We start from the raw sequence: 72,089 nt of genomic DNA, 5'->3' as shown, positions 1-72,089 counted from the left end.
CAGCTAACGGCCCGGAACGTCTTTCGGCCTTTTCTTAGCCCATTCTGCAGTTGGGCCAATTCTAGCCCGCTGTGACTTTAGGCATGTCCTCGGCCCATTCGGTAGATGGGCCAACTCTTAGCCCATTTTGTCTCTCGGCCTGTTAAGGGCCCGCACAACAGTTGGGCCTTTGACTTTAGGTCCATTAGGGGCCCATGTTCCGCATGGCATCATTTCAGCCCAACACGACTTTCGGCCTGTTAAAAGCCTAGTTTGCAAATTGGGCCTCCTATGGCCCATAACACTTTCAGCCTCTTACTAGCCCGTCAAGTAAAAGGGCCGAGACAAAATTGAGATTTATTTTGGCCCGCTAAAGGCCGACAGGCCATTTCCATTTATACGGCCCTATCGAGCTTTAGACCTGTTGACGGCCTGCTAAGAGCCGTTGTTACGATGGGCCCATTTGGGATCCACTTAATATTATTTTGACTAGCCCAATTACGGCCCACTTTGACTACACATGTTTGTTCATTTGTATGGCGTCCAGGAAATGTTTGGGCGTGTTGGCCCCCATTTCAACAATATAGCATATTCAACAAATATCCTACTCTATACTATCGCCTCTAAAAAACATACACTATACAATAAAAAGCATAGAAACATAGAATAACCCTACACTATACAATAAAGAAATTACAGCCGAATATACCCACTGGGCATTATAGTTCGGCACCAGTGATTATAAAGCGTACACAAACAGCAAATTATATACACTAGACAAATAAAGCTCATAAATCATGGACACGCATCAACAGAACTTACCATTTGAACTATAATAAGTTCAAAAAAAGGATTGGCCGGATTCAGATAGCACAAATTTCAGTCTACAAAATCTCCAATTCCTTCGTGGTTACCTTAGTGTCTTGTTTCATTTTTTGACTCCTGCATCTAATACCTGCATGTCCAGTCTCAACTTGTTGATTGTACGTTGAGAATCATGTACACGTTGTCTTGCCACCTCTAGTTGATGCTCGAGAACATCAGCACATTCCAATTCCAATCCATAATCATTCGGTAACGGCCATGCCGCACTACTCGCAGATCTTTGTGTTGATGTCACTTCATCCTAAAATGTTTCTGTAAGTACACATGACTAGGGCAAAAATATAGTTACAACAGTGAAGCGAGCAAGACAGACTATTTTGTACATGGCAAAACATGACTAACAATAATGTTACACGTCATGAAGCATAAGCAGGTGATATTTTAAAAATTATAAAAAAGGTAGTCTGTGCAGCCTGCATACAGAAATCTCTCTTAGCTCACTAGAGGAGCATGATGTTGGGGCCCAATTCAAAACACAGACAAGTTACAAATTTGGACAGCACGTTGTGTATAAGTAAGCAAGCAGTTGGCCATTCTGTAGCTCAATTAAAGTCTTAGGGAGCATAATGAACAGCAGAGGGATTCATACAAACCTACTATAGCAAGCAAAACTATGCAATCATTAGCCTAGTATAAACTAGATTGTGAGCCTCATGCAATAATAGTTGGTTAATAGACTTCAAAGCTTCAAGCACGCTTCACCAGAGTAATTAAATGGTAAGGCCTTTAATTATGTCAACTAATAGTTATACAAGTACCCAACATAAGGCATCATTGTTTGGGCATCTCATTAACTGAGGACAAATAAAGCAATTGAAAAGAGCAAATTAACTATGCGTGAACAAACAAGGAATTGAACTGTTGAGTTGGATATAGTGACTTACCTTAACTGGTTGAACAGGCTCAGCGCGGCTCCTACTTCTCTTGCAAGGCTCCTTCCTAACATCTTGTACTTGGAAATCCTCAATCTTATCTTCATTGCACCCCCTCTGCAAGGTCACACAAACTAGTTACTCGTCTCCTTGGAAGATAAATATGCATACTTTCCAATATGTGAACAACACAAAAGGATGATATTATAACAAAACAATACCACATAATGAAACATGCCACATCTCTTGCACTTGCTCACAATGAAATGAGCATTTACTATGTCTGCACTATGTAAAAATTAGGCATACCTTCGAACTGGATCTCCAGGTACTCTTGGAGAGCCTACTTTAGTGTACAGCCAAACCTTTATGTCACCTATGAGTTAGACAAGGCCCCACTACAGCAGCCCTTAGTGTTTAAATCGTTGACAAGCTCTATTAGAGTGTTAGGTCAAGAACAACAAGTAATCAAAGCAAACAGCCCTAGTATGGCTGGCTGATGCAAACAACAATTGAACAGATGTGTGAGCAAATCTTACATATCAAGAAAAAAAGACCATCAATTGACTGACCAGATTTAAGGGGCATTTAAATATCATGTGCAACGTATGAACTAACATAAACATTGCATATTCCAGATTCTACAATGGAATGCACATGTATTAGGTTATGCCATGTATGATGATGCGTAAATGTACACTATAGCAGGCAGGAGGGATTAATCATTGCATGCACAATTGAATTGCAGGTTAAGGGCCAGTTCGATTCCGCCTTTTCAGGGCTTATTGTCAAAATAAGCCATAAAGATGTAAAGAAGTCATTTTTGAGTTATGGGCTTGGGCTTAACTTATTTCGCTTTGGAGGGGGTGTTGGAAATATGCCCTAGAGGCAATAATAAATTGGTTATTATTATATTTCCTTGTTCATGATAATCGTTTATTATCCATGCTAGAATTGTATTGATAGGAAACTCAGATACATGTGTGGATACATAGACAACACCATGTCCTTAGTAAGCCTCTAGTTAACTAGCTCGTTGATCAATAGATGGTTACGGTTTCCTGACCATGGACATTGGATGTCGTTGATAATAGGATCACATCATTAGGAGAATGATGTCATGGACAGGACCCAATCCTAAGCCTAGCACAAGATCGTGTAGTTCGTATGCTAAAGCTTTTAGAAATGTCAAGTAACATTTCCTTAGACCATGAGATTGTGCAACTCCCGGATACCGTAGGAATGCTTTGGGTGTGCCAAACGTCACAACGTAACTGGGTGGCTATAAAGGTGCACTATGGGTATCTCCTAAAGTGTCTGTTGGGTTGGCATGAATCGAGACTGGGATATGTCACTCCGTGTGACGGAGAGGTATCTCTAGGCCCACTTGGTAGGACATCATCATAATGTGCACAATGTGACCAAGGAGTTGATCACGGGATGATGTGTTACGGAACGAGTAAAGAGACTTGCCGGTAACAAGATGAACAAGGTATCGGATACCGACGATCGAATCTCGGGCAAGTACAATACCGCTGGACAAAGGGAATTGAATATGGGATTGATTGAATCCTCGACATCATGGTTCATCCGATGAGATCATCGTGGAACATGTGGGAGCCAACATGGGTATCCAGATCCCGCTGTTGGTTATTGACCGGAGAGTCGTCTCGGTCATGTCTGCATGTCTCCCGAACCCGTAGGGTCTACACACTTAAGGTTCGGTGACGCTAGGGTTGTAGAGATATTAGTATGCGGTAACTCGAAAGTTTTTCGGAGTCCCGGATGAGATCCCGGACATCACGAGGAGTTCCGGAATGGTCCGGAGGTAAAGATTTATATATGGGAAGTCCTATTTTGGCCACCGGAAAATGTTCGGGATTTTTCGGTATTGTACCGGGAAGGTTCTAGAAGGTTCCGAAGTGGGGCCCACCTGCATGGTGGACCCACATGAACGTGGGTAGTGGGGGCAAGGCCCCACACCCCTGGTCAAGGCACACCAAGATCCCCCCTTAGAAGGAATAAGATCATATCCCGAAGGGATAAGATTAAGATCCCTAAAAAGGGGGATAACAATCGGTGGGGAAGGGAAATGATGGGATTTCTTTCCCCCAGCTTTGCCAACGCCCCAATGGACTTGGAGGGCAAGAAACCATCCCCCTCCACCCCTATATATAGTGGGGAGGCGCATGGGAGCCACACCCTAGCCCCTGGCGCCTCCCTCTCCCCTCGTAACACCTCTCCCTCTCGCTGAGCTTGGCGAAGCCCTGCCGAGATCCCCGCTGCTTTCACCACCACGCTATCGTGCTGCTGGATCTCCATCAACCTCTCCTTCCCCCTTGATGGATCAAGAAGGAGGAGACGTCTTCCCCAACCGTACGTGTGTTGAACGCGGAGGTGCCGTCCGTTCGGCGCTCGGTCTTCGGTGATTTGGATCACGACGAGTACGACTCCATCAACCCCGTTCTCTTGAACGCTTCCGCTCGCGATCTACAAGGGTATGTAGATGCACTCCTCTCTCCCGTTGCTAGATAACTCCATAGATTGATCTTGCTGATGCGTAGAAAATTTTAAAATTCTGCTACGTTCCCCAATAGTGGCATCATGAGCTAGGTCTATGCGTAGTTTCTATGCACGAGTAGAACACAAAGTAGTTGTGGGCGTCGATTTTGTTAATTTACTTGTTGTTACTAGTCTTATCTTGATTCGGCGGCATCATGGGATGAAGCGGCCCGGACCGACCTTACACGTACACTTACGTGAGACAGGTTCCACCGACTGACATGCACTAGTTGCATAAGGTGGCTAGCGGGTGTCTGTCTCTCCCACTTTAGTCGGATCAGATTCGATGAAAAGGGTCCTTATGAAGGGTAAATAGAAATTGGCATATCACGTTGTGGGTTTTGCGTAGGTAAGAAACGTTCTTGCTAAGAAACCTATAGCAGCCACGTAAAAATTTGCAACAATAATTAGAGGACCTCTAACTTGTTTTTGCAGCATATGTCGTGTGATGTGATATGGCCAAAAGGATGTGATGAATGATATATGTGATGTATGAGATTGATCATGTTCTTGTAATAGGAATCACGACTTGCATGTCGATGAGTATGACAACCAGAAGGAGCCATAGGAGTTGTCTTAATTTATTTATGACCTGCGTGTCAACATAAACGTCATGTATTTACTTTACTTTATTGCTAAACCGTTAGCCATAGTAGTAGAAGTAATAGATGACGAGACAACTTCATGAAGACACGACGATGGAGATCATGATGATGGAGATCATGGTGTCATGCTGGCGACGATGATGATCATGGCGCCCCGAAGATGGAGATCAAAAGGAGCAAAATGATATTGGCCATATCATGTCACTATTTGATTGCATGTGATGTTTATCATGTTTTACATCTTATTTGCTTAGAACGACGGTAGCTAAAATAAGATGATCCCTCGCATTAATTTCAAGAAAAGTGTTCCCCCTAACTGTGCACCGTTGCAAAGGTTCGTTTTTTCGAAGCACCACGTGATGATCGGGTATGATAGATTCTAACGTTCGAATACAACGGGTGTAAGCCAGATTTACACACGCAATACACTTAGGTTGACTTGACGAGCCTAGCATGTACAGACATGGCCTCGGAACGCGGAAGACCGAAAGGTTGAACATGATTCGTATAGAAGATACGATCAACATGAAGATGTTCACCGATGATGACTAGTCCGTCTCACGTGATGATCGGACACGGCCTAGTTGACTCGGATCATGTATCACTTAGATGACTAGAGGGATGTCTATTTAAGTGGAAGTTCATTAAATAATCAGATGAACTTAATTATCATGAACATAGTCAAAAGGACTTTGCAAATTATGTCGTAGCTTACGCTTTAGTTCTACTGTTTTAGATATCTTCCTAGAGAAAATTTAGTTGAAAGTTGATAGTAGCAATTATGCAGACTGGGTCCGTAAACAGAGGATTGTCCTCATTTCTGCGCAGAAGGATTATGTCCTTAATGCACCGCTCAGTGAGCTGACCCTCGAACGTCGATTGTGGATGTTGCGAACATCTGACATACACGTTTTGATGACTACATGATAGTTCAGTGCGTAATGCTAAATGGTTTACAATTGAGGCACCAAAGACGTTTTTGAAACATCACAGAACATATGAGATGTTCCAAGGACTGAAATTGGGATTTCAGGCTAGTGCCCACGTCAAGAGGTATGAGACCTTTGACAAGTTTCTTAAGCCTACACACTAAGGAGAAAAGCTCAATCGTTGAGCATGTCCTCAGATTGTATGAGTACTACAATCGCTTGAATCGAGTGGGAGTTGATCTTCTAGATGAGATAGTGATGGTTCTCCAAAGTCACTGCCACCAAGCTACTAGAGCTTCGTCATGAACTATAACATATCAGGGATAGATATGATGATCCTTGAGCTATTCGCGACACCGCGAAAGTAGAAGTCAAATAGGAGCATCAATTGTTGATGGTTAGTAAAACCACTAGTTTCAAGAAGGGCAAGGGCAAGAAAGGGATACTTCATGAAACGACAAATCAGTTGCTGCTCTAGTGAAGAAACCCAAAGTTGAACCCAAGCCCGAGACTAAGTGCTTCTGTAATAAGGGGAATGGTCACTAAAGCAGAACCACCCTAGATACTTGGTAGATGAGAAGGCTGGCAAGGTTGAAAGAAGTATGTATTGGACATACATTATATTAAATGTGTACTTTACTAGTACTCCTAGTAGCAGCAGGGTATTAGATACCGGTTCGGTTGCTAAGTGTTGGTAACTCGAAATGAAAGCCTACGGAATAAATGGAGACTAGTCAAAGGTGAGACGATGATATGTGTTGGAAGTGTTTCCAAGGTTGATGTGATCAAGCATCGCACGCTCCGTTTACCATCGGGATTGGTGTTAAACCTAAATAATTGTTATTTGGTGTTTGCGTTGAGCATAGACATGATTGGATTATGTTTATCGCAATACGGTTATTCATTTAAGGAGAATAAGGGTTACTCTATTTATTTGAATAATACCTTCAATGGTCTTGCACCTAAAATGAATGGTTTATCGAATCCCGATCGTAGTGATACACATGTTCATGCTAAAAGATATAAGATAGTAATGATAGTACCACATACTTGTGGCACTGCAATTTTAGTCACAATGGTATAAAACGCATGAAGAAGCTCCATGTTGATGGATCTTTGGACTCGCTTGATTTTGAATCACTTGAGACATGCAAATCATACCACATGAGCAAGATGACTGAAAGGCCTCATTTTCAGTAAGATGGAACAAGAAAGCAACTTGTTGGAAGTAATACATCTTGATGTGTGCAGTCCAATGAGTGCTGAGGCATGTAGTGGATATTGTTATATTCTTACTTCACGGATGATTTGAGTAGATGCTAAGTATATTTACTTGATGAATCACGAGTCTGAATTATTGAAAGGTTCAAGTAGTTTCAGGGTGAAGTTGAAGATCGTCGTGACAAGAGGATAAAATATCTATGATATGATCATAGAGATGAATATCTGAATTACGAGTTTGGCACAGAATTAAGACATTGTGGAAATTGTTTCACAACTAATACAGCATGGAACACCACAGTGTGATGGTGTGTCCAAACATCATAACTGCACCCTATTGGATATGATGCATACCATGATGTCTCTTATCGAATTACCACGATAGTTTATGGGTTAGGCATTAGAGACAACCACATTCACTTTAAATAGGGCACCACGTAATTCCGATGAGATGACACTGTATGAACTATGGTTTAGAGAAACCTAAGCTATCATTTCTTAAAAGTTTGGGGCTGCAACGCTTATGTGAAAAAGTTTCAGGATGATAAGCTCGAACCCAAAGCGAATAAATGCATCTTCATAGAGTACCCAAAACAGTTGGGTATACCTCCTATCTCAGATCCGAAAGCAATAGGGATTGTTTCTAGAATCGGGTCCTTTCTCGAGGAAAAGTTTCTCTCGAAAGAATTGAGTGGGAGGATGGTGGAGACTTGATGAGGTTATTGAACCGTCACTTCAACCAGTGTATAGCAGGGCACAGGGAGTTGTTCCTGTGGCACCTACACCAATTGAAGTGGAAGCTTATGATAGTGATCATGAAACTTCGGATCAAGTCACTACCAAACCTCGTAGGACGACAAGGATGCGTACTATTTCAGAGTGGTACGTAATCCTGTCTTGGAAGTCATGTTGCTAGACAACAATGAACCTACGAGCTATGGAGAAGCGATGGTGGGCCCAGATTCCGAAAATTGGCTCGAGGCCATAAAATATGAGAGAGGATCCATGTATGAAAACAAGGTGTAGACTTTGGAAGAACTGCTTGATGGTCATAAGGCTGTTGGGTACATATGGATTTTAAAAGAAAGACAGACAATGGTGGTAAGTATCGCCATTAAGAAAGCTCGACTTGTCGTTAAGATGTTTTCCGAGAAGTTCAAGGAGTTGAAATGATGAGACTTTCTCACTCATAGCGATGCTAAGAGTCTTTTGGAATTATGTTAGCAGTTACTGTATTGTTTATGAAATCTTGCAGATACGATGTCAAAATATTGTTTCCTTGACAATTTTCTTGAGGAAAGGTTGTATGTGATACAACCAGAAGGTTTTGTCAGTCCTGAAAAATGCTAACAAGTATGCAAAGCTCCAGCAATCCTTCTAAGGACTGGAGTAAGCATCTCGGAGTTGGAATGTACGCTTTGATGAGATGATCAAAGCTTTTGGGTTTATACAAAGTTTATGAGAAACTTGTATTTCCAAAGAAGTGAGTGGGAGCACTATAGAATTTCTGATGAGTATATGTTGTTGACATATTGTTGATCAAAAATGATGTAGAATTTCTGGAAAGCATATAGGGTTATTTGAAAAGTGTTTTTCAATGGAAAACCTGGATTAAGCTACTTGAACATTGAGCATCAAGATCTATAAGGATAGATCAAAATGCTTAATGGTACTTTCAAATGAGCACATACCTTGACATGATCTTGAAGGTGTTCAAGATGGATCAGTTAAAGAAGGAGTTCTTGCCTGAGTTGTAAGGTATGAAGTTATGAAGTTAAAGCTCGACCACGGCAGGAGAAAGAGGAAGGACGAAGGTCGTCCCCTATGCTTTTGTCATAGGCTCTATACCGTATGCCATGCTGAGTACCACACCTGATGTGTGCCTTGCCACATGTCTGGCAAGAGGGTACAAAGGTGATCTAGGAGTAGATCACCAGATAGCGGTCAAAATTATCCTTAGAGGAATAAGGATGTGTTTCTCGGTTATGGAGTTGATAAAGAGTTCGACGTAAAGAGTTACATCGATGCAAGCTTAACACCTATCCGGATAGCTCTGAGTAGAGATACCGGATACGTATAATGGAGCAACAATTTAGAATAGCTCCAAGTAGAACAGTTATTTGAAATGGCTCCAAATATAATGTAGAGATTTGTGAAGTACATACGGATCTGAATGTTGCAGACCCATTGACTAAAACCTCTCTCACAAGCATAACATGATCAAACCCAGAACTCATTGAGTGTTAATCACATAGTGATGTGAACTAGATTATTGACTCTAGTAAACTCTTTGGATGTTGGTCACATGGCGATGTGACCTGTGAGTGTTAATCACATGGCGATGTGAACTAGATTATTGACTCTAGTGCAAGTGGGAGACTGTTGGAAATATGCCCTAGAGGCAATAATAAATTGGTTATTATTATATTTCCTTGTTCATGATAATCGTTTATTATCCATGCTAGAATTGTATTGATAGGAAACTCAGATACATGTGTGGATACATAGACAACACCATGTCCTTAGTAAGCCTCTAGTTAACTAGCTCGTTGATCAATAGATGGTTACGGTTTCCTGACCATGCACATTGGATGTCGTTGATGACGGGATCACATCATTAGGAGAATGATGTGATGGACAGGACCCAATCCTAAGCCTAGCACAAGATCGTGTAGTTCGTATGCTAAAGCTTTTCTAAATGTCAAGTATCATTTCCTTAGACCATGAGATTGTGCAACTCCCGAATACCGTAGGAATGCTTTGGGTGTGCCAAACGTCACAACGTAACTGGGTGGCTATAAAGGTGCACTACGGGTATCTCCGAAAGTGGCTGTTGGGTTGGCACGAATCGAGACTGGGATTTGTCACTCCGTGTGACGGAGAGGTATCTCTGGGCCCACTCGGTAGGACATCATCATAATGTGCACAATGTGACCAAGGAGTTGATCACGGGATGATGTGTTACGGAACGAGTAAAGAGACTTGCCGGTAACGAGATTGAACAAGGTATCGGATACCGACGATCGAATCTCGGGCAAGTACAATACCGCTGGACAAAGGGAATTGAATACGGGATTGATTGAATCCTCGACATCGTGGTTCATCCGATGAGATCATCGTGGAACACGTGGGAGCCAACATGGGTATCCAGATCCCGCTGTTGATTATTGACCGGGGAGTCGTCTCGGTCATGTCTGCATGTCTCCCAAACCCGTAGGGTCTACACACTTAAGGTTCGGTGACGCTAGGGTTGTAGAGATATTAGTATGCGGTAACCCGAAAGTTGTTCGGAGTCCCGGATGAGATCCCGGACATCACGAGGAGTTCCGGAATGGTCCGGAGGTAAAGATTTATATATGGGAAGTCCTATTTTGGCCACCGGAAAATGTTCGGGATTTTTCAGTATTGTACCGGGAAGGTTCTAGAAGGTTCCGAAGTGGGGCCCACCTGCATGGGGGGACCCACATGAACGTGGGTAGTGGGGTCAAGGCCCCACACCCTGGTCAAGGCGCACCAAGATCCCCCCTTAGAAGGAATAAGATCATATCCCGAAGGGATAAGATCAAGATCCCTAAAAAGGGGGGATAACAATCGGTGGGGAAGGGAAATGATGGGATTTCTTTCCCCCACCTTTGCCAACGCCCCAATGGACTTGGAGGGCAAGAAACCAGCCCCCTCCACCCCTATATATAGTGGGGAGGCGCATGGGAGCCGCACCCTAGCCCCTGGCGCCTCCCTCTCCCCTCGTAACACCTCTCCCTCTCGCTGAGCTTGGCGAAGCCCTGGCGAGATCCCCGCTGCTTCCACCACCACGCCGTCGTGCTGCTGGATCTCCATCAACCTCTCCCTCCCCCTTGCTGGATCAAGAAGGAGGAGACGTCTTCCCCAACCGTACGTGTGTTGAACGCGGAGGTGTCGTCCGTTCGGCGCTCGGTCATCGGTGATTTGGATCATGACGAGTACGACTCCATCAACCCCGTTCTCTTGAACGCTTCCGCTTGCGATCTACAAGGGTATGTAGATGCACTCCTCTCTCTCGTTGCTAGATGACCCCATAGATTGATCTTGGTGATGCGTAGAAAATTTTAAAATTCTGCTACGTTCCCCAACAGGGGGTGTTTCGGGTAGAAGCTCACTAAAAATTGAAGGGAAGGGGAATAGTGAAATGACTCTGTTGTCTGCCTATATTACACTCAAAATGCAACTACTCACGCCCGCGTCACACCTGACCCTCAAGTAAAAACAAACACGCAAGCGTTCATTGCCCTGCCCTCTTGCATCTCCTCTCCCCTTTCCCTCTACCTCGATCCCCTGCCTGCAGCCCTAGGGTTCCTCCAGCGAGCCGTCGCCTCTGGTCCCATCTGGCCTGGTCCTCGATGATGCTCTGTCCAGCTAGGCTACATGGCCGCCAGGTAGGGGCAAATCTCCTTGGCTGCTCCTCCCTCTAGCACCGCCCCTAATTCTCATGGTCTCAAGCAGCTGCTCCATTGTGGTCCGTCCAACGCACTACTCCGGCGGGCGCCGCACAACTACGTCTGATGCCACACTGCAGCAGAAGGCACCTTATTCCCCCTCCCCTCCTCCCAGGCCATGGCCTTGAGGTGTTGTTGAAGGATGAGCTCATCCAACAAGGTGAGGATCTCCTCTGATTTTTTGCCAAATTTTCATTTTGATCCACTATACGATGAATTGCTATGAGCTGCTCCTGCTGCTGCTATATGATGCATTGCTATGAGCTGCTCCTGCTGCTGCTATATGATGAATTGCTATGAGCTGCTGATGCTGCTATATGATAAATTGCTATGAGCTGCTGCTACTGCTATATGATGAGTTGCTATAAGCTGCTCCTGCTGCTGTTGTATGATGCATTCCTATGAGCTGCTTCTGCTGCTACTATATGATGAATTGCTATGAGCTGCTCCTGCTGCTGCTATATGATGAATTGCTATGAGCTGCTGCTGGTATATGATGAATTGCACACTGTTGTTGCTGCTGTATAATGAGTTGCTATGAGCTTCTGCTGCTATATGATGCTTTCAGCTGGTGCTGCTATATGATAATAACCAGACACTTGGACCATCGAGTTTTAATAAATAATTGTTCTTCATTTAAATGTTGGCATGCGTTCTTCGTTTAAATTAGGCAATGGGATCTCTATGGAAGACATTGACCAAAGTAGATCGTGCCAAGTAGATGGTATCTTTATATTTGCATTTCGAACAAATAGTGATGGTCTGTTTTCCTATCATATTAATTACTGCACTGGGTTCAATTTGTGATGTTTGCAAGTCAAATTATTTTTCATATGGGCAGCAAAATGAAAAATATAATGCAATCTAGACTTTTCACTGATCATACCAAAGATAAGCTAAAAAGAAAGGCAATGAAAAGAACTAGTTGGCTTATTACCTGGAGCTTATATTCACAGGTGCTTATTTTCTTAGGATAACTTGTATTAACTGTCCCTAAGAAACTTGGCCAATAGAACTGACATACAAATAGCATGTCACGATGACTGCAATGGAGGAGTGACCTACCATAGCACACTGTATAGGCTCACCGCTGCCTCTCCTTTTTTTGCGATGTTGCATGAAATTGCCACATACATCTTGTACTTTTTCATTGTGTAACCCTATCTGCAACTTGACACGGCTAATTTCAGACATCTCTACATAATAATGCATTGCATATCCCTTGCGCATATTTAAACCACCTATTAATGATTGTGTGCGTAGCATAAACTAGCCATGACTCTGTGTGTTGGACTAGCAGGCACTCTAAGGGAGCCTAATGTAGTGCACTGGAATTCCTACATGCCACCTACGATTTTGTGTAATGTACTGCCTCTGTTCCAAAATATATGTCTTTGTAGAGATTCCAGTATGGACCACATACAGATGTATATAGATGCATTTTCGAGTGTAGATTCACTCATTTTGCTCCGTATGTAGCCTATAGTGGAAGCTCTAGAAAGACTTATATTTAGGAACGGAGGTACGAGGTAGTATCATGTATGACATCTACATATCTAATTTAGCAGCCAGTAGTAGAAATCATTGTTTGCACAAAGGGATTACTGGTCGAAAATCCTAGCATAGCATGCTGGCAGGCACACAACCAGGGGCGGCTCCAGCGTGGGGTCGTGTAGGGTCGGCCGCCCCGGGTAAATTTTTGAAACCTAGGGTACCCCCTACTCATTTTAGCCAGCGGCCACCATGGAAGGCGAGCAGGTTCGCTGCAAGGTCTCAGGTCTGGCCGAGCATGATGAGGGAAGAGGAAAACGATTCGCTAGATGCCAGGTAAGATAACTGCTCGCTAGGAGATGGGCCAATCAAGTAAGCCCACCAAAAATTAGATGAGCCCATTAAGTACGCAGCCTGATTTTCACGTTCACAAGTCCTTTTCTAATTTCTAATCTATCGATCGTGGAACTGGTCGTCCTAAACTCACGCAGTCATGCCTAGAGATCACGCCCTGAAGACGCGGCGCCGCCTCCAGTGCCGTCTTGCCATCGCCGGCGCTGTCGAGGTCTGTCCAGCCGATGGTGCTAGATGGAGAAGGAGAAGTGAGTCGGCCTATTCTGGATGCCGTCCACACGGGAAACGGAGTCGCCCTCGCCGCCGCCACCGCCACGGTCCCCGCTCAAAACAACAAGCGAGCAGCCAACAGAGGCAACAACGACCAGGTTATTTCGCTCTCCCTAGTCTTCTCTTCTGTTCTATAATGTTTAATTTGTTGTCATGTTGGCCTAATTCTTGGAAGTTGAATATTGAAACTAAATAAAAAATGTGATGTTATAGAGACCTAAGAAGTTGAAGCAGATAGAATCTTTTTTCAAGGTTATCCCAGTAAATCAGTCCGGACCTCAAGTTTGTGAATCTGAAGTAAATGTAACCAGTTCAGAAGCTAGTGTTCCTGAAGTATTAAGCAAAGAGACTGATACAAATAATTTGCAAGATGATATTCCTCAAATTTTTAATCCAGCTGACATTGAACCTGATCCTGGCCTTCGGAAACAAATTGAAGAGTATGCTACCCCGGAAATCAGAGATGTAGTGAGAAGGGCGTATATCTCGAAAGGTGCATGTCAGCCTAAAGATCATGATTTTGAACGCAATGAAGATGGCAGGGTATTTAGAGAAATATGGTACAAGGAGTTTGATTGGCTAGAGTATAGTGTAGCCAAAAAAGTTGCTTACTGTTTTCACTGTTTTCTTTTTAAGAAACCAACAATCAGTTCAAAGTTTGGGGCTGAAGTCTTTACCAAGACTGGGTATACGAACTGGAAGAAAGCAGTTGAAAACTTCAGGCTCCATGTAGGTTCAACAAAGAGTGCTCACAACAATTCAAGAAGGCATTGTGAAGATTTTAAAAATCAGAAGCAAAGTGTGGCATATGCAATGACTACTCAAACTGAGAAGGCACATATTGAATACCAGAACCGATTGTTGGTTGTTGTTGGTGTTGTAAGGTTTCTGCTTAGGCAAGGTCTTGCTTTTCGTGGTCACGACGAGTCTAAGAATTTGAGAAACAAGGGTAATTTCCTTGAGATGTTAGAGTGGTATGCTCAGAGATGTAAGGATGCAGCTGATGTTCTCTTTCATAATGCTCCTGGAAATCATCAAATGACTTGTCATGAAATTCAGAAGCAATTGGTGCAAGCTTGTGCAGAAAAAACTATTGAAGTCATGATGAATGAGCTTGGGGATGGTCAATTCTCACTTCTTGTTGATGAATCCCGTGATGCGTCAATCAAGGAGCAAATGGCTGTGATTTTGAGGTTCTTGAATAAGCAAGGGGAGACTTTAGAAATTCTGCTTTGTGTCGAGCATGTTGTTGACACCACATCTGCTTCTCTCAAACGATCTTTGGATAAAGTGTTTGCTACCCATAATTTGAGCATGTCTAGGCTGAGAGGGCAAGGATATGATGGAGCCTCAAATATGTGTGGGCAACTTAATGGCCTAAAGAAACTTGTGCTAGATGATAATCCTCATGCATTTTATGTGCATTGTTTTGCCCATCAACTTCAACTAGTGGTTGTGGCTGTTGTGAAAGGAGTTCTTGCTGTTAGTGATTTCTTTGGCTATACAAATATCATTGTGACCACGGTAAGTGCATCTTGTAGAAGAAAAGATGCACTGCTACAGAAACATCATGACAAGATTGTACTCCAATTGGAGAATGGGGAGATTATGAAAGGAAGGGCAAACATCAAGAGACAACTATAGCACGACCTGGTGATACACGTTGGGGATCACACCAGAGAACTCTAGTTCGTATCTATCAAATGTGGGACTCGGTGATCCAAGTGCTACATGCTATTTGTTTAGATGGAGAAAATGACGACTACAAAGGCAAAGCTTCAGGTTTGATGAAACAAATGGAAGTCTTTGAATTCGTACTCATATTGCACTTGATGATTAAAGTGCTTGGTCTGACTAATGATTTGTCGCAAGCATTGCAACAAAAGGACCAAAACATAGTTAGTGCAATGAACATGATTGTCTCTGTGAAGAGGTTACTGCAGCATTTGAGGGATGAAGGGTGGGAGCCACTTTTGGAGGCTGTAACTGCATTTTTTGTTCAGAGAGATATACCAGTGCCAAATATGAATGATAATATTTCAGCAAGGGGTTATCCAAGTTGTTCACGTAAGTCAGTTACTTGCTTCCATCACTACAAGCTAGAAATATTCAATGAGGTGATTGATAGAAACATAGCCGAGATGAACAATCGATTTAGTGAAACAACAACCCGATTATTGATTTGCATTTCATGTCTAGATCCTAGAGACTCATTCAGTAGCTTTGACCATGACAAGATAATTGAGCTTGCAAGCATTTACTCAGCAGACTTTGATCTAGAAGAACGACAATTTTTGAGTGGTCAGCTTGACATATACATTGATGTGATGAAAAGATCACCTGTTTTTTGTGGTTGTGATAGTCTATCAAGTCTCTCTGTCAAGTTAGTTCAAACTAAGGAGTATTTGCGTTTCCCATTGGTTTACCGACTCATCAAACTTGCATTGATATTGCCGGTAGCGACAGCATCAGTTGAAAGGGCTTTCTCAGCCATGAATATAATAAAAACAGATTTGAGAAACAAGATAGGTGATGAATGGTTGAATGATATGATGGTTTGCTATGTTGAACGAGATATATTTGCTGGGATTGAAGACAAGAAGATTATCGAACATTTTCATGGCCTAAGGGATCGTAGAGGCCATCTTCCAAATCCTCCACGTATAACTACAACTTAATGGTAAACATTTGCCTTATCTTTTGTTTAAACAAATGGCATACTATGTTGTGATTTAGATTAATCTAATTCTTTTTACATGTTTCAGGTACCTAATGGACTAGAAGAATAAATATTTGGGGTAACGCATGGAAGATTTAGCCAGCGGAAGTCCAAGTTAGACTTTATGTGATTTTTTGTGTTACAATTTTTTGCCTACTTCTTGAGAATAAAATTACTTAGATAAATTTATTATGTTGATAGTCTTGCCTGCATGCATACTCTTGGCCAACTATTTTTCTTGATTATATTGTGGCTTAGATTTTTTTTCTTTAAAAGTCTGCCCCCGGTAACTTCAAATCCTGGATCCGCCACTGCACACAACAATATAAGAGAGAGAGACGCACTTACAAGATCATAGCAATGCCTCAGTCCAGGATCTTGGTTGGCCAAGCTGTTAGATCCAGAAGAAACATCGTCCTTGTAGTTTTTGCCAGCTGCATAAAGGTAACAATGACCTGTTAGTATATTTGAAGTACATCGGGCAGGTGATGTTGGACGGGTTTAAAGGTGACAAGTACCTAGGCCGTGGTGCGTGGTTGGCATCTTGCCAGATGGTGGGAATTATATTAGAAACGTCAAGGGTGATGACGCTGCACTGGCTATTGATAACCTACAAGTATAGGGGATCGCAACAGTTTTCGAGGGTAGAGTATTCAACCCAAATTTATTGATTCAACACAAGGAGAGCCAAAGAATATTCTCAAGTATTAGCAGTTGAGTTGTCAATTCAACTGCACCTGGATAACTTAATGTCTGCAACAAAGTATTTAGTAGCAAAGTAGTATGGAAGTAACGGTAACGGTGGCAAAAGTAACGGTAGCAGTTTTGTAGTGATTGTAACAGTGGCAACGGAAAAGTAACTAAGCGGAGAACAATATGTGAAAAGCTCGTAGGCATTGGATCGGTGATGGATAATTATGTCGGATGCGATTATTCATGCAATAGTTATAACATAGGGTGACACAGAACTAGCTCCAATTCATCAATGTAATGTAGGCATGTATTCCGAATATAGTCATACGTGCTTATGGAAAAGAACTTGCATAACATCTTTTGTCCTACCCTCCCGTGGCAGCGGGGTCCTATTGGAAACTAAGGGATATTAAGGCCTCCTTTTAATAGAGTACTAGACTAAAGCATTAACACTTGGTGAATACATGAACTCCTCAAACTACGGTCATCACTGGTAAGGATCCCGATTATTGTCACTTTGGGGTTAACGGATCATAACACATAATAGGTGACTATAGAATTGCAAGATAGGATCAAGAACTCACATGTATTCATGGAAACATAATAGGTTCAGTTCTGAAATCATGGCACTCGGGCCCTAGTGACAAGCATTAAGCATAGAAAAGTCATAGCAACATCAATCTCCAAACATAATGGATACTAGGGATCAAACCCTAACAAAACTAACTCGATTACATGATAAATCTCATCCAACCCATCACCGTCCAGCAAGCCTACGATGGAATTACTCACGCATGGCGGTGAGCATCATGAAATTGGTGATGAAGGAAGGTTGATGATGAAGACGGCGATGGATTCCCCTCTCCGGAGCCCCGAACGGACTCCGGATCAGCCCTTCCGAGAGAGATTAGGGCTTGGAGGTGGCTCCGTATCGTAAAACGCGATGAATCATTCTCTCTGATTTTTTTTTCTCCCTGAACGTGAATATATAGACTTGGAGTTGAGGTTAGTGGAGCACCAGGGGGCCCACGAGGCAGGGGGGCGCGCCCAGGGGGGTAGGCGTGCCCCCCACCCTCGTGGACAGGGTGTGGGCCCCCTGGCCTTGATTCTTTCGCCAGTATTTTTTATTATTTCCAAAAATATTCTCCGTAGTTTCAGGTCATTCCGAGAATTTTATTTCTGCACAAAAATAACACCATGGCAATTCTGCTGAAAACATCGTCAGTCCGGGTTAGTTCCATTCAAATCATACAAGTTACAGTCCAAAACAAGGGCAAAAGTCTTTGGAAAAGTAGATATGACGGACACGTATCAACTACCCCAAGCTTAAACCTTTGCTTATCCTCAAGCAATTCAGTTGACAAACTAAAAGTGATAAAGAAAAACTTTTACAAACTCTGTTTGCTCTTGTTGTTGCAAATATGTAAAGCCTGCATTCAAGTTTTCAGCAAAGATTATGAACTAACCATATTCACAATAACAAATACCTCATCAGGGTTGAGCAGATATCTCATATCTGTGTCGCTGACCCGTATTTCATGCACGAGGGCTTCTTGGGAGTCTGCGCAGAGCACCGTGAATATGCGAGGGAATACATCGCCAATTTCAGGCTCGCCAATAAGGACAAGGAGGCGATTCTCGTGCCTTATCATCCCCTGTAAGTCATCCACGTGGATATCCTTCCTTCGATTTCAATCATTCATTTGCATAGTGGAGGCTAATTAATTTGAGGTGTACTTATTTTGCGTAGCGGCGGGCGCATCGTCCTCATCATCCTCTACCCCCGATACTCCCACGCTCTTTACTTGGACTCGTCGAAGAACATTAACAAAAAGGATTACACCCAAATCAAGTCTGTTCTCGACTGCTATGTTTTACTACGGCACACGGGGTGGAGAGGTCAAGGATAAGAAGAAAAGGGACGACAGGCCCGCCTTCGGCCATAAGACTGATTTCTGCTGCATCCAGCAACCGAGTGATTCTCTTAATGATGGATTCTATGTCCTACACCACATGCTGGAGTACAGACGGGATCACCAGAACCTTCGCATGTCACCTAGATCCGACGATGCCCATATTCTGCAATGGGCAAAGAACTTAGGAGATATCGAGGATCATCGACTTCGAGCTGAGTTCTATCACATCCATCGTGAACTTTCCCAAATCATCATGAAGGAGGTCGTCGAAAAAACAGGGATGTTCTACAAAGAAGGACAAATGTCGTGGGAAGACGCCCGAACACGCGTAGCCGCTCAGTGTCTCGACCTGAAGCCTTTCACTAAGCTCGGGGACTATCTCCCTGACTTGGATGGATGTCACGACATGTTGGAGTGATTGTCGATATATGACAATATGTCCGTTTAGTCCATACTTTCTGTATGACGAAACTTTGAGTTATGCACGATGAAACTTTATTTGTGATGTAATTAAACCGTCCTCCTCGACTAGCGAAGATCACTCTAGTTAGGGCATTTTGGGTACGATGAACTTTGTTATTTATGCTTATGATATGTTGCTTCTATTTTTGCTAAGTTTGTGTCTTTCTGTTGCTCAACTATATATGTTGCATATCATCGACTCGTGTGACGATGCAGGTGCATAGATCATGATGGCGAAGAAGTGTTATGCCAGGAGTATACGACGAGTGGCCGGAGTGTCAGGCCCAGGTGTATTGGTTTCTGGTTCCCGAGTGACAGCCAGTAGTTAGTTTAGGTTCACGCTAATGCGAGAGAGGAATACGAACTCATGTACTGCATAGTTCCGCTCTCACTCATAGTGATAGCTCTTCTCGCGTATATCATTGTTTAGATTGATGACGATGTAGTTGCAAGTAATCGAGACTTATATCGCTATTTTCGAGATGATGACGAGAGACCACTTTGTGTTGGATTATGATTATGATGATGACATGATTTGATGAGACTATTTGTATGTATATGCTATGATTACAATTGTATGTGTATGATATGCTAAAGATCATCGTATAAAGCCTGTTCAAATACAAAATAAATATGTAGAAAAAATAGAAACTAATAAAACTAGCAGTAGCGCTCCCATACCAGTAGCGCTTCCCTATAAAAAGCGCTGCAGATATTAGCAGCAGCGCTTTGCAATAAACCTCGCTACTGCTAGCCATGTATAGCAGTAGCGTTGGATGACACGTGCTACTGCTAAATGTTAGTTATAGCGCCTTATCAGTAGCGCGGCATCCCGCACTACTGATAGGTAAAATACCCGCGCTACTGCTAGGGTTTTCCTAGTAGTGGATACAGAGGAATACAATAAACATGTATAATGACATGGTGTAAAACTGCACGTGACACCTTTCGATCAAATGCCACCACATTTCTTTTTATTACTCCCGCAGCAAAGCATGTGCATCTAACTAGTACTTCCTCCATCCCAAAATAAGTGTCTCAACTTTGAACTAACTTTATACTAAAGTTAGTTCAAAGTTGAGAAACTTATTTGGGACGGAGGGAGTAGTTATTATGAGACGTTGAACTTTGCATTTTCATTTTGTTTTCATCATGCCATTAAATAACTGACATAAAACCAGGCATTTTTCAGAATTCAATTGAAGCTTCTTTGCATTTATTTATTTTGGTCACTCAAATTCGATTCAAGCCCTATCCAAATTCCTTTTCAATTTAAATCCAATGATCACACTACAAACTTTTCCACAAATTCTTACATCACAAAAATAAGGATTGGTCACTCCGAGTATCGAGGAGGTATCTCTGGGCCCTCTCGGTAATACACATCATAATAAGCCTTGCAAGAAAATGAAAAATGAGTTAGTCACGGGATGATGTATCACGGAATGAGTAAAGGGACTTGTCGATAATGAGATTGAACTAGGTATAGAGATACCAACGATCGAATCTCGGGCAAGTAACATACCGACGGACAAAGGGAATTGTGTATGTTCTCATAACGGTTTGACCGATAAAGATCTTTGTAGAATATGTAGGAGCCAATATGGGCATCCAGGTTCTGCTATTGGTTATTGACCGGAGAGGTGTCTCGGTCATGTCTACATAGTTCTCGAACCCATAGGGTCCGCACACTTAGCGTTCGGTGTCGATTTGGTATTATATGAGTTATGTGGTTTGGTGACCAAATGTTGTTCGGAGTCCTGGATGTGATCACGGATATGACGAGGAGCTCCGGAATGGTCCAGAGATATAAATTGATATATGGGACGATAGTATTCGGACTCTGGAATGATTTCGGAATGTATCGGGTCACCGAAAGGGTTTCGGGAGTGCCAGGGGATGTCCTTGGGCTTAATGGGCCATAGGAGGGGAGCAAACCAGCCCATAGGGGGCTGGTGCGCCCCCCTCTAGGACGCAGCGCATGGAGAAGGAAGGGAGAGGACTCCTTCCTTTTCTTCTCACAAGGAGAAGGAAAGAGAGGGGGCGCCTCCCCCCTTTCCTCCCCCCCCCATGCAAAGATTTGGAAAGGGGAGGGGGCGCACCTAGTTGGATTCGGCCAGCCCTTTGGGGGCGCCCTAGGGCTGCCTCCTCCCCACCCACTCCTATATATATGTAGGAGGGGTGCCACACAAAGGCATAGGATTATTCCATGCCGTGTGTCGGCACCCCTGCGCCTCTAGTTTCCTCCTCCGTTCTAGATCATCGCAGCGCTTAGGAGAAGCCCCGTGGGATCACTTCACCACCACCGTCATCATGTCGTTGTGATGCCGGAACTCATCACTACCTCGCTACGCTTGTTGGATCAAGATGGCGAGGACGACAACGAATTGAACGTGTGTAGAACGCTAATGTCTACTACACAACCTTCTTCTTGTAGACGTTGTTGGGCCTGCAAGTGCACAGGTTTGTAGGACAGTAGCAAATTTCCCTCAAGTGGATGACCTAAGGTTTATCAATCTGTGGGAGGCGTAGGATGAAGATGGTCTCTCTCAAGCAACCCTGCAACCAAATAACAAAGAGTCTCTTGTGTCCCCAACACACCCAATACAATGGTAACTTGTATAGGTGCACTAGTTCGGCGAAGAGATGGTGATACAAGTGCAATATGGATGGTAGATATAGGTTTTTGTAATCTTAAATAATAAAAACAGCAAGGTAACAAGCGGTAAAAGTGAGCGTAAACGGTATTGCAATGATAGGAAACAAGGCCTAGGGTTCATACTTTCACTAGTGCAAGTCCTCTCAACAATGATAACATAATTGGATCACATAACTATCCCTCAACATGCAACAAAGAGTCACTCCAAAGTCCCTAATAGCGGAGAACAAACGAAGAGATTATGGTAGGGTACGAAACCACCTCAAAGTTATTCTTTCCAATCAATCCGTTGGGCTATTCCTATAAGTGTCACAAACAGCCCTAGAGTTCGTACTAGAATAACACCTTAAGATACAAATCAACCAAAACCCTAATGTCACCTAGATACTCCAATGTCACCTCAAGTATCCGTGGGCATGATTATACGATATGCATCACACAATCTCAATTCATCTACTCAACCAACACATAGAACCTCAAAGAGTGCCCCAAAGTTTATACCAGAGAATCACGATGAAAACGTGTGCCAACCCCTATGCATAGGTTCATGGGTGGAACCCGCAAGTTGGTCACCAAAACATACATCAAGTGGCACATGATATCCCATTATCACCACAGATAATCACGGCAAGACATACATCAAGTGTTCTCAAATCTTTAAAGACTCAATCCAATAAGCTTACTTCAAGGGGAAAACTCAATCCATTACAACAGAGAAGAGGGGGAGAAGAAACATAAGATCCAACTATAATAGCAAAGCTCGCGATACATCAAGATCGTGCCAAATCAAGAACACGAGAGAGAGAGAGAGATCAAACACATAGCTACTGGTACATACCCTCAGCCCCGAGGGTGAACTACTCCCTCCTCATCATGGAGAGCGCCGGGATGATGAAGATGGCCACCGGTGAGGGTTCCCCCCCTCCGGCAGGGTGCCGGAACAGGGTCCCGAGAGGTTTTTTGGTGGCTACAAAGGCTTGCGGCGGCGGAACTCCCGATCTATCTTCTGTTCTGGAAGTTTTAGGGTACGACGGTATATATGGGTGAAAGAGGTATGTCGGGGGAGCCACGGGGGCCCCACGAGGCAGGGGCGCGCCCAGGGGGGAGGGCGCGCCCCCCACCCTCGTGAGCACCTCCCGTATCTTCTAACGTGGGGTCCAAGTCCATCAGGTGGGTTTCCTTCCAAAAATAACTTCTCCAGTTGATTTCGTTCCGTTTTGACTCCGTCTGATATTCCTTTTCCTCGAAATACTGAAATAGGCATAAAACAGCAAATCTGGGCTGGGCCTCCGGTTAATAGGTTAGTCCCAAAAATAATATAAAAATGGAAAATAAAGCCCAATATTGCCTAAAACAGTAGATAATATAGCATGGAGCAATCAAAAATTATAGATACGTTGGAGACGTATCAAGCATCCCCAAGCTTAATTCCTGCTCGTCCTCGAGTAGGTAAATGATAAAAAAGATAATTTTTGATGTGGAATGCTAGTTGGCATAATTTCAATGTAATTCTTCTTAATTGTGGCATGAATATTCAGATCCATAAGATTCAAGACAAAAGTTCATATTGACATAAAAATAATAATACTTCAAGCATACTAACAAAGCAATTATGTCTTCTCAAAATAACATGGCCAAAGAAAGTTATCCCTACAAAATCATATAGTCTGGCTATGCTCTATCTTCACCACACAAAATATTTAAATCATGCACAACCCCGATGACAAGCCAAGCAATTGTTTCATACTTTAACATTTTTAAAACTTTTTCAATCTTCACGCAATACATGAGCGTGAGCCATGGATATAGCACTATATGTGGAATAGAATGGTGGTTGTGGAGAAGACAAAAAGGAGAAGATAGTCTCACATCAACTAGGCGTATCAACGGGCTATGAAGATGCCCATCAATAGATATCAATGTGAGTGAGTAGGGATTGCCATGCAACGGATGCACTAGAGCTATAAGTATATGAAAGCTTATCAAAAGAAACTAAGTGGGTGTGCATCCAACTTGCTTGCTCACGAAGACCTAGGGCAATTTTGAGGAAGCCCATCATTGGAATATACAAGCCAAGTTCTATAATGTAAAATTCCCACTAGTATATGAAAGTGACAACATAGGAGACTCTCTATCATGAAGATCATGGTGCTACTTTGAAGCACAAGTGTGGTAAAAGGATAGTAGCATTGTCCCTTCTCTCTTTTTCTCTCATTTTTTTATTTGGGCCTTTTCTTTTTTTTATGGCCTCTTTTCTTTCCCTTTTTTTAATTTTTTTATTTTTCGTCCGGAGTCTCATCCCGACTTGTGGGGAATCATAGTGACATGTACACTAGTAGAAAAAGGGTCAAACGTGAAGCACATTAGTGCCGGTTTGTATATGAGCCGGTACTAATGGTACCATTAGTGCCGGTTCGAAAGGATTTGCATTAATGTCGATTCGTGTTGAACCTTTAGTACCGGTTCGTGGCACGAACCGGCACTAAAGGGGTGGTGGCAGGCTGGCGTCAGGCCGGGGCCCCACGATCACCTTTAGTACCGGTTCGTGCCACGAACCGGTACTAAAGGGGTCTAACCTATAGTACCGGTTCGTGCCACGAACCGGTACTAAAGGTCCCATTTTCAAACTCTACCACCCCCCCCCCCCCGGATCGCCTTTTCAGTTTTAAAAAAAATAAAAGAAAATAATGGAAATGTCAAAAAAATAAAAGAAAATAAGTTTCTCATGTGACATGTGGTCTAGTTGTTGGGAAAATTTGCAAATGTGAATTTTGACTTTATTTGCAAAATCTCTCTGAAATTTGTAAAATGGGCATAACTTTTGCATACTAACTCGGATGAAAAAGTTTTTTATATGAAAATTCATCTACTCGAAAAGTTACATCCGAATTTAACGGGGGGAACCCCGTTAAACATTTGCAAAATCCTCAAAAACCTAATAGAAAAAAAGTTACGGGGCTTTTAAGATCTAGAGTGGAAAAAATTGAAAAATATTCAAACAGTGGGCAAAATGTGGTCAAACAATGGTCAAACTAATTATTCTAGAATATTAGTGTTACTAAATAATTATTTTATTTATTTCAGTTTTGGTCAAATCTGGTCAAACTGTGGTCAAACAATGGTCAAACTAATTATTCAAGAAATATTAGTGTTACTAAATAATTATTGTTTTTAAAACAATAGTTTCAAACTCAAACAGTGAAATGTGTCACTTCATGCTCAAGCAAAATTCCTGAAGGTTAATAGCATTGACATCTTACTATTGTCAGGAAAACAACAAGTGCAGACTCGGAAACGAAGGAGAATAGAACCTGAAAGTTAAGCGTGCTCGGGCTGGAGTAGTGAGAGGGATGGGTGACCGGTCGGGAAGTTAGATGATTTGGAATGAGTGATCCACACTTGAGCAGTTAAGAGAGGTGATTAGAGACTAAATCATCAAATAATTCAGAAAAAATAAAAAAAATAAAAACAAAAAAATTTCCAAAATTTTCAAAAAAAATCAAAAAAAAAAACCTTTAGTACACCAACCGGTACTAAAGGTCCCCCGTACCAGGGCGCGAGCTCACGCCACGTGGTGGCACTTTAGCGCCGGTTCGTGCCGAACCGGTACTAAAGGGGGGGCCTTTAGTGCCGAAACCTTAGTGCCGGTTCCATAACCGGCACTAAAGGCCCTTACAAATCGGTACTAATGGTCCGTTTTCTACTAGTGGTATGAAAGAATTATGAACAGTGGCTTTGCCATAAATACAATGTCAACTGCATGATCATGCTAGCAATATGACAATGATGGAGCGTGTCATAATAAACGGAACGGTGGAAAGTTGCATGGCAATATATCTCGGAATGGCTATGGAAATGCCATGATATGTAGGTATGGTGGCTGTTTTGAGGAAGGTATATGGTGGGTGTATGATACCGGCGAAAGGTGCGCGGTATTAGAGAGGATAGCAATGGTGGAAGGATGGGAAAAGTGCGTATAATCCATGGACTCAACATTAGTCATAAAGAACTCATATACTTATTGCAAAAATCTACAAGTTATCAAAGCAAAGTATTACGCGCATGCTCCTAGGGGATAGATTGGTAGGAAAAGACCATCGCTCGTCCCCGACCGCCACTCATAAGGAAGACAATCAATAAATAAATCATGCTCCGACTTCATCACATAACGGTTCACCATACGTGCATGCTACAGGAATCACAAACTTTAACACAAGTATTTCTCAAATTCACAACTACTCAACTAGCACAACTTTAATATCACTACCTCCATATCTCAAAACAATCATCAATCATCAAACTTTTCTTAGTATTCAACACACTCATAAGAATTCTTACAAATCCTGTATGCTTAGCATATTAGAATTAAGCACATTACCATGATATTTAAGACTCTCAAAATAATATAAGTGAAGCATGAGAGTTCATCTATTTCTTCAAAATAAAACAACCACCATGCTCAAAAAGATATAAGTGAAGCACTAGAGCAAACGACAAACTACTCCGAAAGATATAAGTGAAGATCAATGAGTAGTCGAATAATTATGCAACCATGTGAAGACTCTCCCATTTAATAATTTCAGATCTTGGTATTTTATTCAAACAGCAAGCAAAGCTAAAGAAAATAAAATGACGCTCCAAGCAAAACACATATCATGTGGTGAATAAAAATATAGCTCCAAGTAAAGTTACCGATGAACAAAGACGAAAGAGGGGATGCCATCCGGGGCATCCCCAAGCTTAGGCTCTTGGTTATCCTTGAATATTACCTTGGGGTGCCTTGGGCATCCCCAAGCTTAGGCTCTTGCCACTCCTTATTCCATAGTCCATCGAATCTTTACCCAAAACTTGAAAACTTCACAACACAAAACTTAACAGAAAACTCGTGAGCTCCGTTAGCGAAAGAAAACAAAACACCACTTCAAGGTACTGTAATGAACTCATTCTTTATTTATATTAGTGTTAAACCTACTGTATTCCAACTTCTCTATGGTTTATAAACTATTTTACTAGCCATAGATTCATCAAAATAAGCAAACAACACACGAAAAACAGAATCTGTCAAAAACAGAACAGTCTGTAGTAATCTGTAACTCACGCAAACTTCTGGAACTCCAAAAATTCTAAAATAAATTGGTGGACCTGAGGAATTTGTCTAGTAATCATCTGCAAAAAGAATCAACTAAATAGCACTCTCCAGTAAAAAGTTCTATCTAATCTCGTGAGCGCTAAAGTTTCTGTTTTTTTACAGTATGATCATAAAGACTTCACCCAAGTCTTCCCAAAGGTTCTACTTGGCACAAAAACTAACTAAAACACAAAACCACATCTAAACAGAAGCTAGATGGATTATTTATTCCTAAACAGAACCAAAAAGTAAGAAACTAAAATAAAATTGGGTTGCCTCCCAACAAGCGCTATCGTTTAACGCCCCTAGCTAGGCATGATGATTTCAATGATGCTCACCTAAAAGATAAGAATTGAAACATAAAGAGAGGATCATGAAGAATATGACTAGCACATTTAAGTCTAACCCACTTCCTATGCATAGGGATTTTTTGAGCAAACAACTTATAGGAACAAGAATCAACTTGCATAGGAAGGTAAAACAAGCATAACTTCAAGATTTTAAGCACATAGAGAGGAAACTTGATATTATTGCAATTCCTACAAGCATATATTACTCCCTCATAATAATTTTCAGTAGAATCATGAATGAATTCAACAATATAACCAGCATCTAAATCATTCTTTTCATGATCTACTAACATAGAAATTTTATTACTCTCCATATAAGCAAAATTCTTTTCATTCGGAATAGTGGGAGTATCATAAGAGACTTGAATACTATAAATTGTTTCCACATTAAAAGAGTAATGTTCAGAGAAAGGGTACTCATAATCATGACAAGTTTTATAAATATAATCATCACTACTCTTTATAGCATAAGTTTTATCACAATAATCATCATAAGTAGCAACTTTGTTCTCATCATAATCGATTGAAACCTCTTCCGAAATAGTGGATACATCACTAAATAAAGTCATGACCTCTCCAAATCCACTTTCATAAACATTATAAGATTCAACATACTCCAAAATAGTGGGATCACTACTTCCTAAAGTTGACACTCTTCCAAACCCACTTTCATAAATATAATCATCATAGGTAGAAGGCATGCTATCATCATAACTACTTTGCATATCAAAACTTGAGAGGCTAAGAATATCATCATTATTAAACATAGCATCCCCAAGCTTGGGACAAACATTAATTGCAGCAAATATATTCTCAAATATTTCATCCTTATCAAACATAGCTTCCCCAAGCTTGGGCCTTTTCATATCATAAGCATAATCACTCTCATCATTAATAGTATGGATAGCTCCAATAGTATAGCAATTATTATATTCTTCCAAGCAAGTGCCAAAAAGATTTTCAAGATCATAAGAAGTATCATTGTCTTCCCAATCATAATCATCACAACAAGCAATAGTCATAAAGAGATCATCATCAAGTGTATCGTCTTCATTTTCATGAGGCACAACAATAATAGGAGCAACTTTGTTTGGGAGAGATACCTTTTTACCTCTCTTCCTTTTTTCATTTCTTCTTCTTTACCACATCATGTGTGGGTTTAATACTCTTTTTGGAGCTCCTTATTAATGAGATTGGTTGAATAGAAGGCTCCTCCTCGTTACCTGATTCATCATAAGAAATAATAGGAGGATATTGGGAAGTCTCTTCCCTTTCATTAGTATTCTTTTCATCCTCTATTTGTTTTCTTTTCTTTATGTGATTGGCAATATAAGGATTTTCAATGCAATTCACCGCACAATACATATAAATCTTCTCTAGATCAAGATCAAGAAATCTATCAAGATTAAATTTTGGAATACCCTCAGTTATACGTTTCATTTCTTCATAACCCAAAAGAAGGCTAAGCTCTTTATGATGCTCAAGGGTAATCAAATTATCACAATATTTGGACACGACTTGATCATGAAACAAATAGCATTGGAGCTTTAAATGACCATGTTCATTGCAAAGTTCACAAGGGGTACTATAAATATTGAATCTTTCAGCACATTCATCTAGCTCTTCTTGCAACAATTTGGTTTGTAAGTACTTATGCCTCTTGCAATATCTATCTTCCCTATTTGGTGTGTTCGTGCAAACATGCACTCCACAAAAATTGACATGCTTATAGGAGACATTTTCATCATAACTAGTGCAATCATTATTAGCATCATGGGTATTCAAAGAATTCATACTAACAACATTGCAACCATGCTCATCATTCAAATATTTAGTGTCAAACATTTTAGAGATTTCTTTTTCTAGCACTTGAGCACAATTATCCTTTCCATCATACTCACGAAAGATATTAAAAAGGTGAAGCGTATGAGACAAACTCAATTCCATTTTTTTTATAGTTTTCTTTTATAAACTAGATTAGTGCTAAAACAAGAAACAAAAAGGTTCGATTGCAAGATCTAAAGAAATACTTTCAAGCACTAACCTCCCCGGCAACGGCGCCAGAAAAGAGCTTGATGTCTACTACACAACCTTCTTCTTGTAGACGTTGTTGGGCCTGCAAGTGCACAGGTTTGTAGGACAGTAGCAAATTTCCCTCAAGTGGATGACCTAAGGTTTATCAATCCGTGGGAGGCGTAGGATGAAGATGGTCTCTCTCAAGCAACCCTGCAACCAAATAACAAAGAGTCTCTTGTGTCCCCAACACACCCAATACAATGGTAACTTGTATAGGTGCACTAGTTCGGCGAAGAGATGGTGATACAAGTGCAATATGGATGGTAGATATAGGTTTTTGTAATCTTAAATAATAAAAACAGCAAGGTAACAAGCGGTAAAAGTGAGCGTAAACGGTATTGCAATGATAGGAAACAAGGCCTAGGGTTCATACTTTCACTAGTGCAAGTCCTCTCAACAATGATAACATAATTGGATCACATAACTATCCCTCAACATGCAACAAAGAGTCACTCCAAAGTCACTAATAGCGGAGAACAAACAAAGAGATTATGGTAGGGTACGAAACCACCTCAAAGTTATTCTTTTCAATCAATCCGTTGGGCTATTCCTATAAGTGTCACAAACAGCCCTAGAGTTCGTACTAGAATAACACCTTAAGATACAAATCAACCAAAACCCTAATGTCACCTAGATACTCGAATGTCACCTCAAGTATCCATGGGCATGATTATACGATATGCATCACACAATCTCAATTCATCTACTCAACCAACACATAGAACCTCAAAGAGTGCCCCAAAGTTTATACCGGAGAATCATGACGAAAACATGTGCCAACCCCTATGCATAGGTTCATGGGCGGAACCCGCAAGTTGGTCACCAAAACATACATCAAGTGGCACATGATATCCCATTGTCACCACAGATAATCATGGCAAGACATACATCAAGTGTTCTCAAATCTTTAAAGACTCAATCCGATAAGACTACTTCAAGGGGAAAACTCAATCCATTACAAGAGAGAAGAGGAGGAGAAGAAACATAAGATCCAACTATAATAGCAAAGCTCGCGATACATCAAGATCGTGCCAAATCAAGAACACGAGAGAGAGAGAGATCAAACACATAGCTACTGGTACATACCCTCAGCCCCGAGGGTGAACTACTGGTACATAGCTACTGTTTTATGGTATTTTACCTATGAGAGAGGAGTAGGTCCTAGGTATTAAGAACAATTAGTTAGTGTTGATTATGACTGATGATGATGAAAAGTTGTTATTATGTGCTACAATGTGTTAGAGTTGATGATGATGAGGAGGGGGAGTTGTGATTATGAGTACTATGATGATGATGATGATGATGAGGAGTTGTTATTATGAATAGTGACCAAGTTGTTATATGATGTCTCATGGACGAAAATGATGATGACGAGGAGTTGTTATATGACAATAATGTATTATGATGATAAGTTGTTAATGATATTATGATGATGATGATGTGTTATTATATCATTAGGGTGAAAGAACCGCAGATTAATTTCAAGTGGATGGATCCAAAGTGCACGCTAATCCACCTTGGTCACTTTGGATCCATCCAGTTGAATCTAATTCGCGGTTCTTTCACCCAATGATGTAATAACTCATTATGATGTAATAACAATATCTAAATTGCTATTGTATGAAAACTTGTATAACGGTGTATGAATACGACATAAAATAAAAAAGAAATAGAATATGTAATAATAGTAGTAGCGCGGGGTAGAGCGACGCTACTAGTAACTACCAATAGCGTGTTCTGCTAAGTAGGTATAGCAGTAGCGCCGGAAAACCAACGCTACTGCTACAAGTTAGCTGTAGTGCATGCTCCCGTGCTACTGCTAGGCCAAAAATCAGCGCTACTGCTAGGATTTTCCCTAGTAGTGGGGACTTGTCCATGGTGGTGGTGGACAACAGAAGAGACCCATGGGAAGAAGAACAGTGACAACTTCTGTCCTTAGGCGTGAGTTGATGCGGAGACACCTTCTATTCTCAAGCGTGAGCTTAGTCAGAATCACATAAGACGTGTGTAGCTCAAATTTTAAATTATGCTTTTTTGAAAGTAAATTATGCTTATCAACGCAATGTTTGTCTGCACTCTGTTGTATATTACTTATACTGGAGCCAATATCTCTAGGTGAAGGGCCAGTGTGCCAAACATGTGCAGTGATACACTCATGGTGTAAGAAATGTGTGTTTGCCCAACATTGATCTTTAAACAACGGAAGCTACCATTCACTAAGGCATTCAACAATTTCTTCCCTACAACAAGAAACTGTGCATCAAGCGCTCATAGTACAAAAGATTAGAACCTAAGCTCTTGAAGAAACCTAAAAAAATGGCATACCGATGGGTCTACAACTATAGGGTTTCTGTTTATAGCATGTATACATGTCGGTTAAGAGTTCATTCGGGTAGAAAGAGGCATGTAAGAGGATTTATAATTTACTTGCAGAAAGAGGCATGTAAGAGGATTTATAATTTACTTCCATAAAACCCTGTGTAGTCGTGCTTGATGTATGCATGCTAAATATATGTGTCGTGTTTGTGCCCATTGTGGTGCCTGCACTCGCCACCTAGCTTCGCCGTGTTCCTTCATCCTGTTTGACAAGCAAGATTTTTATAACTTCTAGTCAATATTGAATTTATAAGATTCAAGATTTTTAACCGCATGACGAATTCATGAGGAACGAGGTGGTAATATATGAGGGAAAGATTGGACAAATAATGCTCTAATAGGAGAAAATAAATCATAAGTGCATGACACAAGAAGATAGTAACATGTATATTGACATGGTATATTTGTTTTTGCGAGGACATGGTATAAAATTACACATGACACCTTTCAATCAAATGCCAACATGACGAATTTCTGAAGGATGTGCTGTTACTAGATGAGGGAAAGACTGGACAAATAATGCTCTTCTTGGATAAAATAAACCATAAGAGATGACAGAGGAATTCAATAAACATGTATAAACTTGTCGATAACGAGATTGAACTAGGTATAGAGATACCAACAATCGAATCTCGGGCAAGTAACATACCGACGGACAAAGGAAATTGTGTATGTTCTCATAATGGTTCGACCGATAAAGATCTTTGTAGAATATGTAGGAGCCAATATGGGCATCCAGGTTCTGCTATTGGTTATTGACCGGAGAGGTGTCTCGGTCATGTCTACATAGTTTTCGAACCCATAGGGTCCGCACACTTAGCGTTCGGTGTCGATTTGGTATTATATGAGTTATGTGGTTTGGTGACCGAATGTTGTTCGGAGTCCCGGATGTGATCACGGATATGACGAGGAGCTCCGGAATGGTCCGGAGATATAAATTGATATATGGGACGATAGTATTCGGACTCCGGAATGATTTCAGAATGTATCGGGTCACCGGAAGGGTTTCGGGAGTGCCGGGGGATGCCCTTGGGCTTAATGAGCCATAGGAGGGGAGCAAACCAGCCCATAGGGGGCTAGTGCGCCCCCCTATAGGACGCAGCGCATGGAGAAGGAAGGGAGAGGACTCCTTCCTTTTCTTCTCACAAAGAGAAGGAAAGAGAGGGGGCGCCTTCCCCCTCCCCCCCATGCAAAGATTTGGAAAGGGGAGGGGGCGCACCTAGTTGGATTCGGCCAGCCCTTTGGGGGCGCCCTAGGGCTGCCTCCTCCCCACCCACTCCTATATATATGTAGGAGGGGTGCCACACAAAGGCATAGGATTATTCCATGCCCTGTGTCGGCACCCCTCCGCCTCTAGTTTCCTCCTCCGTTCTAGATCATCGCAGTGCTTAGGAGAAGCCCTGTGGGATCACTTCACCACCACCGTCATCATGTCGTTGTGATGCCGGAACTCATCACTACCTCGCTACGCTTGTTGGATCAAGATGGCGAGGACGACACCGAACTGAACGTGTGCAGAACGCGGAGGTGCCGTGCGTTCGGTACTTGATCGGTTGAAGCGCGAAGAAGTTCGACTACATCAACCGCGCTGTGAAACGATTCCGCTGATGGTCTACGAGGGCTCCCCCTTGTTGCTATGCATCTCCATGGATAGATCATTGCATGTGCGTAGAATATTTTTTGTTTTCCATGCAACGATTCCCAACAATAATGACATGGTGCAAAACTGCACATGACACCTTTCGATCAAATGCCACCACATTTCTTTTTATTACTCCCGTAGCAACGCATGTGCATCTAACTAGTACTTCCTCGTCCCAAAATAAGTGTCTCAACTCTAGTACAACTTTATACTAAAGTTAGTTCAAAGTTGAGACACTTATTTTGGGACGGAGGGAGTAGTTACTATGAGACGTTGAACTTTGCATTTTCATATTTTTTTCATCATGCCATTAAATAAATGACATAAAACCGGGCATTTTTCAGAATTCAATTGAAGCTTCTTTGCATTTATTTATTTTGGTCACTCAAATTCGATTCAAGCCCTATCCAAATTCCTTTTCAATTTAGATCCAATGATCACACTACAGACTTTTTCACAAATTCTTACATCACGAAAATAATCTCCAACAAAAAATTGATTTTTTTTGGACACTTAAAAAAACCTAGACCTAATTCAAATGAGTTTGAATCTAACTTTCCAATCATGCCCAGAACAATTTTTCCTGGATCGCACATTTTGTAAAAAGTTCATAAGAATTGGTCTCATGCATAAACTCATCACTAAGCCCTCTCTCAATCTCTCTCTCTCTCTCTCTTTTGCATTTTCTCTATTTTTTAATAGAAAAGAAAAGAAATACACAGAGAGAGAGAGAGAGAGAGAGAGAGAGAGAGAGGAACCAGAGCGGCCCAGCCCACTTTACCCTCCCTCTCTCTTTCACCGCGCCAGCCCAGCCCACCGTGAAACGGCAAGCCCTCGTCTTCCACCTCGGTAAGAAATTTTCACCGTGCCCCCAAAATGAGAGAGAACTTTTCACCGAGCGGTACAGTGGCGCATGGCCAGGGCGCGCCCAAAGCCGCCGTCCACACGCACCCGTCCGCGCTAGGGTTCCTATCGCCCGCCGCCACCAGGGTTTTCTTCCTCCCTCCCCTTCTTCCTCCTCCTCCCCACGCAATCCACGGAGGAACCGAGAGCGCGTAGGAGCGCAGCCATGGCGTGAGCGTGTCCAGGAGCTCCGCCGTCCACGTCTTCCTCGCCTACGTCCAGGAGGCCGCTCCCGAACGACTACAGCCACCACTCCTTCCTCTTCGGCCGCCGCCGCGTCGTCGTCAAAGTCCTCCTCCTCCGTCCGCGTTCCTGGTGAGCTCCTCTTCCTCCCAACTCTTTCCCCCTCTCGATAGCGTTCTCTGACATCGAGTTCGTTCGACGATCTCACGAAGCCGCCGCCGCGCGGCATGGTCGCCGGCGTCGCTCCGGTGACCCTCTGCTCGCCCCCTTTGCGCCGCGCGCACCGCACGTCTTAGTAGAACCTTCCGCCGCCTTCTGTTTCGTCCTTAGCGAGCTCCTACGCCACGGACCTCGCCGCCGGCGTCGAATCCGTCGGTCCCCGGCCACACCGCGTGCACCGCTAGATGCGCGGCTTCGCGCTCGTCTGTTCGCACACAGCGCCGCGCCCTTTTGGTTGTCGGAACCCACTCCAGTGAGGTCTCCGCCGCTATGGAAGGTCACCGCCGGCAGATGGATCATGAGTTCGATACCCATCCGAGGCAGAGGGGAATAAGCCTCCTTTCATTTTGCATCCTCTCCGAATCTTGCTCCTATCGTAACTCGAGCTTCTTGCCTGCAATCGAATTTTGTTGCTTCGCTGAGAACTTATATTCTGTTGTTTCCCATGGTGCATCAAAATATTTTCTACATGTCTTTGATTTCTGTTTGATAACGATGCAGGTGATGATGATTTCAAGCACCTGTCAGGCTGTCACAGAATGCAGAAGATCATGTGCCAGCCTTTGACGAACTTGGTACGTGCAAACCCTTGTATAGTTTGAGTATGGATTTGTTCCTGAATCTGAAATCACTGTCTTAGGTCAAACATTTTCCAAATTCTGAATCATCTTACTTGAGTAAATTGCTGTGTTGTCTAAAAGAAAACGAGTGACTATACCTAGAGCGAGCATTATGTTTTTCTGTACTGGTAGTCTCCAGTTCTCTTTGGATTAAACTGAGTTTATGACTGATAATGATGCAGATGAAGATAATCTGATGGGGCAGTTATTTGCCCAGAATCCCCTGGAGCTGGCTAACTATGCAAAGAATCACGTGCCAATGTATGATGACCATGGTATGTATAAACTCTTTAGTTTTAGGATGGATCTGGTTCTGAAGTCATTGTCTTGGGTCGACATTTTCCAAGTTCTAAGTTATCAACTACATTACTCTTTGTTGTCTGGAAGAAAAGGAGTGACTGAGCATAGTTAAAAAGAACAAAAGTCAAGCATTTTTCCACATTAATGCTGATCTCTTCTAGCAAAGAAAACCGAGTTAAACTAAACAGTCCAGTCTACCAAAGTTATAGGTCCTAGAGCTTTGTCTCTACTCGGGATCTCTTTAAACAAAAACCTTAGATGTCATCCGATGTGGTCAAAATTGTATCATTCTTAAGATATTACCTCAGAATGTCTTCCAGAATATAATGCTCTATGTATAGGAATATAATGCTCTATGTATAGGGATATTACCTCATGATAATCCGACATTGTTGCTTCTTTGCAACACAATAATTTTGTACTGTTTGTACCTGCATTATCTTAGGTCAGACATTTTCCAAGTTTTGAATTATGTTACTCGAGTAAATGTCTTTGTCGTCTAAAAGAAAAAAGAGTGACTAGACCTAAAGCATTATGTTTCTCTGTACTTGCTGTCTCCAATTCTCTTTGGATTAAACTGAATTTCTGATTGATACTAATGCAGATGAAGATGTTCTGACGGGACAGTTATTCGCTGAGAATCCCCAGTAGCTGGCTCAGTATGCAGAGAATCATGTGCCAATGTATGATGACCATGGTATGTATAAACTCTTTAGTTTGAGGATGGATCTGGTTCTGAAGTCATTGTCTTGGGTCGACATTTTCCAAGTTCTAAATTATCAACTATACGTTACACTTTGTTGTCTGGAAGAAAAGGAGTGACTGAGCATAGTTAGAAAGAACAAAAGTCCACATTAATGCTGATCTCTTCTAGCAAAGAAAACCAAGTTAAACTAACCAGACAGTCCAGTGTACCAAAGTTATACTCCCTCCGTTCCTAAATATTTGTCTTTCTAGAGGTTTCAAATGGTGACTACATACGGAGCAAAATGAGTGAATCTACACTTTAAAATATGTCTATATACATCCGTATGTGGTGACCATTTGAAATCTCTAGAAAGACAAATATTTAGGAACGGAGGGAGTAGGTCCTAGAGCTTTGTCTCTACTCGGGATCTCTTTAAACAAAAACCTTAGATGTCATCTAATGTGGTCAAAATTGCATCATTCTTAAGATATTAGCTCAGAATGTCCTCCAGAAAAACATACTATCCAGGAGACTCACCGACATTGTTGCTCCTTTGCAATACAATAATTTTATGCTGTTGGTAGCACCTTTCTGTTTCTACCTGCATCTGTGATGTGCTGTTATTACCTTTTTGACAGCTCTTTTATTACAAACTTATTTCCTGGCAGATTATGGTCCTGATCGGCTGCAGAGAATTCAGTGTACTTTGGCTAACTCACAGCGATATGAAGCACATGGTCTCGACATGCTGGCACACGCCGCACTGTTGTTGACCCAGCTTCGGACTGCTGAAAGGTCTGACCATGTCCGTGTCTCCGAGGCTCACCTCGAGGGGATCACTCGGTGGGCCGAACAGATGGGTGCGTATGCAGAAGTTCTGGATGATTACTGTGACGAGGTGCACGAGTTTGCGTTATACCTGATTCGCTTTGATTTGGAAGATCCAGTGTTTGCAAGGCACCAGGAGTTGGAAACAGTGGCTGACCGGTTAATAAGAGAGCAAAGAAACTTGAGAGCGCGGGTCAGGCGTGCACGGGAAAGAATGCAGGTGTGGCAGGCATGGTTTGATGAGAGGGTGAGGCTTCTGCATCTGAGATAATGTAGCGCGGGTCAAGCACGCAGGGGAAAGAATGCAAGTCAACAGTGCCCAAGATGTCAAAGCGCCGTCTGCCGAGGAAAGTGAATGCGCATGGGAACGCTAGGGAGTCAACAGTGGAGGAGCGCAGCAGCAAGCCAACAGTGCCCAAGATGTGGAGGCGCAATCTGCCGAGAATCAAGTGACTGTCCAGGGGAACGCTGGGGAGTCTAACGCTGTGGAGAAGCAGAATCTTCAGGACTAGGAATAGGGGGTGCCTTGCCTTGGGCTGTGTCATTGGGATCTCTCCTGACTGTATCATCAGGTTGAGCAAGATATATGTATAATAGAATACGAACTTCCTCGACTGTAGCAAGCGGCTTCTTATGTTCCTCTTTGTTATATATTGGCTTGGTTTTGTTTGGTTGGTTGGCTGAAACCAACACCAACACCATGCATTTTCTGTGCCAAGAGTTGATAAACAATCACCATGCATTTTCTGTGCCAAGAGTTGAAAAACAATCTGATGACAGTTTTGTGTGGCAAGCAGGTTACTGTGGATAGGCTGTTATCTCTTGGCGTGCTGATCTCTCTTTTACGGCATCCCATCTACTGTACTACTTATTTGTGCACATCTCGCTTAGAGGTGGTGGTCATCTCTTGAATTAGTGTACGTATGCGCCCATGAATAAACTTTCTCTTCCTAAAGACGCCTCCTCCCCAAGAAAATCTTAGGGTTTCTCTGTCTCCGGCCGGCCCCCCGCCGGTCCGTCTCGTCTCCGGTGGCCTTAGGGCCATGGCGACGCGGTGGATCCCGGCCCTTACTGACGGGAGGGCTCTATTTTTAGATGTTTCTTCAAGTTTTGTTAGGTTTTGTGTCCTGCTCAGGAAGACGAGACAATGACGGCTCCCTGAAGATGGAATAAAGTTTTCCCTGCCTAGCCCCCGTTCTGGTGGTGTGTCTACCATCGTCAGTGAGCGTGTGGAGGTGTGTCTCCAGCGGATCCGTCCTTGGTGGATTTGCTCGGATCTGGTCGTAGTTCGTCTACGTTTGTGCTTTTTCAGCTTGGATCCTTCCGATCTACGCTACTCTTTATCGGCGGTGGTTGTTGTTCTGCTGCGCTGGTCTTATGGGGCCTTAGCACGACGACTTCCCGACTGTCTACTACAAGTTTTGTCCGGCCCCAGCGAGGGAGAGGCGATGATGACGGCATGCCTTTGGCTCGCTTTAGTATTTGTAGTCGTCGCTAGGTGGTCTACGGACCTGAATGTAATTTTTATTATTTCTACTGTTCGTTGTATTGACATGATTGAAAATGAATAGATTGTGAATTTTCCTTGCATGAGCGACACAGAGCGCAAAGTTTGACCTTCACCAACACAATGACCAGCGGAGTCCACCTCCAGATCACTAAGAGGGCATCTCCAACACCAGCTTCATCATGCCCTTACCGACCAAATATTTGGAGTTTGACAACTGATTGACGTCCGTTGATACTCGAATGAATACATCGTCGGTAGATGCTTGCTTTTCTAATGAGGTAGACACTTTCGCATGTTAAGGTTTCCACTTCAAACCATCCAAATTTACACTTCAATTTCTCGTCGTTGATACGGTTTACACTTGACTTCATTCAAACTGACATTTATGTATCTATCTAGGCCGGCGGGCACTTAACCAAACTCAGGGGCCCTTGAAACGCTACAAGCTATCCAGCGCACAATCTAAGAGGAGGTTTGCAGGGTCCGCACATTGTCCACGTATGCATTGGTCCCACTCAAACCCTCTCCGCATGAAAGGGGCGTCACACATTCATGTCAGTCAAGCCGCTCTAGAGCGAACGCGACATTGATGCAATTTAGAGTGACGCAACGGAATGAGCGAGTGATGCCGCTTTAACATCGACACGACAACCGAGAAGTCTATTTCAGCCGGTGCACCACATTGAAACCGACTTCCCGTCCACTCACTTGGCTCGGCTATTTAAGCACGGCTCCAGCGCCGTCCAAATCACATCTCCTATCCTTTCCTCTCCGCTCATCTCCTATCCTTTCCTCTCCGCTCACCGCCGCTCCCTTTCTCTTAGCTCGCCACCGTCATAGCTCCTTTCTTCTCCGCGACGATGACCAAGTCCTGGTTCTCCGTGTTGGCGGTTGACTCCAGATTTTCTTCCAAATACGGATCATGGCCCCGCCGCCATAGCTCTCCGGGGCCATCGTTCTCCACGAAGGAGAAGATCATCCTCTCCTCCCAATAGGAGGAGCAGCAACTGCACTTCCTTGCGGGGGCCGCCGCGAAGGAGGAGTACCAGCCGCACCTCCTCATTGAGCGGTCGCTCAAGGATCACCGTCTGGCACCGCCTCCCCATCGTCCCAAGGCGGAGCTGGCATCACCGCCTCTCTGGTGCGTCAAGCAGGAGCCTCCCTCCCCCAGCACAACAGCGACGTCAAATTGGACAACCGGTACAACCGCATCAACCAGCCGACGTCACCTCACGCCGCATTTGGTGCAACAAGGCCGTGAAGGAGGTGTTAGAAATAATGGGCCTAGCTCATTAACAAATTCTGAAATCTCAAATAGTGGCCCATGAATAAAATAGCAAGTGGTGGCTCTAAGTTTAGTCTTACCCTGGAAGTTGAGGAATAGTTGGACCTCTTTATATAGTGGGTTCTCTCCACCACTCTAAGTGATGTGTGGAGAAGAAAAAGGGAAGACCACACACGCGCGCTCGCCTGGCCGGGCTCGGGGCGGCGCGTACGTGCGCGAATGGTCCACCGAAATCCGGTCCGTTGGCTTGCAGGGACGCGGCTTCCTTTTTGCCGTTTTATTATTTATGCCTTGGCAGATAAATTAATTATTTCTTGTCTGGTAAGTATACGACTTAGAGATCAAACCATTTGTCTTTGCGATCCGGGAGATGATGAATTGGGTTTTTGAGAAGCGCTCTGCGCGACTGCTCAAGTTCGTCATCACGGGTCATCTTTCGTCTAAGTCAGGCGGTGCTACTCATCGTCGTCTCCATCGCCGTCAACATCGTATCAACACCGTCGCTCCTACAGCAACTAACAAACCGTGCATCCTTCGTGATCTGTTTATGTCTCTATGTGAAGTTGTTGTGCTCTGCATGTTTTGTTGTTCATCTAGTTTACTAGATCGTTGCATGTTAGTCTCTGTTCTAGTCATGAATTATTTAATGAAATTGATCATGAATTTGCCTAATATTCCAACATGACGAGGTGCCCATCGCGAAGGTGCGCGGGTGCCTCCTTGACTATCTTGGTCGTCACGGCGGCGGCTTGTCGTTGCAGAGGACAACACTGGCGGGCGAGGGGCCGCCAGGGAGCCCGCGCGGAGGGTGCAGCGTCCGCGAAGTCCGACATCGCGCCGGCCTGGGTTTGTGCGGACCCCGGCCTAGTGGAGGCATGGGCCCGAGACCGGCCCGTCACCACAACGGAGACGTCCGTGCAGCGCTTGCACGCCTCGACGGGAGCTCGCCAAGATCGAGGAGAAATCATCGCTAAGCGACACCGCCTCGCTACCGGCAAGGGGAAGGGCAGGGCTCCCCGGTCAGGGTCGGCATTGGCCGACGTGGACCTGCGCAAGGTGCAGGAGGAGGCCGAGCAGCTCCTCCACGAGCGTCAGGCGGCGACCGGGCAAGGTTATCGTGCCCCCGCGCCCTTCTGCCACTGGAAAGGCCTCGACGGCGACTCTGACTCCGACAATGGCAAAGACGGCGACGGAGGTCCTGCCGGCCAGGAATACGAGGTTCACCGTCCGCTACAAATTAGTTTAGGTTTTTGGTAAGTTTTAGTTGAACGGATGAAATATCGTTCGGTTCATGTAAATTATCTCAAATTTTATATGTTGCATGAATACGTCTGCTTTAGGTTTTCTAAGTTTTAGTTCAACAGACGAAATACTGTCCAGTTTATGTAACTCATATTGGATTTTATGTATGTCTGCATGATATTTGTTCGGCTGGTTTAATTTTTATTTGTATTGCAGACGGAGGTTTGTGGTAAAAAAAATGTTTGTATTGCAGACGGAGGTTTGGGGTAATTTTTGTTTGTATCGCGGATAGAGGTTTGGGGCAAGTGTTAGGCCTTGTACAATGCTAGGTGCTTACAAAAATAAATCGGGTTTTTCTGAAGCACCGGTGCTTATTTCTATCGAAGAGACGCCTAATTAAGCGTCTGCTTTGTACACGGTGCTTAAGGAAAGCCTGGTTTATTTCTCCAAGCACCTTGCATTATACAAGGCCTTAACCAGCTCCATGTCTATGTCCTCATCAATCTTAGGGATTTCACAACAAAAACAAGGTGCAAGCATTTGCCACGAATAACACATCCGAAACTTTCATTTGCCCAAATACTTCACACTAATGTCAAGAGTTACTCCTTATCCTCCTCGACTCAGTACAATCTCAAAACAGAAATAATTTAAAAGGTTGACTAGTGACGATTAATCGATGCATACAACAACTCCTGTCAACTGCAGCTTGCAACCCCTCAAAAAAAAAACGCAGCTTGCAGCTCAAGACCAGTACTTTGGCCAAGTAAAAATTTCCCCTAAACTTGGGAACTGAATCCGGACGAGCGAAGACAGCATCCCCTTGCTGAGTTTGTAGCTAAGCAACGACTTCTCCTTCAACGTCCACTCCTGGAGCATGTGTTTGCAATTCTCACACACTGGACTCTTATAAAGTTTTATGTCCTCGAGATTCACCGCTGCTTCCATCACATTCCTGGCAAAGCGCACGATATTTTCTTCTGCTTCAAACCTCCCATAGATTCTGAGTTCGGCAAGGTTGTGGTGCTTGAAATCAGATGCAGATGGTTCCCACTCTAGTCCCTTGTCCTTCTCCTCGCTAAAGGCATACTTTTTTCTCCGCTCCCCCGTTACCATTTCACATAAATGGTCCCGCACCTGCATTTGATCAGGTCAAAAATTCTTAACTGGACACAGCAAGTTTGAACTTCGAAATGACATAATAAAAACGAGAATTGAATAATCAGCACAAGAGTTCACCAAGATGCGTAGTTCCTTAAGGGTGGGTGCACCTTGAAGTATGAACATTATCCAACTCAGATCGCATTCTTCAGAAATGTTAATCAAATTCACAAGCCTTAGCTTGTGTAACACTGGTAACAATTGTCTTCGACCTTCCGGCTTGACCCAAATCTGCACAAGAGTGGGGAAACGCAGAACTATGTTAACCAAAAAGAATGATTATAACCTCCACCCACAACAGACACCAAAACTTACGCACATCACTGACAACATTGAGAACCTTCAATAACCTTTTCACTTTTGAAGTTCAAATGCAGGTTGCTTATGGCGGTTTCACCCAGCAACTCACTTATCTTGAGCATCTTGTGCCAAGAAAAACCAGTATTAATGATGCTCACAGTCTGGAGAAGTGGGACATAGCCAAGACAGAAGGGGTCATCTTGAGATCGAAACATATTAAATTTCAGTACTGTGAGTTTTGGTACCCACTTCAGATCAACCCTCTTAATAAGCACGCTACGGCCAATCACCAGTTCACTGAGTTGTGAGTGTTCCACTTCCAGCAAAGACTCAATGCCCATATCACAGTGGTAGAGGCAGAGGACCTCGAGTTGCTTGCATATACTGAAAATTTTGGGAAAGTCTGATTCTCCTAACCTCAAATTCTCCAGCGTGAGGCGTGCAAGACCACCAAATGCGTTTGGACACGAATCAAGGAATGACATGAACTGCCTCCCATGAGTGAGCAGGTTATTATTGGTAAAATTTGTGCGCACCTTGGTCAAGATTGTAAACTCAACTGAAGCAACCTTGTGTGTTGCTATGGTGTTGGCAACAGTCCGACCAATGAAAATGGACTCGTCTCCCAAGTAGAATTGCATGCGCAGCAGGTGAATGGTGTGTGGACTTCCGGCCCTCTTTTCCAGTATGCTCCTCGTTGCTTCCAGCACGTTGGTGTTGGCCCGAACTATATCATCCGAGGTTAACTTCCCACCTTCATGCTTGGGTTGAAAAGAAGCAACCATTATAACAATCTTTGAGAGTATAGCAGGGATCTGCTTCCAGCGTCTGGAGAGGATGGTGGCTCGTGCAGCATCAGCGATATCAAGTCGCTCCACAATGTTGAGCAAAACGTCATCGGGCAACTTACTGAGCCTGTCAACTTCATCGTCCTCCTACATTTGATATGGAAACAAATCATAGTTGATTTCTTATATTAGTCTCATCACAGGTGCAATTTTAATATTCTCCACAAACAGACACAATTTTCATACTTCCTGAAGAAAGACGCAATTTTGATTGTACAATTTTTGTACTTGCCCACAAAAGGATGCAATTTTGATTATACAGTTTTTATACTTTGGACAAAAAAGCCCCACAAATTTGACTATATACTTTCAAGGGACTGAGGCAATTTTGATATATTTTCCAACCAAAAAGGTCAAATTCGACGACGAATTCTGATCATGCGCTAACTTTGTAAGAGCTCCACCTAATAAAGGGAAAAAAAGGAACAGGAGGACAGACTGACCACCATATCGAGGGAGGATTTGCCGAGGCCGTCCACGGATGGTTTGGCCATCGATCTGGCAGTCGGCCGCCCAAGGGAGTACTAGGGTTGCCGCCAGACCAGATTTATAGCAGCAGCTCGGAGACTTATATTAAAACTGAAACAGGACCTGTTTCTGATTGCAGCCCGGGAAGGACTGCTTTGATTCCGGATTGCCGCTAAAAAAAGGAGCCGCTTGGATTGCGAACCGAGACTCGGAGAGGAGCCGCTTGATTCCTTCGATTGAGGATGGCAGCTCGAAAAGGAGCTGCTGCTGCTGCTGCTTCGATTGGGAACTGCAGCTCCCAAAGGATGAGCGCGAGCAGGGGATGAGCGCGAGCCTGGGCGAAGCAGGGGCGGTTCAGGGCGCCGGCGGGAGAGCCTGCTGCGAAGCGCGGGCGCGTGGGTCGGTGCGGTCAGCATGCGGCGCGGGGCGCTGGGCCGTGGAGAGGTGTGCCTCCAGATCTGCGTGACGGCACGCGTGGCAGAGGCATGGAGCTGCGGGCGGCGGCGGCCCGGAGGGCCTTGGGGTCGGGGCGCGTTGCGTCAGTGTGGCCTGGCTCGAATGGTGTCCTAGGCGTTGATATGTTTCCAATGTAGGAGGTGCCACATCAAGACGGGTCATGAAGGGTATCCAGCGGGTCCACCACGTCTTTCTCTAAGGGGCGATCGAGAGGCGATCGCTAGGGCGATCGGAAGGCGGCGCCTAGGGTTAGGGTTTTGAACGTGGGTGGCGGTGATTTTCAGGGCAGCTGGGGCGTGGCGACGACGCTGTATCCTTGGCTTGGCCCTGCGTTTGGCTACCCCACTGGACGAGGTGCTCATGGCGTCTTCTTCGAGTAGGGGGGGGGGGGGGGGAGGACTCCTTCCGTGGCGGCGACTCCGAGGAAGCAATCCCCGATGACGGTGGGGGAGGCGGTGGACAAGGCGAACAGGCGATCTTCAGAGTCCCCGGCTGATGGCAAGACCTCGGAGGAAGCAGCATCCCTGTCAGCGAAGATGGGGGGCTGGCGTTGACGGAGAAGGAAGCAGCTAGTTTTGTGTTTGATGATCCAGATCCAAGGGCGAAGGTTAGCATGAAGTGGGTTGTCGTCGGCAAATCGTTCTCCCCACGCCCGCTCGTCAAGCATGCGTTTGAAAGGGCGATGCAGCGTGCATGGGGGTTACATAGGGACGCCCAGTTCAAGATGCTTGGCGGTAACATGTTCATGATCAGGTTTGGCAGCGAAGGGGACTGGAAACACGTCTTGAACAACGGCCCATGGTAGTTTGACTTTAATGTTGTAGCTCTGAAGGATTATGATGGGGAGACCAGGCCGTCCGAGATGATTTTTGATTCGATTGAAGCTTGGGTTAGGGTTGATGATTTGCCTCTGGATAAAAGATCGAAAGCTTTTGGAGAGGCTCTTGGAAACTGGCTCGGAACTGTGGTTAAGGTTGATGTGGGAGAGGATGGTTTTGCAAGAGGAACTCAACTCAGAGTGCGGGCGAGGATTGCTCTGTATGAGCCACTAGTTCGCGGATTCTACTTGAAAAAGAAGCCTGACGATAAGGAACAAACGTGGTTTGACTTTGCATATGAGAAAGTCCCTCACTTCTGCTTTGATTGTGGCAGGCTAGTGCACGTGGAGGGGGTTTGTGACCCACCTGTGGATCCATTGTCGCAGTGGGGAGAATGGTTGCGTGCCTCGCCAGGTAGAGCGTCGTCGAGTCATCAAGATAAGAAGCATTGGTGGGGAACATCTAGTAAAAATGAAAGCCGAGATAGCTCTATTTCAAGTGGAGGTGACAATGCACCGAGAGGCTACGCGCATGTGCGTGATCTCCCAACTCGCAGATCACTTTATAGAGAATACACGCACTCGGGTGACTCCCACACTGGTGGGACAAAGCAGAAGGAAAAGGAGCAGCAAGAGGTACAGAGCCCGCAGAAGAAGCACACTGGTGCGGATGGGGCAAAGGAGAAGGATCTACGGCAAGGTTTAGAGGAGAAGAGGGAAAAGGAGCTCAGGAAAGAACTTACCAGAAGGTGAGGGAGGGGGTCATTTCCCCGAGAAAGAGTCAGGAGGTTGGAGAGGGGCAGTATAGGAGGGCAAAGAAGGCTCCGGGGGAGCACAACAGAAGGCCCGGATATTATGTCAGAAAGCCTAGAAGCGATGTGGGGTCATTCCGACAGCGGTAGGACCACTACAGGTATGAAGCTAGAGACAAAAGGAGGCCATCTAGGCAGATGTGGGTGCCGGTAGGTGAAGGGTCTCGGAAGGAAGGTGTTGATGCTCTCGTTGGTGAAAAGCGACGGAAAGTGTCGTCTGTCCTTGAGCGCATCGGTGATCATGGAGCTAGATCGGTGGACCCCGATAGGCAGGGCCGCCGGGAGCAATGAATCTTCTTGTTTGGAACTGTCGGGGATTGGGGTTGGACCCGACAGTTGGAGAACTAAGGGACCTGATTAGGTCATACAACCCAGCGGTGGTGTTCCTGAGCGAGACTAAGAAGAAGGCGAGAGCTATGGAGAAGATCAAGTGGAGTTTGGGGTTCCGTCATGGTGTTGCAGTGGATTGTGAGGGCAGGAGTGGTGGATTAGCTCTACTTTGGCGGGATCATATTTCTGCCATAGTTAGACCGTGGTGCCAGTACTATATTGATGCGGAGATCACCTCTGAGGGAAGAACCGTAAGATTCACTAGAATCTACGGAGAACCAAGAACGGAGCATAGACGGAAAACATGGGATGCACTCCGTTATTTGAAACGCCGGGACAACTTGCCTTGGTTGTGTGCGGGAGACTTCAACGAGATTCTTTTCCAAACAGAGCAGAGAGGTGTAAATCCTAGAAACTTCAACCAAATGGAGGATTTTAGGGAGTGTCTAGGTGATTGTGGACTAGCTGATTTGGGTTTCACTGGATACCCTTTCACGTGGGATAATAAGCAAGATGGAGGAGCAAATATTCAGGTCCGGCTGGATAGAGCCACATGCAATGACGAGTTTTTGAGCCTCTTTCCAGAAACGATGGCCGAACACGTTCTCACGGAGGAGTCCGACGATGGTATCACTGGATGCTGCGAGGCCTAAAAATCATATGGGTTTTAAGTTTGAAGAAGCATGGACTAGACATGATGACTATGAGCAGATGATTATGAGAACTTGGGAACGAGCCAAACGGCATCATTGGGAGTCTGCGGGGATGTGAAGCAAGCTGGGCACTTTGTCCAAGGCCATGCAGACGTGGAGTCGTGAGGTGTTTGGTTCCATTCGTAAGCAGATCAGCAAGCTAAAAACGCAACTACGGGACGCGAAGGAGAGGGCGCTAGTGACCGGTTTCTTTCAGGAAGTCAAGGACATAGAGAGTCAGCTTCATGACTTGTATGAGAAGGAAGAGATCTACTATAAGCAGTGCTCGCGTATTGATTGGCTGCAGTGGGGCGACCAAAATACAAAGTACTTTCAGAATAGGGCTTCTCACCGGAGGAGGAAAACTACGATAAAAGCGCTACGCAGGGAGGACGGTACACTGTGCAGTTCTGATGAAGACATGCGTGCGTTGGCTGCGAGCTTCTACGCCACTTTGTTCAGTTCGGAGGGTTCGCATGCAGCAGCCAATGTTCTGCAACATATTGATACTGTTGTCACGGACGAGATGAATGGGAAGCTCACTGCCGGGATCACCGACTCTGAAATAGAGACTTCTCTATTTCAGATGGGCCCTACGAAAGCCCCGGGGCCGGATGGCTTTCCTGCCTTGTTCTACCAACGACACTGGTCGTTAGTCAAAGAGGACGTTTGCAAGTCGGTGAAAGAGTTTTTGCATGGGATTGCGACACCAGAATGTTTCAACGATACGATTTTTGTGATGATACCTAAAATCAACTCACCAGAGTTGTTGTCTCAGTTTAGACCGATCAGCTTGTGTAATGTACTATACAAGATAGCAACAAAGGTTCTTGCCAATAGGCTCAAGGGAATCCTTCCGGTTTTGATCTCAGAGGAGCAAAGTGCCTTTGTAACTGGTCGGCTCATCACAGATAATGTTCTGGTTGCATACGAGTGTGTACATGCTATTGGGATGAGGAAGAGGAGGAAGTCGTTATGCGCAGTCAAGCTCGATATGATGAAGGCTTACGATCGAGTGGAGTGGATTTTTCTGGAGAGGGTGTTGGAGAGGTTTGGTTTTCATGCAACATGGATTCAAATGGTGATGAGATGTGTGACGTCGGCAAGGTTTATCACTACAAGAAATATGTCAACTAGTGACCTTCTGTCAGTGACCCTGGAAGAATTGGTCATATATCTATGACCATTTCAGACCAATTGGTCAAAAGCTGTTCGGGGGGCTCCAAACCCTAAACCATTGCGATGGTCAGAAAGGTCGTAATTTCCTTACATGAAATGGTCATAAAGCAAACAGCGCTAGTCTGCTACCTTATTTCTAGTTGTTAACGACCAATATAGATGGTCATAGCCTTGTAAATTGTGGTGGGTTGCTATGACTAGGCGCCACCTCGTCAGTTTTGCCTATGTGTCATGTCCATGTGGCAGTTTTTGTTGGTTTTCGTAGTAATTTCAAAAAATTTCCTACGCTCACGCAAGATCATGGTGATGCATAGCAACAAGAGGGGAGAGTATGATCTACGTACCCTTGTAGATCAACAACGGAAGCGTTTGGTTGATGTAGTCGTACGTCTCCACGGCCCGACCGATCAAGCACCGAAACTACGGCACCTCCGAGTTCTAGCACACGTTCAGCTCGATGACGATCCCCGGACTCCGATCCAGCAAAGTGTCGGGGAAGAGTTCTGTCAGCACGACGGCGTGGTGATGATCTTGATGTACTACCATTGCAGGGCTTCGCCTAAGCACCGCTACAATATTATCGAGGACTATGGTGGAAGGGGGCACCGCACACGGCTAAGAGTATGATCATGTGGATCAACTTTGTCTCTAGGGGTGCCCCTGCCTCCGTATATAAAGGTTCAAGGGAGGGGGGGCTGGCCGGCCAAGGAGAGGCGCGCCAGGAGGAGTCCTACTCCTTCTGGGAGTAGGACTCCCCCCTTTCCTAATTGGAATAGGATTCAAGGAGGGGGAAAAGAGAGAGAGAGAAGGAGGGGGGCGCCGGCCCCCTCTCTCCTTGTCCTATTCGGACTAGGGGGGAGGGGCGCGCGTCCCAGCCCTGGCTGCCTCTCCTCTTCTTCCACTAAGGCCCATTAAGGCCCATATAGCTCCCGGGGGGTTCCGGTAACCTCCCGGTACTCCGGTAAAATCCCGATTTCACCCGGAACACTTCCGATATCCAAACATAGGCTTCCAATATATCAATCTTTATGTCTCGACCATTTCGAGACTCCTCGTCATGTCCGTGATCACATCCGGGACTCCGAACAACCTTCGGTACATCAAAATGCATAAACTCATAATATAACTGTCATCGTAACCTTAAGCGTGCGGACCCTACAGGTTCGAGAACAATGTAGACATGACCGAGACACGTCTCCGGTCAATAACCAATAGCGGAACCTGGATGCTCATATTGGCTCCTACATATTCTACGAAGATCTTTTATCGGTCAGACCGCATAACAACATACGTTGTTCCCTTTGTCATTGGTATGTTACTTGCCCGAGATTCGATCGTCGGTATCCTATACCTAGTTCAATCTCGTTACCGGCAAGTCTCTTTACTCGTTCTGTAATACATCATCCCGCAACTAACTCATTAGTCGCAATGCTTGCAAGGCTTAAGTGATGTGCATTACCGAGAGGGCCCAGAGATACCTCTCCGACAATCGGAGTGACAAATCCTAATCTCGAAATACGCCAACCCAACATGTACCTTTGGAGACACCTGTAGAGCTCCTTTATAATCACCCAGTTACGTTGTGACGTTTGGTAGCACATAAAGTGTTCCTCTGGCAAACGGGAGTTGCATAATCTCATAGTCATAGGAACATGTATAAGTCATGAAGAAAGCAATAGCAACATACTAAACGATCGGGTGCTAAGCTAATGGAATGGGTCATGTCAATCAGATCATTCAACTAATGATGTGATCCCGTTAATCAAATAACAACTCTTTGTCCATGGTTAGGAAACATAACCATCTTTGATTAACGAGCTAGTCAAGTAGAGGCATACTAGTGACACTCTGTTTGTCTATGTATTCACACATGTATTATGTTTCCGGTTAATACAATTCTAGCATGAATAATAAACTTTTATCATGATATAAGGAAATAAATAATAACTTTATTATTGCCTCTAGGGCATATTTCCTTCAGTCTCCCACTTGCACTAGAGTCAATAATCTAGATTACACAGTAATGATTCTAACACCCATGGAGCCTTGGTGCTGATCATGTTTTGCTCGTGGAAGAGGCTTAGTCAACGGGTCTGCAACATTCAGATCCGTATGTATCTTGCAAATCTCTATGTCTCCCACCTGGATTAGATCCCGGATGGAATTGAAGCGTCTCTTGATGTGCTTGGTTCTCTTGTGAAATCTGGATTCCTTTGCCAAGGAAATTGCACTAGTATTGTCACAAAAGATTTTCATTGGACCCGATGCACTAGGTATGACACCTAGATCAGATATGAACTCCTTCATCCAGACTCCTTCATTTGCTGCTTCCAAAGCAGCTATGTATTCCGCTTCACACGTAGATCCCGCCACGACGCTTTGTTTAGAACTGCACCAACTGACAGCTCCACCGTTTAATGTAAACACGTATCCGGTTTGTGATTTAGAATCGTCCGGATCAGTGTCAAAGCTTGCATCAACGTAACCGTTTACGATGAGCTCTTTGTCACCTCCATATACGAGAAACATATCCTTAGTCCTTTTCAGGTACTTCAGGATGTTCTTGACCGCTGTCCAGTGATCCACTCTTGGATTACTTTGGTACCTCCCTGCTAGACTTATAGTAAGGCACACATCAGGTCTGGTACACAGCATTGCATACATGATAGAGCCTATGGCTGAAGCATAGGGAACATCTTTCATCTTCTCTCTATCTTCTGCAGTGGTCGGGCATTGAGTCCGACTCAACTTCACACCTTGTAACACAGGAAAGAACCGTTTCTTTGCTTGATCCATTTTGAACTTCTTCAAAATCTTGTCAAGGTATGTGCTTTGTGAAAGTCCAATTAAACGCCTCGATCTATCTCTATAGATCTTTATGCCTAATATGTAAGCAGCTTCACCGAGGTCTTTCATTGAAAAACTCTTATTCAAGTATCCCTTTATGCTATCCAGAAATTCTATATCATTTCCAATCAGTAATATGTCATCCACATATAATATCAGAAATGCTACAGAGCTCCCACTCACTTTCTTGTAAATACAGGCTTCTCCAAAAGTCTGTATGAAACCAAATGCTTTGATCACACTATCAAAGCATTTATTCCAACTCCGAGAGGCTTGCACCAGTCCATAAATGGATCGCTGGAGCTTGCACACTTTGTTAGCTCCCTTTGGATCGACAAAACCTTCCGGTTGCATCATATACAACTCTTCTTCCAGAAATCCATTCAGGAATGCAGTTTTAACATCCATCTGCCAAATTTCATAATCATAAAATGCGGCAATTGCTAACATGATTCGGACAGACTTAAGCATCGCTACAGGTGAGAAGGTCTCATCGTAGTCAACCCCTTGAACTTGTCGAAGCCCTTTTGCGACAAGTCGAGCTTTGTAGACAGTAATATTACCGTCGGCGTCAGTCTTCTTCTTGAAGATCCATTTATTCTCAATTGCTTGCCGATCATTGGGCAAGTCAACCAAAGTCCATACTTTGTTCTCATACATGGATCCCATCTCAGATTTCATGGCTTCAAGCCATTTTGCGGAATCTGGGCTCACCATCGCTTCTTCATAGTTCGTAGGTTCATCATGATCTAGTAGCATGACTTCCAGAACTGGATTACCATACCACTCTGGCATGGATCTCACTCTGGTTGATCTACGGGGTTCAGTAGTATCTTGTTCCGAAGTTTCATGATCATTATCATTAGCTTCCTCACTAATTGGTGTAGGTGTCACAGAAACAGTTTTCTGTGATGCACTACTTTCCAATAAGGGAGCAGGTATAGTTACCTCGTCAAGTTCTACTTTCCTCCCACTCACTTCTTTCGAGAGAAACTCCTTCTCTAGAAAGTTTCCGAACTTAGCAACAAAAGTCTTGCCTTCGGATCTGTGATAGAAGGTGTATCCAATAGTCTCCTTTGGATATCCTATGAAGACACATTTCTCCGATTTGGGTTCGAGCTTATCAGGTTGAAGCTTTTTCACATAAGCATCGCAGCCCCAAACTTTCAGAAACGACAACTTTGGTTTCTTGCCAAACCATAGTTCATAAGGCGTCGTCTCAACGGATTTTGATGGTGCCCTATTTAACGTGAATGCGGCCGTCTCCAAAGCATAACCCCAAAACGATAGCGGTAAATCAGTAAGAGACATCATAGATCGTACCATATCTAGTAAAGTACGATTACGACGTTCGGACACACCATTACGCTGTGGTGTTCCGGGTGGCGTGAGCTGCGAAACTATTCCGCATTGTTTCAAATGTTCACCAAACTCGTAACTCAAATATTCTCCTCCACGATCAGATCGTAGAAACTTTATTTTCTTGTTACGATGATTTTCAACTTCACTCTGAAATTCTTTGAACTTTTCAAACGTTTCAGACTTATGTTTCATTAAGTAGATATACCCATATCTGCTTAAGTCATCTGTGAAGGTGAGAAAATAACGATATCCGCCACGAGCCTCAATATTCATTGGACCACATACATCTGTATGTATGATTTCCAACAAATCTGTTGCTCTCTCCATAGTACCGGAGAACGGCGTTTTAGTCATCTTGCCCATGAGGCACGGTTCGCAAGTACCAAGTGATTCATAATCAAGTGGTTCCAAAAGTCCATCAGTATGGAGTTTCTTCATGCGCTTTACACCGATATGACCTAAACGGCAGTGCCACAAATAAGTTGCACCATCATTATCAACTCTGCATCTTTTGGCTTCAACATTATGAATATGTGTGTTACTACTATCGAGATTCAATAAGAATAGACCACTCTTCAAGGGTGCATGACCATAAAAGATATTACTCATATAAATAGAACAACCATTATTCTCTGATTTAAATGAATAACCGTCTGGCATCAAACAAGATCCAGATATAATGTTCATGCTTAACGCTGGCACCAAATAACAATTATTTAGGTCTAATATTAATCCCGAAGGTAGATGTAGAGGTAGCGTGCCGACCGCGATCACATCGACTTTGGAACCGTTTCCCACGCGCATCGTCACCTCGTCCTTAGCCAATCTTCGCTTAATTCGTAGTCCCTGTTTCGAGTTGAAAATATTAGCAACAGAACCAGTATCAAATACCCAGGTGCTACGGCGAGCATTAGTAAGGTACACATCAATAACATGTATATCACATATACCTTTGTTCACCTTGCCATCCTTCTTATCCGCCAAATACTTGGGGCAGTTCCGCTTCCAGTGACCAGTCTGCTTGCAGTAGAAGCACTCAGTTTCAGGCTTAGGTCCAGACTTGGGTTTCTTCTCTTGAGCAGCAACTTGTTTGCTGTTCTTCTTGAAGTTCCCCTTCTTCTTCCCTTTGCCCTTTTTCTTGAAACTAGTGGTCTTGTTGACCATCCACACTTGATGCTCCTTCTTGATTTCTACCTCCGCAGCTTTCAGCATTGCGAAGAGCTCGGGAATAGTCTTATTCATCCCTTGCATATTATAGTTCATCACGAAGCTCTTGTAGCTTGGTGACAGTGATTGGAGAATTCTATCAATGACGCAATCATCTGGAAGATTAACTCCCATCTGAATCAAGTGATTATTATACCCAGACATTTTGAGTATATGCTCACTGACAGAACTGTTCTCCTCCATCTTGTAGCTATAGAACTTATTGGAGACTTCATATCTCTCAATCCGAGCATTTGCTTGAAATATTAACTTCAACTCCTGGAACATCTCATATGCTCCATGACGTTCAAAACGTCGTTGAAGTCCCGGTTCTAAGCCGTAAAGCATGGCACATTGAACTATCGAGTAGTCATCAGCTTTGCTCTGCCAGACGTTCACAACATCTGGTGTTGCTCCAGCAGCAGGCCTGGCACCCAGCGGTGCTTCCAGGACGTAATTCTTCTGTGCAGCAATGAGGATAATCCTCAAGTTACGGACCCAGTCCGTGTAATTGCTACCATCATCTTTCAACTTTGCTTTCTCAAGGAACGCATTAAAATTCAACGGAACAACAGCACGGGCCATTTATCTACAATCATACATAAACAAGCAAGATACTATCAGGTACTAAGTTCATGATAAATTTAGGTTCAATTAATCATATTACTTAAAGAACTCCCACTTAGATAGATATCCCTCTAATCCTCTAAGTGATTACGTGATCCAAATCAACTAAACCATGTCTGATCATCACATGAGATGGAGTAGTTTCATTGGTGAACATCACTATGTTGATCATATCTACTATATGATTCACGCTCGACCTTTCGGTCTCCGTGTTCCGAGGCCATATCTGTATATGCTTGGCTCGTCAAGTATAACCTGAGTATTCCGCGTGTGCAACTGTTTTGCACCCGTTGTATTTGAACGTAGAGACTATCACACCCGATCATCACGTGGTGTCTCAGCACGAAGAACTTTCGCAACGGTGCATACTCAGGGAGAACACTTCTTGATAATTTAGTGAGAGATCATCTTATAATGCTACCGTCAATCAAAGCAAGATAAGATGCATAAAAGATAAACATCACATGCAATCAATATAAGTGATATGATATGGCCATCATCATCTTGTGCTTGTGATCTCCATCTTCGAAGCACCGTCATGATCACCATCGTCACCGGCGCGACACCTTGATCTCCATCGTAGCATCGTTGTCGTCTCGCCAATCTTATGCTTCCACGACTATCGCTACCGCTTAGTGATAAAGTAAAGCATTACAGCGCGATTGCATTGCATACAATAAAGCGACAACCATATGGCTCCTGCCAGTTGCCGATAACTCGGTTACAAAACATGATCATCTCATACAATAAAATTTAGCATCATGTCTTGACCATATCACATCACAACATGCCCTGCAAAAACAAGTTAGACGTCCTCTACTTTGTTGTTGCATGTTTTAGGTGGCTGCTACGGGCTTAAGCAAGAACCAATCTTACCTACGCATCAAAACCACAACGATAGTTTGTCAAGTTGGTGTTGTTTTAACTTTCGCAAGGACCGGGCATAGCCACACTCGGTTCAACTAAAGTTGGAGAAACTGTCACCCGCAAGCCACCTATGTGCAAAGCACGTCGGGAGAACCGGTCTCGCGTAAGCGTACGCGTAATGTCGGTCCGGGCCGCTTCGTCCAACAATACCGCCGAACCAAAGTATGACATGCTGGTAAGCAGTATGACTTATATCGCCCACAACTCACTTGTGTTCTACTCGTGCATATAACATCAACATATAAAACCTAGGCTCGGATGCCACTGTTGGGTTTCGTAGTAATTTCAAAAAATTTCCTACGCTCACGCAAGATCATGGTGATGCATAGCAACGAGAGGGGAGAGTATGATCTACGTACCCTTGTAGATCGACAACGAAAGCGTTTGGTTGATGTAGTCGTACGTCTCCACGGCCCGACCGATCAAGCACCGAAACTACGGCACCTCCGAGTTCTAGCACACGTTCAGCTCGATGACGATCCCCGGACTCCGATCCAGCAAAGTGTCGGGGAAGAGTTCTGTCAGCACGACGGCGTGGTGACGATCTTGATGTACTACCGTCGCAGGGCTTCTCCTAAGCACCGCTACAATATTATCGAGGACTATGGTGGAAGGTGGCACCGCACACGGCTAAGAGTATGATCATGTGGATCAACTTGTGTCTCTAGGGGTGCCCCTGCCTCCGTATATAAAGGTTCAAGGTAGGGGGGGCTGGCCGGCCAAGGAGAGGCGTGCCAGGAGGAGTCCTACTCCTTCTGGGAGTAGGACTCCCCCCCTTTCCTAATTGGAATAGGATTCAAGGAGGGGGAAAAGAGAGAGAGAGAAGGAGGGGGGCGCCGGCCCCCTCTCTCCTTGTCCTATTCGGACTAGGGGGAGGGCCGCGCGTCCCAGCCCTGGCTGCCTCTCCTCTTCTTCCACTAAGGCCCATTAAGGCCCATATAGCTCCCGGGGGGTTCCGGTAACCTCCCGGTACTCCGGTAAAATCCCGATTTCACCCGGAACACTTCCGATATCCAAACATAGGCTTCCAATATATCAATCTTTATGTCTCGACCATTTCGAGACTCCTCGTCATGTCCGTGATCACATCCGGGACTCCGAACAACCTTCGGTACATCAAAATGCATAAACTCATAATATAACTGTCATCGTAACCATAAGCGTGCGGACCCTACGGGTTCGAGAACAATGTAGACATGACCGAGACACGTCTCCGGTCAATAACCAATAGCGGAACCTGGATGCTCATATTGGCTCCTACATATTCTACGAAGATCTTTTATCGGTCAGACCGCATAACAACATACGTTGTTCCCTTTGTCATCGGTATGTTACTTGCCCGAGATTCGATCGTCGGTATCCTATACCTAGTTCAATCTCTTTACCGGCAAGTCTCTTTACTCGTTCTCTAATACATCATCCCGCAACTAACTCATTAGTCGCAATTCTTGCAAGGCTTAAGTGACGTGCATTACCGAGAGGGCCCAGAGATACCTCTCCGACAATCGGAGTGACAAATCCTAATCTCGAAATACGCCAACCCAACATGTACCTTTGGAGACACCTGTAGAGCTCCTTTATAATCACCCAGTTACGTTGTGACGTTTGGTAGCACACAAAGTGTTCCTCTGGCAAACGGGAGTTGCATAATCTCATAGTCATAGGAACATGTATAAGTCATGAAGAAAGCAATAGCAACATACTAAACGATCGGGTGCTAAGCTAATGGAATGAGTCATGTCAATCAGATCATTCAACTAATGATGTGATCCCGTTAATCAAATAACAACTCTTTGTCCATGGTTAGGAAACATAACCATCTTTGATTAACGAGCTAGTCAAGTAGAGGCATACTAGTGACACTCTGTTTGTCTATGTATTCACACATGTATTATGTTTCCGGTTAATACAATTCTAGCATGAATAATAAACTTTTATCATGATATAAAGAAATAAATAATAACTTTATTATTGCCTCTAGGGCATATTTCCTTCAGTTTTTGCCCTAGGTTGTGAAGCAACCTATATTTCTGTCATTCCCAAAATTCCCAAAAAAATCTCATAAATTCTTTGGGTCATATCTTCGTCAAATATGTAAAAACCTTCCTTGCCTAGTTCAAAAATAATTCAAAAATATTCATTTTCCTATTCTGTTCAGAACAACAATTTGTGAAGGAAGTACCACTTTGGCATGTCCAAATGGTATCCATTTTCTACAGTGCTTTCCTCTACCCAAATAACCATCCTCCACCAAATGCCAGCTCAATCCATTCATCATTTTGAGCCCAGCTTCAACATTCGTATTTATGTCCAGTGTGGTACTTTGCAAAGCAAGTACCACCTAGGCTCCTCCTTTTGAGCTGAAAATTTGCAAAGACGGTCTTCTTAGTAACTGATCATCCTCAGCAAAACTCACTCCCATTAGCCATGTACATTTCCCGTACCGCTAATCAAACACTTGGCTGCTAATTCATGTTTCAGCATCGATCAGTCTCCTCGTGAGAATCTTATGTTGTAATGTTCTTCCTAGCACCTACCTGGGGAGTGGCCAACCCACTAGACATGCCTAGGCCGCCCAGAACACATGGCAATGCCACGGTCACGCGGTGACCACACGGCATGTGAGTTTACGCGCTCTAGAGTTGGGCCCCTCGGCCACCGCCCAAACCTCGACGTATCGCCACAAAACCATGTATTTATGATTAAATAGGTACTTATGTAACTAGAAATGATTTTTGGAAAAAGTAAAGAGCAAACTATGAGGCAGCTGCAGTTCAAATTTGACCCGCTTCCACCTGAATCGGCGAAAATTTGTCTTTTTCACGAGAGATGGATCAAAACTTTTTACACCCAACCATTTTATCAATTGTGAATTAAATATGTCCTAGTATTTTAGAAAATTGATTTGGTCCAATTTTGCAACAATTATTTGGGAGGTCCTTCACAAAAAACCCTCCTTTTGGGCACTCGGAAAATGAAAAATGGTTTTTTCGTTCAAAGAAAATGAGAACTTCCTTAGGCAACATTATTTGCCATTCCAATATGCACCCTTGTGCATAATATGAGATCATTTGAACAAACTATGCCATGAATGTGGCCATAAGATTGACCATTTGGCTTGAAAGCCATTGATCTCCACACATGATAGCTCGTTTTTGGGAACACTTTTTTAAAATAATTGTCGTATTACAAGTTTGTTATTTTTCCTGGGAACTCGGCCACATATAATGACACAATGCGAAGGTTTCCCAATTTTTTGATTTTTTTGAATTTTTTATGCGTGTTTCAAAATGCAGTCAAAACGGCGGGAATGACCATTCCTAGCTAGTGGTTGAATCTTGGATTTTTTTTTGGTGTTTCTATGATTAAATAGATACTTATGTACCTAGAAATGATTTTTGGAAAAAATAAATAGCAAACTACAAGGCAGCTACAGTTCAAATTTGACCCGCTTCCAGCTGAATCGGCGGAAATTTGTCTTTTTCACGAGAGGTGGATCAAAACTTTTTACACCCAACCATTTTGTCAATTGTGCATTAAATATGTCCTAGTATTTTATAAAAATGATTTGGTCCAATTTTGCAACAATTATTTGGGAGGTCCTTCACAAAAAAAACCTCCTTTTGGGCACTCGGAAAATGAAAAATGGTTTTTTCGTCCAAAGAAAATGAAAACTTCCTTAGGCAACATTGTTTGCCATTCCAATATGCACCCTTGTGCACAATATGAGATCATTTGAACAAACTATGCCATGAATGTGGCCATAAGATTGATTATTTGGCTTGAAAGCCATTGATCTCCACACGTGATAGCTCGTTTCCGGGAACACTTTTTTAAAATAATTGTCGTATTACAAGTTTGTTATTTTTCCTGGGAACTTGGCCACATATAATGACACAATGCGAAGGTTTCCCAATTTTTGATTTTTTTTGAATTTTTTATGCCCGTTTCAAAATGCGGTCAAAACGGCGGGAATGACCATTCCTAGCTAGTGGTTGAATCTTGGAATTTTTTTATGTTTCTATGATTAAATAGATACTTATGTACCTAGAAATGATTTTTGGAAAAAATAAATAGCAAACTACAAGGCAGCTGCAGTTCAAATTTGACCCGCTTCCAACTGAATCGGCGGGAATTTGTCTTTTTCACCAGAGGTGGATCAAAAATTTTGACACCCAACCATTTGGTCAATTGTGCATTAAATATGGCCTAGTATTTTAGAAAATTGATTTGGTCCAATATTGCAAAAAATATATGGTAGGCCCTTCACAAAAAAACTCATTTCGGGCACTCAGAAAATGGAAAATGAAATTTCCATCCAAAGAAAATGAAAACTTCCTTAGGCAACATTGTTTGCCATTCCAAGATGCACCCTTTTGCACAATACGAGATCATTTGAACAAACTATGCCATGAATGTGGCCATAAGATTGATCATTTGGCTTGAAAGCCATTGATCTCCACACGTGATAGCTCGTTTCTGGGAACACTTTTTAAAAATAATTTCCGTATTACAAGTTTATTATTTTTCCTGGAAACTTGGTCACATATAATGACACAATGCGAAGGTTTTCCAATTCTTTGATTTTTTTTTGAATTTTTTATGCCCGTTTCAAAATACGGTCAAAACGGCGGGAATGACCATTCCTAGCTAGTGGTTGAATCTTGAAAAAAGTTTGATGTTTCTCTGATTAAATAGATACTTATGTACCTAGAAATGATTTTTGGAAAAAATAAAAAGCAAACTATGAGGCAGCCGCAGTTCAAATTTGACCCGCTTCCACTTGAATTGGCGGAAATTTGTCTTTTTCACGAGAGGTGGATCAAAACTTTTGACACCCAACCATTTGGTCAATTGTGCATTAAATATGGCCTAGTATTTTATAAAAATGATGTTGTCCAATTTTGCAAAAAATATATGGTAGGTCCTTCACAAAAAAACTCATTTTGGGCACTCGAAAAATGGAAAATTGATTTTTCGTGCAAAGAAAATAAAAACTCTCTCTGTCAATATTGTTTGCCAATCCAAAATGCAAACTTTGTGCAAAATATGGTATCATTTGAAAAATATTTGGTTGATCCTTTAAAAAATACTCATTTTAAGCACTCAAAAAATGAAAAAGGAAGTTTTCATGAATTTTTTTTATCTTTAATCTAATTGATTTTGACCAATTTAGATGGTCATAAAATCTTCAAATTGCTTGCTGCGTTTTGATTGGTCTAGGAGCATATCACGCGGATCATGCATCAGAACCGTCGGATGCTCCCACTCACGACCGGCAGCCCTCACCCCTCACCCTCTCACCCACGCCCCCACTCCCCACTGTACCCGCAGACCCCACGCACCCACTCACCACCGTTCCAAACCCCACGCACGCACTCACCATCGTTCCAATCCCGCACCCGCTCGCCGAAACCCTAGCCGCCGCCGCCCCTTCCCCGTCCCCTCCACCAAGATCGCACCAACCACCCCGATGGCCGCCGCCTCACCGCCGCACGCCGCGGCGCTCCTGAACGCCCTCTCCCTTCTCCCCCAGATCCCCCTTCTCCATCGCCGCCTCCCCCTTCTCCGCCAGATCCAATCGCCCTCGTCCCCCTCGTCCACCGGCCCCTTCCTCCCGTCACCACACCTCGCCGCCGGCCTCACTCCCCCCTCTTCTCCGCCCCACCCCACTCCCTCCACCTACCGCGTCCATAGAGGCAGAACCCCTCGTGCCCCGCGGCTCCTCGTCATCCTCATCTCCCCCGACTCCCTCGCTCTCCTTCCCTCCCCCTTGTAGCTGTCCCACGCGCCCATGCGCATCTACCCCCACCCGTTGAGCAGTAGCAGGTCAGGCGGCGGCCAGATCCGCCGCGTTGCTTCTGGATCCGCGCCCTCGTCACGCGCGCTCAACACCATGGAACTTCTCAACAAGGTCTTCTCTCGCCCTCTTCTCTTCTCCTTTCGATTCGATCTAGATGTTGCTCACACATGCCCGATTTGTTTTTCTTCCTCACACAGGTCGTCGTCAAGCCCTCGATCTGGCTGCGACCTCCAGCCATCGCGAGATCTGAAGGACTCGCGCAACCCTCCTCGCCGCATCCTACTCGGCGGCCACCGTGGTGCCCTTCGATCCGCCCCTCCCTCTGCTTCATGCGCTAGTCCCTTCCTCTTCCCCCGCCGCCTCCGCCGAGCCCCCCGTCCTCGCCTTCCGCGACGCCGCGAGCTGGCGAGCCACCTAGGAGGCCGCCGAGGCCAGCCTCTTCTCCCAGTGCGAGGTAACCCGTTCCCTCTCATCTCATATCCATCCTAATCTGTGTCTGTTTCGCATGCCTGAATCATCGCATGACTAGACGCCGATTGTTTGGACTTACTTGACGCTGGTTGTTTAGATCTATAAGGTAGACGCTGATTGCTGATGGCAGTGCGATTCCTAGCACCGGTAGTATTTGTCCTCTTTTTGTTCTTGCAGCTGGCCGAGCTGCCTCGCGCTAGTCAATGCCAGGCAGCAAGTTTAGCAGCTGCATACATCAAACAGTGCAGACAAACCCCTGACTAGTGCCCAAGATTACTTACTATTCGGGGTTTCCGTAACATGGCATATATTCCGTGTGCGTGTTTTACTTCTACGGTGTTGCTGCTGTGCTAATTCTCAGTCGACCGAGATGTTCTTGGGTCTCAATTGATTTCTCGGAAGACCAGGAATGTTTACTTTTGCAACTGCCGAGCTGACTTGCTCTAGTACTGCTAGTTGGTAAATTTCTCAGCTGCGCACAGTGAAGAGAGCAAAAACCACTTCATGGCTGCTTAGCATTAGCTGTCTTGGTTGGTGATGCTCTACAGTTGATCTGGATTGAATTGAAACATGTATAGTTAAGGAATTCTAATCAATAATCGCACAATCTAGAATAGATGAAGTATCAGCAGCTGTGTATGGTCTACACAGCCGGTTCCAGTCTTGCTTTTGAATTTTGTATCAGTAGCTGCGTATGGTCTACACAGCTGGTCCAGTCTTGCTTTTGAATAGATGAAGTATTTTATTTATATCACTGGAAATCCTTTTTTGTCCAATTAATTAGTGCTTTGGTGGCAGATTAAATAAATAAATAATACTTTTAAGCATTTAAGTGTTGATACTCACTAGTTTTAACCCGCTCGGAATGTGGGAGACATTGTTACATCCGTCTGTCTACAGGCGTCGTTTTAGTACTACCTAATTAAGTCATCTACTGTCATGTGCCTGCGCAATGTTTCCTCCTTATATCACCTTTAATCCAAGGCAAAATATGGACCAACGAGTACTTATTGCACTAATGGGTGATTAGTATGCTGACAGAGATATTTGGAAATAGGAATTCTAAAGCGCATACTATTCAGAGCAGAACGGTAATTTCCTTAATGAAGTAGGTGACTGTAATTTGTATAATAACCACGCAGGCTACTTTAATTAATGTTTCCACTTTTCTTTGATTAAATGGTTTAGTTTTGATTAATAACTCATTGGATTTTAAATATGGTAGTAAGAAGTTGCAACAGCGTTATGTGGCGTTTGCACAAATTCCTTGATTTTCTAGCATAGCAGGTGCTGGGACTTGTCAAACAAGAGCTTAGTTTCCATAGAAGTATACTCAGTTATATGAGATACTTGGTTGGCATAGTAAACCAAACCATGTTACTGATAATTTTTTTGTTCCTTATCAGGACTGCTCCCGTGTGGTGGCCTCCTTGAGACTTGGCACTTAGCAGCAGAATCTAATTAATTATACTGATTTTTTTGTTCTTCCAGAATCTTGGCACTTTGCTTGTCTATGGATCATCTTCCACTTGAGAGCTGGCAGGAGGTCATTATTCCGTTGCTGCCTCATCACTTACCTCCAGTTCTGAATTTGTGTGATAAATGCTTCTGAATCCCAATGACAAGTGCTACTGAAAATTTTCTATTCTTGTTTCTTTAATACGCATGTTCATGAATAATCGCTTCAGTTATTTGTTCTTCTGAAAACTTCAGTATGCAAGTACCTATTCCTGGTACAGCAAGTACCAGTTCTTGAGCATTTGCACAGTTTTCATTATTTGTTCTTCTGAAAATTTGCTCTAGTGTGAATCATAGTAGTATGCACTAGCAGCAATCTATCAATGTTTGATTCAAGCTTATTCTCGTTATAATGTATTGTGTAGTTGTTGTTTCAAACTGTTTTGCTACAAGTACCATAATTTGCATTGAAGATATTGTATTCTGTTGCTGTATCATTTTTTAATAAAACCACAGCATGATGCTCACATGAGATATCCACATGTTTTTGTGCTGTTTCTTTCCAGCATGATGCTCTCGTTATAATGTATTCTGTTGCTGTTTTGCTACAAGCTGTGTGTTGATTTGATAACATGAGTTTCTTTGTCCTGGTCCTATACTGCATTTTGACTCCTATGTTTTTGTGCGCGTGTGTTTAATTGATGTTGTTTCAACTTTGAACTGCTTCTGCATATGGCCTATACTGCAATTGAGATTTAAATTTGTGGTTGTTCCTCTTTTACAGATGCTCAACTGTGAAGTGTGAAGCAAGTGTGAAGCCGTGAAGTGTGAAGCCGTCAAGTTCTACTTAGTGAAGAGTAGCATATTGTAGCATATATGTGTTGTAAAGATTATAATAGATTTATTTAGTGGTATATTTGATGAAATTTATGTGTTCTTTTTGATTATGTATGTGATCTGAAAACTTGTGAAATGGAAACTTGACCAATGGGTCCACTTATGAAAATAATCTGTCAAATTTGTACATTTCTGATATGTGGGACCAATTTGAGAGATGATCATGACAAGTGGGACCCATCTGACTAGTGGGACCAGCTTGAATATATAATGGCTGAAAATAGAAAAGAAATAAATAATAAAAGGCCACGGGCCAACAATAAAAAAGGCTACAATGTTGGGCTTGGCCCATGAAGCGGACCAGAATTAACAAGGAAAAATAATAATAAAAGGCTGAATTAATGGGCTCGGCCCATGTAAAACACCTAATCGGACCGGGCTGATTCTTGTGCCACATCAGATTGCCACGTCAGATGCCTACGTGCCCTGAGGAGGCTGCTAGTGACCAAAAAAAACAGTAGGCCTATTTTGGTCGTAAATGTCTACGACCTTCTCACAGAGAAGGTCGTTAATTTCAGTTTACGACCGCCAGCTTTTGACCTTCTGTTTTTGGTCACAAAAAGGTTGCAAATGAAAAATAATGACCTTTCAGTGACCAATAGTCAAGGTCACAAGTTGACATATTTCTTGTAGTGTATGGTGAAGCTTAATGGAGGGCTCTCGGACCTTTTTCTGCCGACTAGGGGACTTAGGCAAGGTGACCCTCTATCGCCTTATTTATTTTTGTTCTGGGTGGAGGGTTTCTCGGCACTGCTAAAGAATGCACAGCGATCCGGCGACATTAAGGGGGTGTCTTTTGGGAGCAGTGGCCCCATGGTCACCCACCTCCTTTTTGCGGATGATAGCATTGTGTTTCTTGAAGGATCGGACAGTAATCTCCTGGTCCTTAAAGAAATCCTTGGGGAATATGAGGTGGCATCGGGACAGAAAGTAAATTTGCAGAAATCGTCCATTTACTTTGGCAAAGGAAGCACCGATGATTCAAAAGAACATCTAAAGGCAGTGATCGGGATTACGTCCGAGGCCCTAAGCGAGAAATATTTGGGGCTGCCCACGGCTGTGGGAAGATCCAAGGAAGGAACTTTTAAATACGCGCGGGAGAGTGCTAAGGGGAAGGTCACGGGGTGGAAGGGGCAAGGACTATCTAAGAAGGCGCGGGAGGTTTTGGTAAAATCGGGGCTCCAGTCTACCCCAACGTTCACCATGAGTTGCTTTCAGCTCACCAAAAAATTGTGCGGGAACCTGACATCTATCTCTTCTAACTTTTGGTGGGGTGAAGACAATGGTGAGAAAAAGGTCCACTGGATTGCTTGGAAGAAAATGTGTGTCAGTAAGAAGGAGGGAGGCATGGGATTTCGTGATATGGAAGCGTTTAACCAGGCCTCACTTGCTAAGCAGGCATGGAGACTACTTCAGGTCCCTTCTTCTCTTTGTGCTCGAGTCCTCAAAGCGCGCTACTATGAGCATGGTTCTATCCTTAATGCAACCTGCCCCGGTGGTGCGTCATATACGTTCAGGAGTATTTTGCATGGCCGAAACTTGCTCTTGGATGGTCTGATATGGCGGGTGGGTGATGGGTCTTCAATCCGGATCCATCATGATAATTGGATCCCTCGGAACGGCAGCTTACGGCCACTGGGCCAGGTGTATGTGGCTGGGAGGACGAGGGTGAGTGACTTGCTAAATGATACAGCCTCAGGGTGGGATCGAAATAAGTTAGAAGCGATGTTTCCAGGGGACGACGTACAGGATATAATGCAGATATGTGTGGGAGGAATGGGTACTGAGGACATACTTGCCTGGAATTTTACGAAGAATGGGATTTTCTCGGTTAGGTCAGCTTATCACTTATGCATGGAGAAGAAGAGGGCGAGTACTGGACAGCCGGGCTCGTCATCTAATGCGGTGAATCACCGAAGTTGGCTAGCGTTATGGGGTACAGATGCGCCGGGGAAGGCGTTAATTCATGTGTGGCGGCTGATCAAGAACGGCTTGGCGGTGGGTTCAGAACTTCTGCGAAGACAGATCAAGCCAGGTGTTTTTTGCCCAGCGTGTGGACGTGAAGAAACAGTGTACCATAGATTTTGGGGGTGCTATCACTCTATGCTGTTTTGGAAGGAGCTGAGCTCGGTATTGGGTGTGAGGGTGGCAACCCCACCTCGCTCGACGTGCACCCAGAGTTCAGTCGCATCATGGTTGCTACAGTGGCTGTCAGAGACTTCGGAGGACGACAAGGCAGCTATGGTGCAAGGGTTATATGCTATATGGCTGGCTAGGAATGACACTAGGGAAGGGAAAAGAATTGAGGAGGCCAACTTGGTAGCAAAGAGAGTTGCAGCGCTCATGGAGGAATGTAAGAATGTGAGGGGGCGGCCACAACGAACGACTTCACCTACTCAGCGTGTAAGATGGGAACCACCGGCGTCGGGCTGGCTTAAGGCCAATGTCGATGGTGCTATGTCTCGGTCGAGGCAAGGAGGAGGGAGTGGAGTGGTGTTCAGAGATGAAGATGGAGCATTCTGTGGTGCGGATGCGGTATTTCTACCTGAGATCACATCGGCAGAGGTGGCCGAACTGCAAGCGTGTAAGCGGGCGGTGGCACTAGCTTTGCAACAAGGTGTGCCCAAACTCCATCTGGAGACCGACTGTCAGAACGTGGCCAGAATGTTGAATGAGCAAGACCGAAATCTGTCCTCCGTAGGCATCACGGTGGAAGAAATCAAGGGGATGGCCAAAAACTTGGGGGAGTTCAAAGCTACGTGGGTGAAGAGGGAGGCAAATAAAGCGGCGCATGAGATTGCTCGATTCGGTTTTTGTAATAGCGTTTCGGTTTCGTGGGAGTTTTCTCCCCCAGACTCTATTCTTAGTATTATGTCTGATGAACTTCTTGGTTTAGCTTAATAAAGTGCGGAAGTGATTTAAAAAAAAAGATATGTTTCCAATGTATCTGTAATTTTTTATTGTTTTATGCTATTATAGTATCAATCTTGAATGTTTTATATACATTTACAAGCAATAATATATCTTTTTCTGGGACTAACCTACTAACTTAATGCCCGGTGCCAGTTGCCGTTTTTTTTCTTGTTTTTTACTTTGCAGGACGAAGCCCAAATACCACGAAACTTTTTGGAGATTTTTTTTCTGGCAATAAGAGACCTTGGAAGCTTCGGGAGGGGACGAGAAGACGAAGCACTAGCCCACAAGGCACCAGGACGCTGGTCAGCTCAGGCCTTGTCTCCCACTCCTTTTATGACGAGCGTTGCAAGGTACTATTCTACTCATTGCTATCCTGGGAGGACGCTGCTACATCAGCTCGCCAGAGGGTTCGGTCTACCTCCTTGAGCTGCAGCTGATACCCCGGCTGGTGAAGGTGGTTAACCAGTGCCGCAATGCCAAGAAAGACTACATTTGGAACAATCACATAATGTCATTCCTGGTTCGTGGCACCTGTGGGAGGATGCTGATGGTGCAGTACTAGAGAGGCATGGAGCGCTTCGGCAACGTTGAGGCTTACACAGTGGGCAGCATTACCGGCCGCATTGAGGTGTTGAAGGTGGACATCGCCCGCCGGAGGCTGGTCCCCGTGACGAGCCTTGGCCGGCATGTGGTGTTTCTTGGCCTGACGCACTGCTTGCACATCTCCACGGAGACATTCCCCTCCATTTCTGCCGGCTCGATATACCTGGGCTGCTATCATCAGCAAACTTGTGGGTTCAACATCTATCATATCAACAACAAGAAGAAACATGGGAGGACCGAACCCAAGCACAAGTTCATCTTCATTGTAACCCTGGGTTTAATTCCTGCTGCCGGACCCTACAACTTGACGAGTATCTTGTACTCTATGTCGACCGGAGACACAACCTTAGTAGGTCATGTCTCAATCATACCAGCTCTTATTGTAGGGAGTACTCTCGCTAGTGCATATGTATGTATCAGTACGTGTGGCTGCCTGTTTAATTTGGCATGTGATCGATCAACCTTGACAGCAGCCAAAGAAAAACTTTTGCTCTCTATTTGGTGTAACTTTTGCAACCTAAATGAGTTGGGCTTTGTGTTGAGATTTCAATTGAGAATGAACTTTTGATGTCCTTAAATGTACTGCAATGAGTATGTACACAGAAGAACACGCGAGGGCAGTTTGTTAGATTAATGTTTTTTTTTCTATTGTAGTAAACTCGCAAGTACGTATTGGATTTATAGTTTATATCTCTCTATTTTGTGTTGTTATTCTTTCAAGATGAGATGGACCGGCACGGCAATGTATCACTGTAATCAGGCTAGATGCACCATTGCAATGGACAAGTTCTCTATTTCGCAAAATAAAAATATGAATGGACAAGTTCTCTGGGTCTTCTTGTATTTTCTGTTGTTGACATTAGATACTCTTCAACTGCTCACGTACGTTTGGTAGTACTCCCTCCGTCCGAAAAAGTTTGTCCGAAGCTTATTTCTCAAATGGATGTATCTAGCATTACTTGGTGCTAGATCACCCATTTGAGGGACAAGCTTTTTCGGACGGAGGAAGTATTTAGATATGGTAGCTTGAAAAGCAGTTGACACAGTAGTAATGCTAGCTAATAGAACACAGTGTGCTGCTCTTCCAAAAATGCAGGAAAGATGTGATGACTGAGCATACGGATATGCTGAAGTGGACTGGAAATAGCCAAGTACATGGATGATTCTTTGAACATACGTCTAGTGATTTACACCCTTGCATGTTATTTGGATAATTATACCCATAATTATTACATTGCTTTTTCAGGACAAGGGTGAGGTGGTTCTGTCCCATATTCTGGTTACTGAAAAACTCCAGAACATTTAAAGGGGTGCAGTACCCATTCGTACTCGTTGAGGGGGTTCCGATCATGGTACGTGAAGCACATGGCCTTGCTGAGAGAAAAATGAGTTAGGAAATTGGTAGAGTCATCACTTCGGTGTTTGAATGATCATAGTGCCCGGCTCAACACTGGTATTGCACTACTTAGCTACACGCATACTATGGTCATGTCTTTGATCAAATCAAATCATAAGCATTACTGTTGCTATGGAGATGGATGCAAGAATATGGAGACGGTAAACCGAAGGTCATCACTATGTTTTCTGTTTTTCCTTCTCAGCAGAGGGATTTTTTTGTCGAGTGTGTTTAAGATGTTGGTTTGTGACCCATCATCACTGATCAAGTCAAATGATTTGATATATTTTATGGTTTACAGTCCACAGAAAATGTAGATGAATAAAGTGGGATCAAATAAGCTAGTGAAAACTTCAAATTCACCAACAGCTTATTTTCTGTACCGCTATATGTAAGGTGTACTTGTTCAAATAATCAACCGACATCGCTGAGGAAGTCCTGGATTAAGGGGTCCTCGGGCGTCCGGACTATGATACGTATGCCGGACTGATGGGCTGTGAAAATACAAGACCGAAGACTCTCTCCCGTATCCGGATGGGACTCTTCTTGGCGTGGAAGGCAAGCTTAGCGCCCTGATATGAAGACTTTGTACAACCCTAGTCCCCTCTGGTGTCTATATAAACCGGAGGACTTAGTCCGTAGAGGCAATCATAATCATAGTCATACATGCTAGACTTTTAGGGTTTTAGCCATTACGATCTCGAGGTAGATCAACTCTTGTAATACTCATATTCATCAAGATCAATCAAGCAGGAAGTAGGGTATTACCTCCATAGAGAGGGCCCGAACCTGGGTAAACATTGTGTCCCCCGTCTCCTGTTACCATCAACCTTAGACACACAGTTCAGGACCCCTTACCTGAGATCCGCCGATTTTGACACCGACATTGGTGCTTTCATTGAGAGTTCCGCTGCGTTGTCACCAAAAGGTTCGATGGCTCCTTCAATCATCTATAACAATGCAGTCCATGGGGAGGTTTTCCTCCCCGGACAGATTTTCGTATTCGGCGGCTTCGCATTGCGGGCCAACTCGCTTGGCCATCTAGAGCAGATCGACAGCTACGCCGCTGGCCATCAGGTCAGATTTGGAAGCTTGAACTACGTCGCTGATATCCGTGGAGACTTGATCTTCGATGGATTCGAGCCCACGGTAGCCGCTCCCTGCCATTGCGATGAACATGACTTAAATCTGTCATCGGACCACACCCAGGAGATAGCGCCTGTAACTGCTCTGACCCTAGGTCCGGAGCAGATCGCGCCATCCGAGGATGGGAAGCTCAACCCCGCCACAGAAGCCACAGACTCAGCGGCGTTGGAGCTGCACACAGACCCAACCTCGGGTGGAATCTGTGCCACCGGAGCCTCGGACTCGTTTCCGGCTATAGGTTCCGAACCATGTGCGTCCGCGTACATCGAGCTTGATCGGACATCGATCGTCGAGTTCAGCTCCACGGACATCTTCCGGCACTCACCTTTAGGCGATGTGCTAAATTCATTAAAAACACTCTCCTTAGCGGGGGGACTCACAGCCGAACTATTTCCGGTTCGAACTGGAGGCTGATGATGGAGAATTTCGCTTCCCACCCACCGCCCACTTCATAGCCATTGTCGAAGACTTAACCGACACGCTCGATTACGGCTCCGAAGACATCAACAGTATTGACGACGATGCCGAAGAGGAGCAGGGCCAAAACCCGCCGTTTACCGGGCGCTGGACGGCCACTTCTTCGTACGACGTATACATGGTGGATACACCCAAAGGGAATAGCGACGATGACAAGGAAGATCCAGTCGAGGATGAAGCCCCTAAGATACGACCAAAGCGCCGGCATCAGCGGCACCGCTCTAAATCACGCCACAGAAAAGACAGCAATACCGGCACAGGAGAAGATAGTACTCCGGATGGTGCCGAAGACAGAGAAGACCCCGACGAGCAAACTGCCGAACAGGACGATCGGGAAGATGGGCAAGCTAGCCCTGATGAGCAGGCCATAAATGAAGACACAGAGGACAACAATTATCTACCACTCTCCGAGGATGAGGTGAGCCTCGGTGACGAAGACTTCATCATACCTGAGGAACCTCTCGAGCAGGAGCGCTTTAAGCGCCGGCTAATCGCCACTGCAAGGAGCCCGAAAAAGAGGCAGCAGCAGCTTCAAGCTGATCAGGATCTGCTCAATGACAGGTGGACAACTGTCTTAGCAGCCGGGGAATACGGCCTTGAGCGCCCAACCAAAAGCTATCCGAAGCACAAATTGCTAGCTCAGTTTGATGACGAGGCACTGGAGCCCATACCATCATCGCGCAATGCGGCTGACCGACCACCACGTGGCCGGGACAAAGCGGCAACTCAAGCCGAACACCAGCCCGCACTACCTCAGTGTAAAAGCAAAGATAAAACAGCTCGGGGACATATATATGACCTGCGGCATAACCTGGACAGTAGAGCAGGGCGGAACAGATCGATCTATGGATCACGGGGCGTGCCCTGACACGCGACAACGGCTACCTAGCCAGACGCAACAATCATAATCACGCCCGGGCCGAGAACCGCAGACGGACTCCATCCGAGCTACGTCGTGAGGTGGCCCGATATAGAGGCACCGCACACCCACTTTGCTTCACTGACGAGGTAATGGAGCACGAATTCCCAGAAGGGTTTAAACCCATGAATATCAAATCATACGATGGAACAATAAATCTCGCGGTATGGATTGAAGATTTTCTTCTCCATATCCACATGGCCCGCGGTGATGATCTCCACGCCATCAAATACTTCCCACTAAAACTAAAGGGATCAGCGCGACACTGGCTAAACGGCCTTCCAGAGAACTCTGTGGGCAGCTGGGAAGACGTGGAAGACGCCTTTCGCGATAACTTCCAGGGTACATATGTCCGGCCACCAGATGCCGATGACTTAAGTCACATCATCCAGCAGCCCAGAGAGTCAGCCAGGAAGCTCTGGAGTAGGTTCTTAATTAAAAAGAACCAAATTGTCGATTGTCCGGACGCCGAAGCCCTCGCAGCCTTCAAACATAGCGTCCAGATGTGTGGCTCGCCCGCCACCTCGGTTAA

The 72,089-nt window shown here is 44.2% G+C and overlaps 2 protein-coding genes and 2 pseudogenes across 3 annotated transcripts; 3 read left to right on the top strand and 1 right to left on the bottom strand.

Annotated features, from left to right (window-relative positions):
* Nucleotides 1–13,594: 13,594 nt before the first annotated feature.
* LOC147966273 (uncharacterized) lies at nucleotides 13,595–16,318 on the top strand. The gene is made up of 3 exons (XM_087530771.1): nucleotides 13,595–13,738; nucleotides 13,854–14,209; nucleotides 15,976–16,318. The coding sequence occupies exons 1-3, from the start codon at nucleotides 13,595–13,597 to the stop codon at nucleotides 16,316–16,318; spliced, it is 843 nt and encodes a 280-aa protein (XP_087386897.1).
* Nucleotides 16,319–35,151: 18,833 nt separating this feature from the next.
* On the top strand, nucleotides 35,152–38,120 carry LOC147966272 (uncharacterized; annotated as a pseudogene). The gene is made up of 5 exons (XR_015609292.1): nucleotides 35,152–35,173; nucleotides 35,485–35,541; nucleotides 35,769–35,861; nucleotides 37,243–37,683; nucleotides 37,793–38,120. The product of XR_015609292.1 is annotated as an uncharacterized LOC147966272 (transcript).
* A 3,880-nt stretch (nucleotides 38,121–42,000) lies between these two features.
* On the bottom strand, nucleotides 42,001–44,790 carry LOC147966271 (uncharacterized). The gene is made up of 4 exons (XM_087528783.1): nucleotides 44,192–44,790; nucleotides 42,951–43,835; nucleotides 42,679–42,831; nucleotides 42,001–42,576 (listed from the first exon to the last, which is right to left on the bottom strand). The coding sequence occupies exons 1-4, from the start codon at nucleotides 44,240–44,242 to the stop codon at nucleotides 42,184–42,186; spliced, it is 1,482 nt and encodes a 493-aa protein (XP_087384909.1). The 5' UTR covers nucleotides 44,243–44,790; the 3' UTR covers nucleotides 42,001–42,183.
* Nucleotides 44,791–67,557: 22,767 nt separating this feature from the next.
* On the top strand, nucleotides 67,558–68,021 carry LOC147966270 (uncharacterized; annotated as a pseudogene).
* The last annotated feature ends 4,068 nt before the right edge of the window (nucleotides 68,022–72,089 follow it).

The sequence above is a fragment of the Triticum urartu genome, chromosome 6A, assembly GCF_056163025.1.
Source record: "Triticum urartu cultivar PI428250 chromosome 6A, HENAU_Tu73, whole genome shotgun sequence".
NCBI lineage: Eukaryota > Viridiplantae > Streptophyta > Magnoliopsida > Poales > Poaceae > Triticum > Triticum urartu.
Note: the sequence above shows the minus strand (reverse complement) of the source record. Positions and strands in the feature narration are given on the sequence as shown.

Excerpts from the sequence above, each read along its gene's own strand:
- LOC147966271 (XM_087528783.1), bottom strand. The coding sequence starts at position 44,242 with ATGGCCAAACCATCCGTGGACGGCCTCGGCAAATCCTCCCTCGATATG. Across the intron at positions 43,836-44,191 it reads AATCCTCCCTCGATATGGTG|GAGGACGATGAAGTTGACAG; the intron begins GTCAGTCTGTCC and ends TATCAAATGTAG. Across the intron at positions 42,577-42,678 it reads TTAAGGAACTACGCATCTTG|GTGCGGGACCATTTATGTGA; the intron begins GTGAACTCTTGT and ends GATCAAATGCAG.
- LOC147966273 (XM_087530771.1), top strand. The coding sequence starts at position 13,595 with ATGGTGCTAGATGGAGAAGGAGAAGTGAGTCGGCCTATTCTGGATGCC. Across the intron at positions 13,739-13,853 it reads ACAGAGGCAACAACGACCAG|AGACCTAAGAAGTTGAAGCA; the intron begins GTTATTTCGCTC and ends GTGATGTTATAG. Across the intron at positions 14,210-15,975 it reads AGAGAAATATGGTACAAGGA|ATCACCTGTTTTTTGTGGTT; the intron begins GTTTGATTGGCT and ends TGTGATGAAAAG.